The sequence below is a fragment of the Jatropha curcas genome, chromosome 7 (assembly GCF_041381405.1).
Source record: "Jatropha curcas cultivar XTBG-Jc1 chromosome 7, XTBG_Jcur_1.0, whole genome shotgun sequence".
Lineage (NCBI taxonomy): Eukaryota > Viridiplantae > Streptophyta > Magnoliopsida > Malpighiales > Euphorbiaceae > Jatropha > Jatropha curcas.
Window position 1 is genome coordinate 11391985 of NC_143157.1, and position 72089 is coordinate 11464073.

Sequence of the window (72089 nt, forward strand, 5' to 3'; positions counted from 1 at the left end):
AAGGGAGTTCACAGATCTGGGTAGGCCTTTAAGTACGGTTATGAGGTCCTGCATCAAGAACGGTGTGTTGTCGAAGTTGCCAGTTAATCCATCTAAGCCTGTCAGGGGTAGGTTTCTCGATCAAGATTGCGAGTATCACCAATGCAAGGGTCACTCTACTGATAATTACTTCCAGCTCAGGCATGCAATATAAGATTTGATAGACAGTGGGAAGATCACCAAACCTTCTGAGCGCAATAAGCCAAGCACAAGGAATAACCCTTTGTCACAATACCAATATAACTATCCACCCCACAAGTCTCAAACGGGCAGATCAGTTAATGCTATTGGGAGTGGGCTGCCTGAAGAGCTGGTGTTAGCAGAGGCAGAGCGGGAAGAGGAGATGTGTGCCATGTTAAACATCTGGGATGATTCCAGTAGCGAGGAGGAAGCAGAACAAAAACCAGTGAAGTTCGAAATAGAAAGAAGCATCACAGTTAAGGTGGGTGAAGTACTAGAAAGCGAAGATGAGCAGGTTCAGCTTACAATCCAAAATAGTCTGGTTGATCAAGCAGACTAATGGTATTATAGCAACGATGAAGATGTGAATGAAGTGGGCATTCAGAGTTTAACCCGCAGCGGTCGAGTGTACAACCAGGACAACAATTCCCAGGCCAAGGGAAAAGGAGTTGTCATCGAGGGGGCAGAAAAGAAAACAGCAGATAAGGGTGAAGTACAGCCCAAGGAGAAGAAAAAGGAAGATGAAACGGGTAAAGCACAGAAGAAGGCTACTGAAGTGGAGGAAAGTAGTCAAAACAGAGTACCAAGCGGCGTAACAGCAAGTTCAGTACTGAGTCAGCTACAGAGGACCAAGGCTGACATGGGATTTGTTGATAGCCTCAAAGGAGCACGGAGTATCTTTGCTAGAGGCTATGACGTTTGTTAGGGTTCCTGCCAGAATCCAGAGCGTGGATATGATCAATGTGCTACAGCGCAGGATAGGTGAGATCACCTTTTTTTATTCAGATCTTCCCCCCGAAGGTAGGAATCACTTCAAACCTCTATACATCAAGGTTACTGTTAATGGGCGAGAAACCCGCAATGTGATGGTGGATAATGGATCAGCGTTGTGTGTACGCCGGTTGAAGATGTTGCCCAAATTTAAGATTGAAGAGTCGAAACTCGAGCCATCTAACATGGTTGTTAAAGCCTATGATAACACCATGCGTAGCGCTAGGGGAACCTTCAAGGCAAAGATTTTGACAGGAATGATAGAGAGTTGGGTGGACATAGTAGTCTTGGACATCTTGGCCAATTATGCTCTGCTGTTGGGAAGGCCATGGCTTCATCCATTGGGTGCAATTCCTTCCACATTGCACAGAAAAGTCAAGGTACCTTGGGGCACTGAGGTGGTAACTATTAATGCCCAAGAAGATTTGAATGTGGCTACAGTGGAAGGTTTAGAGGCGGCTGTGCCTTTATCTGGTTTTCAGGTGGCTGTGATTGATGATGCTGCAATCACGAAAGACAAAAGTGCAGTCAACAGGATGAGCCCTTTCTCTCGTAAAATGATGAAGAAGATGCAATGGAAGTACGGTAAGGGGCTAGGCCGAGATTTACAAGGAAGATTTGAACCTGTGTCATCGTCATATGGTCAGCAAGATCAACGCAGATTGGAGTACTCAGAGTGTCGAAAGAAAGAGAAGTATGAAGTCCAGTCTCCGATAAAAGAACCGAGACTGAACAGGATCTTCTTTACCCTGGAGGCTTCCGGAAAATTTCAGAGCAGAGAGAAGACATATCCAGGCTTGGAGATCTTCATGACAGATTTTGAGGAGCAGCTCATAAAGTCTCCAGAGCCTTCCTTTGAGCGATTGGTAAACGGAACATAATTTATGATTGGCATGGTCCAAGCAGGCAGTGGCACAGACTGGTCATAAAAGATGCCTGAATTTGAAGATTTTCTCGGGATTGGGGATGAAGCTTCAAAGTTGATCCAAGAGCAGAAGTCTAAGGCAAGGATCCTCCAGTCATTGCTAGCAGCAGAAGACGCGAAAGAAGCGGAGAGGAAGATGCTGAAGATGAAAGAGAAAGCTGCCCCGGAAACCGAGGACACTCCTGATGCTGATGAGGTGGTTCAAGCCATCAAGGATAGTTGTGATGAATGTATTGGACAAGTTACAAATCCTGGTTTTTGTTTTTCTGATTATTGTTTTGAGAACGATTTGGATGGTTTCCCTTTATTATTTCAATCAATGGAAGTGAATTTTGATTACTTGTTTTCTTGTTTTCCTAATTGTCACGTTTATAGCATTGATTACACCACGCGCATATTTGACATAAATGCATTGCATCATTTTGCATTTAACCTAAACACCGCCGAAGATCCCAAAATAATCGAAATCGGATCAGACTTTAAGCTTGAGCTTAGACAGGATCTCCAAGAATGTCTCAAGAGAAATTCAGAAGTCTTTGCTTGGAGTTATGCTGACATGCCAAGGATCGACAGGTCAATTACAGAACATTTCATCCCTACTGATCCGAATATTAAGCCAGTAAAGCAGAAGAGAAGACGGGTCAGACCAGAATGACAAGACAAGATCAAAGCTGAGGTTCAGAAGCAGTTAGATTTATTTCTTGGAGGTAATAAATCTTTATGGCCAGAGCTTCTGGAACCGTTAATCCTCATTCCTTAAGACGTTTAAATCGTTTACAGTTCTCAGTCTGAGGGTTAGGTAACTCTTTCAAACCTTTCTTTGTCTTTTTATTTAGTGTTGCTTATTTTACTATTATTTAGTAGTTTAATCTTAGTTAAACGGTGGTCTGTTCACTCTGGATTGTTTTTAGATCCTACTAAAATATGTTTAGATAAAAGAATGATTTAAAAAGTTGTTCGAAAAGTAAGCACGAACCAGAGCAGTTGCGTCACGCAGCCAGTAGTTCCGTAACGGACCTGGCAGTTGCATGACGGAGGTGTTCATGTCCAAAATTACCCATATTAGTTGCGTCAAGCAGCTATCAGATCCATAACGGATCTAGAGGTTGCGTGACGGAACTGTTCACGTTTACGATTTAATTCTATTCTTAATATTCTATTTTTTTAATAGTGGATTTAAAATAAGTAATTAATGGATCTGGAGCTTTAAGAACAGCCGTGCACGCGACTATTAGATCCGTCATGTAACTGTTCTTCCAAAGAACAGCTGCGTGACGCGACTGTTCTAGGTCTCCAGAGAACAATTTTTGCTCTTTTAAAAATTAACAAATTTGGTACAAAATAAAATTTAATTTTTCCAATAAACCCAAAAACAACCAATTGTGAGCAGATGACAATTTAATTAAGTTTAGAACATCAAAATGTAATTACATATGATTTTGGATTTTTGGTTTTTGGGTTTGAATTTTTAATCGGGTAGAATGTATTTTTAGGTTTGGTTTGTGGCCCGCATTTAACCATAAGGCAAGAGCGGTTCTTTTATTTACTTGTTTTAACTGCTTTGGTTTGAATGGTTTGGATGATTATGGATGTGATAATTGAATGTGATTAAACTTGTTTGGGACAATTAATTAGTTTTTCGCATAAGAACTTGGTTCGATTCATTCGGGTTGGGTTTAAGTAGATAAATAATTTGGCTTTTCTAACTAAAATGAATTAGAAATCGTAGGTTAAAAGAGACCAGTTTATCCGGGCGTCGGCTTCCTGTGAACCCCTCCCCAAAATATCATGCATACGAATGCATGTGACTAAGGGCAGAAATGCACGTGAATGTGAGTCGCCACCTTGTTTAGTTATTTTAGGGTAAACTAGGAAAAAACCCTAAGTGACTCCAATTTTAATTAACCTAAATACTAGATTAATTAACCCAATGTTTAAGGCATGGTCTTCGAACCCGAGGTGGATCCCGAGACTATGTCATGTTGATGAACTAACCAAAAAAATGAATGCTTTGCAAGGTAATTGGACCAATGAAATGTTTAAGTGATCTCGACTTGCCGCCCGGGGTTAAATCTCGAACGTGCCTACGTACTTCCGTTTGAATGGAAGATCAAAGTCAACGTAGTTCGATAGGCCCTTTTTTTAAAGGGCTTTGAATGGGTATGCTTTATACATGGGTGTGTGCATGCTTCGTGCATTTTGTTTAGGCTTTATACATGGGTGTGTGCATGCTTCGTGCATTTTGTTTAGGCATTTTGCCAAAGAATTGATTGATTTGTTGAGGCGTTTGTTGCCAAAAGGAAGTGTTTGATTGGGCTTATTGTTGCCAAAAAGAAGTGTTTGATTGGGCTTATTGTTGCCAAAATTGATTATTTTAAGGCTTTAAAGCCAAAATATTGACTTAGGCAATTTCTTGCCAAAAAAAATGTTGATTGGGCGATTGTTGCCAAAAGTTGATTGATTTGAGGCAATTTATTTTCCAAAAGTGATTATTTGAAGGCTTTTAGCCAAAACTTTGATTTAAGCGATTTGTCGCTAAAAAATGGTTAATCTCACTTATAGGCAATTTCTTTACCAAAAGTGATTGATTGATTTGTAATGTAGGCAATTTATTGCCAAGAAAACGTGTTTAATTAAGGCTAGTTAGCCACAATTATTGACTAATTGGACTTAAGCCGGACTTGTACGAAATAAAGGCGATTTTACCATAGTTATTAATTAACTAGGCACTTTAGCCAATATTGTCGGATTTAGACTTTAATACCACGATTATTGATTAACCGGGCATTTAGCCTAAATTTATTTATTTGAGGTAATTTGTTTGCCTAATGATGACGTGAATGCGTTTATGCAGTTGCAGAATTAGGAGGAGTAGAAGAGAAACATGCATGAAGTGCTAAAATTAAATTGGCAGAGTTTAGTTTATGTACCTGATTTAATCGACGGTCACTTCTTAACTCCAGGTTAAGCTCCTCGTTAAGGGAATATTAATTAATTCAATTTTAGTGACCAAATAACAAAGCAAGAAAGCAATAAAGCTAAACTAAAATGCAGAAAAGCAGTAAAGAATCGCAAGGAGCGTAGGGGAGAAGGAGCGTCCGTCAACACAGACTGAGTCAGTAAAACTGAGGGCTTCGGAGCCAATTTATAGGCAAAAACCGGACTATTTCGGCGGCTAGGCCGGCGGGGGCTGGCGAGTTTGCTAATTTTTTCGTTCCAGAGGCTTTTCCGGGAGTTTCGGACCTCCAAAAAGTATTTCGGGACCAGTTCTGCGATCCTCGCGACGTCCTGGACGTTTTAAGTACCATATTGGCATACTTCCGGTAAATTTCCAAAATTGTCTTCGGTCCGGCCGGACTGTTTGCAGTTAGGAAAACTAGTTTTTTGAGCCTCAAAATTTGAGTATTCACACTTCCAACTGGCCGACGTACCCAATTTCCTTACCTAGAACCGCATTGGTTCGCCGGACCAGTCTGTCAAAGATTTTTGGCATAAAGTAAAATTGGGTTTAAAATGGAGTCATTTTATTGGAAACGGTCCCATTGTCGAAAAAATGGGTGACGACTCAAAAATATTTTATAAGACCGATTCATCGGCGTCGTATCCAAAGTGTTTTATCACCATTGTTCAAAAAAACAACTTTTTCCACCAAAATAATAAAATGGAACATTTCGCTTGGGGGCAGTCAGCAAAAATAGGGGCAAAAATCATCAAATTGCCCAATTACCCTCAGGTAAGTTTTCTTTCAAACACCGCATCAGGAAGGGTATACCTGAAAATTTAGGACAAGGAAAACTTAACAAAATTTTTGCTTAAATTTTTGCTAAAATTTCAAACAAATTTTGCAATAAAAAATAATAACAAAGTTTTCAAGGTTTGCCTAAAAGATAATATTTTTGGTCCCGAGTCTGAATTCCAAAACTGGGGGCAAAAGTAAAATCTTTTGCCCTGATGCAAAATTTCAAAGTTTATGATTATTAATGCATGGGGGCATGTGACGCCCCAACATTTAACAAAAGCGAGATTTGTTTGTACACAGAAATAACAAAGCAAGAAAGCAATAAAGCTAAACTAAAATGCAGAAAAGCAGTAAAGAATCGCAAGGAGCGTCCGTCAACACAGACTGAGTCAGTAAAACTGAGGGCTTCGGGGCCAATTTATAGGCAAAAATCGGACTGTTTTGGCAACCAGGGCCGGCGGGGGCCGGCGGGTTTGCTAATTTTTTCGTTCTGGAGGCTTTTTCGGGAGTTTCGGACCTCCAAAAAATATTTTGGGACCAGTTCTGCAATCCTCATGACGTCCTGGACGTTTTAAGTACCATATTGGCATACTTCCGGTAAATTTCCAAAATGGTCTCCGGTCCGGTCGGACTGTTTGCAGTCTGGGAAAACTGGCTTTTTGAGCCTCAAAATTTGAGTATTCACAGTTGCCCCCTACTGGCTATCATAAAAATGATTTATGAGAGCCAGTGGCTGTCTGAAGGAGCAAATTTTGAGGATGGGCAGAGGAGGAAACCCCGCCATTGGTTTTTTTCTTCTTTGAAATGAAATGATCTAATGCATGGACTTGTGTTTGCAACCTAAAGATTTTTTTGCCTCTTTGAGGACTTCAAAAGAAAATTTTGCCTCTTAGAGGACTTGAAAAAAGAGGTTTTCCCCTTAATGAGGGCTTGAAAAGAGATTTTGCCTCTTAGAGGACTTGGAAAGATGTTTTGCCTCTTAATGAGGGTTTGACAAGAGATTTTGCCTCTTAGAGGACTTGAAAAGATATTTTGCCTCTTAATGAGGGCTTTGAAAAGAGATTTTGCCTCTTAGAGGACTTGGAAAGATGTTTTGCCTCTTAATGAGGCTTTGAAAAGAGATTTTGCCTCTTAGAGGACTTGAAAAGATGTTTTGGCTCTTAATGAGGGCTTTGAAAAGAGATTTTGCCTCTTAGAGGACTTGGAAAGATCTTTTGCCTCTTAATGAGGGCTTTAAAAAGAGATTTGTTTTATTTTTGTTTTTTTCTTTGAGAACCAAGGGTCCACCTAAAGTCGAAATGATCAAATGGCTTGGTTTTGGATGAAAAATGGTTGGTTATTGGTCAGGGTTTCACCCTAGGTTTTATGTAAAAAAAAAGGTTAACCATTAACAAGGTTCTACCCTGGGTTTGTGTAAAAGAGATTGACGATGGTTGGGTTTCACCCTGGGTTGTGTATGTTTTTTTTTTATAACACTTGCCCCTGAATCCGACTTGGAGGATTTTGTCCCCTGCTTGAGAGAATTGATGCCCTTATTAGTTGAAATAGAATTTCTTCTTAATGAAAGACTAAAAATTCCGTGATTACTTCTGTGATGGGAGAATGGTGAAGGTTCTTATCACTTCTTGCCCCCAGAATGGTGCTGACCGTGGAATACTTCAAAACATTGGTGTTGTACTTGTCCAATCGGTTGAGGAATCAAAGAGAACAAAGCCACTTATATGACTCGAGGAAACAGACAATATGGATGATATCGCTCGTCTGAAAGAATCGAAGAAATGATGGTCCGAGTGGAGACGAGGTATTAAAGAATTACCTCTCAACGATTATGTTTGACATTTTTTAGGGTTGTTTTGGAAACCCCGGGATTGAATTGACATTTTCCTCTCTCTCTTTTTTTCGAGGAATGACTCAAAGAGTGACACTTTCAAAATGAACTTTTGAGAATGACTCGATTTTTGTGACTCGTTGTGGAATGACCACTGGTGATGGAGACTTGATTTTAGAGACTCATTGGAGACTCGATTTAGAGACTCAAATTTTTCTTGTAGTGAATTTTGACTCGAAGGAACTCAGTGATTCTTGGAAAAAATGATTTATATACTCCTAAGGAGACCTTTGAAAGGGATTTTTTTTTCTTTGTTTTTTTTTTTTTTTTTTGCCTTAACTTTTGCCTAGTAGCCGCCCTTTCGGGTTTTCGACTCTAGCAGGCTCTTTGCCCTAACTTTTGCCTAGACCGCCCTTTTGGGTTTTCAGCCTAGCGGGCTCAATTCTTGTTTGAAGCCGTCCTTTTGGGTTTTCAGCTCCAGCTTTTATTTTTCTTTTCTTTTCTTTTTTTTTATATTTTTTTTACTTTATATTGGCAAAGAGAAAATGCTATTTATGATGCAAACTTATGTTTGTGACCGTGCCTTTGCGGCTGCCTACGTATCTCTAAGAACTCTTCGGGGGATGGGGGGAATCAGGTCTTTCGTAGTTCCTTCCGGGATGCGAACTTCGTGCTCGGCAGGTGCGGAATTCATCTCTGTCTTGATGTTAGTGCGGAATTCCTTTCCGTCTTGGTGCGAAATTTATTTCCGACTTGCTGTTGGGGCAAAATTCAATTCCGACTTAATGCTGATTGTGGAATTCATTTCCGATTTGATTTCTTCGGGATTCCTTCCCGACTTGATATTAATACAGAATTCATTTCTGACTTGATTTCTTAGCGGGATTTCTTCCCGGCTTGATGTCTTTGCGGGATTCCTTCCCGACTGGATGTCTTTGCGGGATTCCTTCCCAACTTGATGTTGATGCAGAATTCATTTCTGACTTGATTTCTTCGCGGGATTTCTTCCCGGCTTGATGTCTTTGCAGGATTCCTTCCCGACTGGATGTCTTTGCGGGATTCCTTCCCGACTTGATGTTGATGCAGAGTTCATTTCTGACTTGATTTCTTCGCGGGATTCCTTCCCAGCTTGATGTCTTTGCGGGATTCCTTCCCGACTTGATGTCTTTACGGGATTCCTTCCCGACTGGATGTCTTTGCGGGATTCCTTCCTGACTTTGATGATGTTGAATCAACTTATTGACTCGAGCTCGTATGATAGTGATGACCCTAGGCGAATCTGACTTTGTTGTTGTTGTGGTTTTACCACTGGTTGACTCAAATATGACTTGTATTCATCACAAAGAGTTTTGAATACCCACATTGTGGTGGTAACTTGAGTGGCTTGAGTGTTTAAGAAGCTTTTATGCTTTGAGTTTGTGGCTTCGCCATGTTTGAATTCTTGAGGTTAATTTGATTCCTTTTCTTGAACTTTATCTTCCTCTGAATTTGAAACTTATTTCCTCAATGGTTCTCCTCTCCATAAGGAATTTTGAGGAGACTCTTCCTTTTCCTTGTTTTGAGAAATGATCCTTGTTTATAAGGACACTTGTACTTATGCCATGCCTGGCGCTTGATTTTCAAGGTGTTTGTTGACATCCAATTTGTGGAAATGACTACTTCTCTTAACTTGCTTTTTCAAAATGTGAGCAGCCGCTTGGTCTTTGTCCTTATGGCTGAAATGATTTGTCATCTACCCTTGATGGGCTTGAATTTAACGGAGAGCTTGCAGTTGACCCGTTTTTGACAACTTGATTTCCTGTAGCTTTGTCCTTGATTTCTTTCTTTTGTGCAGAAGTTCCTTTTGACCCCTTTTTTTTTTTTGCTTGTTTCCTTCCTTTTGACCAGGGGTTCCTTTTGTCCCGTTTTTCCTTTTGCTTGCTTAGAAGCAGCCTCTCCATAAAGAATTTCAAGGCAACTTGATTCTGAGATGACTTGAGTAGTGTATGGATAGCATTGCGACTTCATGCAGACCCAACCCAATTCCAAACATAACTTCTTTATTCTGTCGCTTTTAAGCCCAAAATTCAGACACCTCTCTGTTGGAGCACCTTCCATTCCTGGGTTTTCGGAGAAACCATTCTGGCCCTAACCCCTTCAATCGGCTTTACCTCGGTACTGTTTGAAGTCTTGCGAACCCTTTGCTGGATCCTTTCCATGATTACCCTTCAAAACTTCCCCTTTGATGGTGCTTCTTAGGATGCCCCCAACTTTGATTGATGCAGAGCAAATGAATGCATTTTTCTTTGCCAATTTTTATTATCTTTTTTTTTATCATCATTTTTTTTAATTTATTACTATTATTTTTTTTTTGCTTTCACAAGAAAGGGTAGGGAAAGAGTATAAACATGATTGGAACGTAAACTGATCCCTTTTTATTGATAAGACAAAATTTGTGTACAAACGACACTTGTGAACCCCTCCCCAAAACATCAAAATGCATATGACGCATGTGAATAAGGAAGAAATGCACGTGATGTGTGAGTCGCCACCTTGTTTAATTATTTTAGGGTAAACTAGGAAAAAACCCTAAGTGACTCCAATTTTTAATTAACCTAAATGCTAGATTAATTAACCCAAAGTTTAAGGCATAGCCTACGAACCCGAGGTGGATCCCGAGACCATGTCATGTTGATAAACTAACCAATGAAATGGATGCTTTGCAAGGTGAATGATGTAATTGGACCAATTGAAAGTGATTTCGACTTGCCGCTCGGGGTAAAATCCCAAACGTGCCTACATACTTCCGTTTGAATGGAAGATCAAAGTCAACGTAGTTCGATAGGCCTCTTTTAGAGGGCTTTGAATGGGGATGCTCTATGCATGAGTGTGTGTATGCTTTGTGCATTTTGTTTAGGCATTTTGCCAAAGAATTGATTGATTTGATTTTAGGCATTTGATGCCAAAAATGTTGATTTTAATGGCTTTTAGCCAAAAGGATTGATTTAGGCAAATTTTGCCAAAAATTGATGTGATTTAGGCAATTTATTGCCAAAAATTGGTTAGGCGATTTGTCGCCAAAGTGATTAAGGCATTTGTGCCAAAAGTTGGTATTGGAAGGCGTTTAGCCAAAAGATTTAGGCAATTGGTTTGCCAAAAGTGATTATTCGGGCGTTTGTCGCCAAAATGACTGATTTAAGGCTTTTAGCCGACATGAATTGATTTAGGCAATTTTTGCCAAAAGTTGATGTGATTTAGGCGATTGTCGCCACAATGATTGTTTTGAAGGCTTTTAGCCAAAAAAATTGATTAGTTCTAAGGCATTTTGCCAAAGCTTTTGATTTTAAGCGATTTGTCGCTAAAAAGTGGTTAATCTAATTTATAGGCAATTTGTTTGCCAAAAATTGATTGAACCGTGGGCAATTTGTTGCCAAAATGTGATTGATTTAATTGTAGGTAATTTGTTGCCGAAACGTGATTGATTAAGGCTTTTTAGCCACAATTATTGATTAATTGGACATGAGCCGGACTGTTCGAAATAAAGGCAATTTCACCATAGTTATTGATTAACTAGGCTTTTTTAGCCAATATTGTCGGATTTAAGCTTAACACCACGATTATTGATTAACCGGGCGTTTAACTTAAATTTATTTAATTGAGGCAATTTATTTGCCTAATGATTGATGTGAATGCATCTATGCAGTTGTAGAATTATTAAGAGTAGAAGAGAAGCATGCATGAAGTGCTAAAATTAAATAGGCAGAGTTTAGTTCATGTACCTGATTTAATCGTCGACCGCTTCTTAATTCCAGATTAAGCTCCTCATTAAGGGAATATTAATTTAGAATTAATTTAATTTAAGTGGCCAAATATTAAAGCAAGAAAACAATAAAAGCTAAATTAAAAATGCAGAAAAGCAGTAAAAGAAAACGCAAGGAGCATAGGGGAGAAGGAGCGTCCTTCAACACAGACTGAGTGAGTCAAAACAGAGGTCCCGGGGCCAATTTTATAGGAAAAAAAGGAGACCCGAGGGCGGTCCTGCCCGCCCTCGAGGGCGGGCGTGCCTACCCCTTGGTGGCGGGCATGCCCACCCCAGAGGGGGCGGGCGTGCTGCCCCTTGAGGGCGGGCTGGACCGCCCTGGGGGGGCTGGCATGCCTGCCCCATGGGGGCGGGCGTGCCCACCCCTGAGGGTGGGCACATCGACCCGTGAGCTTTTTTTTTCGTTCCGGAGGCTATTTTGGGAGTTCCGGACCTCCAAAAAATATTCCGGGACCAGTTCCGCGATCCTCGCGACGTCCCGGACGTTTTAGGTACCATATTGGCATAGCTCCGGTAAATTTCCAAAATGGACTCTGGTCCGGCCGAACTGTTTGTAGTCTGGGAAAACTGGCTCTTTGAGCCTCAAAATTTGAGTATTCACAGTTGCCCCCCACTGGCTATCATAAAAATGATTTATGAGAGCCAGTGGCTGTCTGAAGGAGCAAATTTTGAGGATGGGCAGAGGAGGAAACCCCGCCGTTGGTTTTTTCTTTGAAATGAAATGATCAAATGCATGGATTTATGTTTGCAACTTAAAGATGTTTTTGCCTCTTAATGAGGGCTTGAAAAGAGATTTTGCCTTTTAATGAGGGCTTGAAAAGAGATTTTGCCTCTTAGAGGATTTGAAAAGAGATTTTGCCTCTTAGAGGACTTGAAAAGATGTTTTGCCTCTTAATGAGGGCTTGAAAAGATGTTTTGCCTCATAGAGGGCTTGAAAAGATGTTTCGCCTCTTAATGAGGGCTTGAAAAGAGATTTTGCCTCTTAAAGGATTTGAAAAGATATTTTGCCTCTTAATGAGGGCTTGAAAAGATGTTTTGCCTCTTAGAGGACTTGAAAAGATGTTTTGCCTCTTAATGAGGGCTTGAAAAGATGTTTTGCCTCTTAATGAGGGCTTGAAAAGAGATTTTGCCTCTTAGAGGATTTGAAAAGATATTTTGCCTCTTAATGAGGGCTTGAAAAGATGTTTTGCCTCTTAGAGGACTTGAAAAGATGTTTTGCCTCTTAACGAGGGCTTGAAAAGAGATTTGTTTTATTTTTGTTTTTTTTCTTTGAGAACCAAGGGTCCATCTAAAGTCGAAATGATCAAATGGCTTGGTTTTGGATGAAAAAAAGATTGGCTATTGGTTAGGGTTTCACCCTAGGTTTTATGTAAAAAAAAAGGTTAACCATTAACCGGACTCTACCCTGGGTTTGTGTAAAAGAGATTGACGATGGTTGGGTTTCACCCTGGGTTGTGTATGTTTTTTTTTTATAACATTTGCCCCTGAATCCGACTTGGAGGATTTTGCCCCTGCTTGAGAGAATTGATGCCCTTATGAGCTGAAATAGAATTTCTTCTTAATGAAAGACTAAAAATTCCGTGATTACTTCTGTGATGGGAGAATGGTGAAGGTTCTTATCACTTCTTGCCCCCAGAAAGGTGCTGACCATGGAATACTTCAAAACATTGGTGCTGCACTTGTCCAATCGATTGAGGAATCAAAGAGAACAAAGCCACTTATATGACTCGAGGAAACGGACAATGTGGATGACATCGCGCGTCTGAAAGGATCGAAGAAACGATGGTCCGAGTGGAGACGAGGTATTAAAGAATTACCTCTCAATGATTATGCTTGACATTTTTTTAGGGTTGTTTTGGAAATCCCGGGGATTGAATTGACATTTTCCTCCTTCTCTTTTTTTTCGAGGAATGACTCAAAGAGTGGCGCTTTCAAAACGAACTTTTGAGGATGACTCGATTTTTGTGACTCGTTGTGGAATGACCACTGGTGATGGAGGCTTGATTTTAGAGACTCATTGGAGACTCGAATTACAGACTAAAATTTTTCTTGTAGCGAATTTTGACTCGAAGGAACTCGGTGATTCCTGGAAAAAATGATTTACATACTCCCAAGGAGACCTTTGAAAGGGATTTTTTTTTTAAGGACATACTTTGCTGTTTGTCCTACGAAAAATGGACTCTCTAAAAGAATTCATGAAAGCACTTTTTTTTTTTTTGCCTTAACTTTTGCCTAGTAGCCGCCCTTTCGGGTTTTCGACTCTAGCAGGCTCTTTGCCCGACTTTTGCCTAGACCGCCCTTTCGGGTTTTCAGCCTAGCGGGCTCAATTCTTGCCTGAAGCCGTCCTTTCGAATTTTCAACTCCAGCTTTTATTTTTCTTTTCTTCTCTTTTTTTTATTTTTTTTTATATTGGCAAAGAGAAAATGCTATTTATGATGCAAACTTATGTTTGTGACCGCGCCTTTATGGCTGCCTACGTATCTCCAAGAGCTCTTCGGGGGATGGGGAGAATCAGGTCTTTCGTAGTTCCTCCCGGGATGCGAACTTCGAGCTCGGCTGGTGCGGAATTCATCTCCATCTTGATGTTAGTGCGGAATTCCTTTCCGTCTTGGTGCAGAATTTATTTCCGATTCGCTGTTGGGGCAGAATTCAATTCCAACTTAATGCTGATTGTGGAATTCATTTCCGATTTGATTTCTTCGGGATTCCTTCCCGACTTGATATTAATATAGAATTCATTTCTGACTTGATTTCTTCGCGGGATTCCTTCCCGACTGGATGTCTTTGCGGGATTCCTTCCTGACTGGATGTCTTTGCGGGATTCCTTCCCGACTTGATGTTGATGCAGAATTCATTTTTGGCTTGATTTCTTCGCGGGATTCCTTCCCGGCTTGATGTCTTTGCGGGATTCATTCCTGACTGGATGTCTTTGCGGGATTCCTTCCCGACTTGATGTTGATGCAGAATTCGTTTTTGGCTTGATTTCTTCGCGGGATTCCTTCCCGGCTTGATGTCTTTGCGGGATTCCTTCCCGACTGGATGTCTTTACGGGATTCTTTCCTGGCTTGATGTCTTTGCGGGATTCCTTCCCGGCTTGATGTCTTTGCGGGATTCCTTCCCGGCTTGATGTCTTTGCGGGATTCATTTCGGGCTTGATTTCTTCGCGGGATTCCTTCCCGGCTTGATGTCTTTGCGGGATTCCTTCCCGACTGGATGTCTTTACGAGATTCTTTCCCGGCTTGATGTCTTTGTGGGATTCCTTCCCGGCTTGATGTCTTTGCGGGATTCCTTCCCGGCTTGATGTTGATGCGGGATTCGTTTCTGGCTTGATTTCTTCGCGGGATTCCTTCCCGGCTTTGATGATATTGAATCAACTTACTGACTCGAGCTCGTATGATAGTGATGACCCTAGGCGAATCTGACTTTGTTGTTGTTGTGGTTTTACCACTGGTTGACTGAAATATGACTTGTATTCATCACAAAGAGTTTTGAATACCCACATGGTGGTGGTAACTTGAGTGGCTTGAGTGTTGAAGAAGCTTTTATGCTTTGAGTTTGTGGCTTCGCCATGTTTGACTTCTTGAGGTCAATTTGATTCCTTTTCTTGAACTTTATCTTCCTCTGAATTTGAAACTTATTTCCTCAATGGTTCTCCTCAAATCTCCATAAGGAATTTTGAGGAGACTCTTCCTTTTCCTTGTTTTGAGAAATGGTCCTTGTTTATAAGGACACTTGTACTTGTGCCATGCTTGGCGCTTGATTTTCAAGGTGTTTGTTGTCATCCAATTTGTGGAAAATGATTGCTTCTTTTAACTCGCTTTTTCAAAATGTGAGCAGTCGCTTGGTCTTTGTCCTTATGGCTGAAATGATTTGTCATCTACCCTTGATGGGCTTGAATTTAACGGAGAGCTTGCAGTTGACCCGTTTTTGACAACTTGATTTCCTGTAGCTTTGTCCTTGATTTCTTTCTTTTGTGCAGAAGTTCCTTTTGACCCGTTTTTTTCTTTTGCTTGTTTGCTTCCTTTTGACCAGGGGTTCCTTTTGTCCCGTTTTTCCTTTTGCTTGCTTAGAAGCAGCCTCTCCATAAAGAATTTCGAGGCAACTTGATTCTGAGATGACTTGAGTAGTGTATGGATAGCATTGCGACTTCGTGCAAACCCAACCCAATTCCAAACATAACTTCTTTATTCTGTCGCTTTTAAGCTCAAAATTCAGACACCTCTCTGTCGGAGCATCTTCCATTCCTGGGTTTTCGGAGAAACCATTCTGGCGTTAACCCCTTCAATCGGCTTTGCCTCGGTACTGTTTGAAGTCCTGCGCACCCTTTGCTGGATCCTTTCCATGATTACCCTTCAAAACTTCCCCTTTGATGGTGCTTCTTAGGATGCCCCCAGCTTTGATTGATGCAGAGCAAAATGAAAGGATGAATGTATTTTTCTTTGCCAATTTTTATTATCTTTTTTATCATCATTTTTTTTATTTTTTTTTTATTTTTTTTTCGATTTTTTTTTGTGCTTTCACAGGAAAGGATAAGGCAAGAGTATAAACACGATTGGAACGTAAACTGATCCCTTTTTATTGATAAGACAAAATTTGTGTACAAAAGACACTTAGATTTACAAATTTGACTTGAATGAAGACTTGAAAAGAAACTAGACCCTAAAAGATAGACTCTAGGTGGACTGTGATGGACTAGGATTGGATTGACTGTAGTGACTTTGTTCTTCTCGATGCTTCAATCGATCAGACATGTTGTTGTTGGTCTTGAACAATTCCTTTGTTCTTTTGGAGGCTTGATCTCAACCTTCTCAGACACAAACTTCATTCATTTCTAAGAAAAGTTCGAAAGGATCAAGCGATTCTTGTTAAGCAATTTTTTTTTTTTTTTGCATTAATCCCATGGTTAGGCAAGGGATTGGTTGATGTTCAGCTTGCTCTTGGGGATGATGGACCCATTGTCAACCAGGTCTTGAAGACGGTTTTTCAAAGTCCAGCATGATTTTGTTTCTTGTATGAGTCTTCTTTGAGTTGACCCAACTGGATTAAGTCTTCCACCTTAGTTGCAACCACAATGAGCGATTGGAACGTAGGCAAGTACTGTGTTTGAAGCTGTGACTGGTAGACAGGCAGTAAATTCTTGATTATTATGTCAACTTATTCCCGTTCAGAGGGTCGGTTGATCATTTGAGCAGCTTTGGCTCTCCACCTCGAAAGGAACGAGGAGAAAGACTCATTGTTCTTTTGTTTAGTGGTTTCCAGCTCCCTCCGGGTAACATCCACTTCGATATTATAATGGTACTGTGTGTTGAAAGCATTGCATATGTCCTCCCAATTCTTCATTTTGGAACGATCCAAGCTTACAAACCATCTTAATGCAGCACCAGTCAAAGATTACTGAAACAACTGAGCAAGGAGCTTGCTGTTCAGGCCAAACGGGTTGAGGGCACCCACATACATTTTCAGGTGCGTTTTGGGACAAGTGGTTCTGTCAAACTTATCCATGTTGGGCATTTTGAATTTTGTTGGCAGTCTCGCTTCGGGGAACAAGGACAAGGAGTCCATGTCCACCACTTCCTTGTGTGTTTTAAGGGCAGTGATTGACCTTTCCAAGAGTTCCGATTTTTCTCTCATTTTCTGAGCTTCCAGCTCAGAAGCAGTTCTGGAGGGCATGTCATCCAGGTTAAGGGTAGGGTTTGTCGGTTCAGCACCAGGTCCTTGATTGGAGGTAGCAGGTCCTCTTCCCCCAGCGGAAGCCCCATTTCCATTACCACCACCTAGTTTAGCTATTAGGGCAGTCCTATGGGCAGCCAACGCCTCATTCATTCTAGCCTCCATTTTGGCTTCCAGTTGTTTAATGAGGTTTTGGATGTCAGAGAGTGATGCCATTGGTGCAGTCGAGGTTGTTGGACCTGTGGGTGAAAGCTCAGTTGGTGTTTCGGGTACAGGTGGTCTTTGGAGGGGTACCTGTGAAAGGACATAGTCAAAACGATTAGACTATCCTATATAAGGTGTTTCCATATGGTATGTGAGATAGTGTGAGGTAGGGTAGTGTATGGGTAAGGTATTTGGACTTGACCCTTGTGATGTAGGGTGGTATGACCAAACAATGTAGGGTAGTGTTGGTATGCTAGGATACCTAGGATAGGACCCTAATGAGAGGTGATATGTAAGGTAGAGTGCTTAGGGCTGGACACCTCGACTTTTCGAAAGGCCCTAAGTTCTCAAAGAAATTTTTTTTTTTAGGCCTTAGGGGCCAAAATGTGAATTTTTGGGCCTTAGGGGCCAAAATGGGAATTTTAGGGCCTTAGGGGCCAAAATGTAATTTTTCAGGTCTTAGGGACCAAAATGTAATTTTTCAGCTTTGAAAAGGAATGTTTTTTTTTTCAAGATTCTCTTTTTTATCATTTTCCAGACCTCCCTTTTTTTTTGTGAAGTATGGGATGAATGCGTGAATGCGCATAACATCACGTCATAATCTGTTCATGATATGCTTCATATCATTGGGTGCATACAGTCCTAAGGGATAGGTTCTATAGGCTGTGACGCAAATAGAGAATAGGCTTATAAAGGGACCCTTGAACCTTGAGCATGGATATACCTAACCACATGTGAAACAAAGAGTTTCGCGTGGGTCCAACGATACGCATGCCCATGGGCCATCCCCAAAAGGATTAGGGATGGTTTGCGGTAATAGGGAGGACGCTTTAGCTGTTCGTCGACATAATCAAAGAGACCTGCCGATCAGCGCTACTTGCTATCCAGACTCAGAAGTTTGAAAAGAGAGAGAAAAAATTCGTTTGAAATTCATTTTTTATGCAATGGAGAAAAGGATTCTCAATCGTGTAAATAAATCAACAATTTAAAATGATTTAATTAAATTGTACAATTAAATTCAAATTCTCCTTATCCGTATTCTTAAAGAAAGAATACTTGATTCAATGTTAAGGTACCCTGCAAAACAACGCATAGTAAAATAAAACCCTAAAGAAAGGCTGGTTAGTTTACACAGCAATTGTAGTCCACTTTTATGCAAAAAGATTACATAAGTAATATCTGCCGTCCCCAGCGGAGTCGCCAAACTGTGAACCCCTCTCCAAAACATCAAAATGCATATGACGCATGTGACTAAGGAAGAAATGCACGTGATGTGTGAGTCGCTACCTTGTTTAATTATTTTAGGGTAAACTAGGAAAAAACCCTAAGTGACTCCAATTTTTAATTAACCTAAATGCTAGATTAATTAACCCAAAGTTTAAGGCATAGCCTGCGAACCCGAGGTGGATCCCGAGACCATGTCATGTTGATAAACTAACCAATGAAATGGATGTTTTGCAAGGTGAATGATGTAATTGGACCAATTGAAAGTGATTTCGACTTGCCGCTCGGGGTTAAATCCCAAACGTGCCTACGTACTTCCGTTTGAATGGAAGATCAAAGTCAACGTAGTTCGATAGGCCTCTTTTAGAGGGCTTTGAATGGGGATGCTCTATGCATGAGTGTGTGTATGCTTTGTGCATTTTGTTTAGGCATTTTGCCAAAGAATTGATTGATTTGATTTTAGGCATTTGATGCCAAAAATGTTGATTTTAATGGCTTTTAGCCAAAAGGATTGATTTAGGCAAATTTTGCCAAAAATTGATGTGATTTAGGCAATTTATTGCCAAAAATTGGTTAGGCGATTTGTCGCCAAAGTGATTAAGGCATTTGTGCCAAAAATTGGTATTGGAAGGCGTTTAGCCAAAAGATTTAGGCAATTGGTTTGCCAAAAGTGATTATTCGGGCGTTTGTCGCCAAAATGACTGATTTAAGGCTTTTAGCCGAAATGAATTGATTTAGGCAATTTTTGCCAAAAGTTGATGTGATTTAGGCGATTGTCGCCACAATGATTGTTTTGAAGGCTTTTAGCCAAAAAAATTGATTAGTTCTAAGGCATTTTGCCAAAGCTTTTGATTTTAAGCGATTTGTCGCTAAAAAGTGGTTAATCTAATTTATAGGCAATTTGTTTGCCAAAAATTGATTGAACCATGGGCAATTTGTTGCCAAAATGTGATTGATTTAATTATAGGCAATTTGTTGCCAAAACGTGATTGATTAAGGCTTTTTAGCCACAATTATTGATTAATTGGACATAAGCCGGACTGTTCGAAATAAAGGCAATTTCACCATAGTTATTGATTAACTAGGCTTTTTTAGCCAATATTGTCGGATTTAAGCTTAACACCACGATTATTGATTAACCGGGCGTTTAACTTAAATTTATTTAATTGAGGCAATTTATTTGCCTAATGATTGATGTGAATGCATCTATGCAGTTGTAGAATTATTAGGAGTAGAAGAGAAGCATGCATGAAGTGCTAAAATTAAATAGGCAGAGTTTAGTTCATGTACCTGATTTAATCGTCGACCGCTTCTTAACTCCAGGTTAAGCTCCTCGTTAAGGGAATATTAATTTAGAATTAATTTAATTTAAGTGGCCAAATATTAAAGCAAGAAAGCAATAAAAGCTAAATTAAAAATGCAGAAAAGCAGTAAAAGAAAATGCAAGGAGCATAGGGGAGAAGGAGCGTCCATCAACACAGACTGAATGAGTCAAAACGGAGGCCCCGGGGCCAATTTTATAGGAAAAAAAGGAGACCCGAGGGCGGTCCTGCCCGCCCTCGAGGGCGGGCATGCCCGCCTCAGGGAGGCGGGCGTGCCTACCCCTTGGTGGCGGGCATGCTCGTCCTTGAGGGCGGGCGTGCTGCCCCTTGAGGGCGGGCATGCCTGCCCCATGGGGGCGGGCACATCGACCCGTGAGTTTTTTTTTCGTTCCGGAGGCTTTTTCGGGAGTTCCGGACCTCCAAAAAATATTTCGGGACCAGTTCTGCGATCCTCGCGACGTCCCGGACGTTTTAGGTACCATATTGGCATAGCTTCGGTAAATTTCCAAAATGGCCTCTGGTCCGGCCGAACTGTTTGCAGTCAGGGAAAATTGGCTCTTTGAGCCTCAAAATTTGAGTATTCACAACACTTAGATTTACAAATTTGAATTGAATGAAAACTTGAATGGGAATGAAATGAAAAGAAAAAAACTAGACCCTAAAAGATAGACTCTAGGTGGACTGTGATGGACTAGGATTGGATTGACTGTAGTGACTTTGTTCTTCTCGATGCTTAAATCGATCAGACAGGTTGTTGTTGGTCTTGAACAATTCCTTTGTTCTTTTGGAGGTTTGATCTCAACCTTCTCAGACACAAACTTCATTCATTTCTAAGAAAAGTTCGAAAGGATCGAACAATTCTTGTTCAGCAATTTTTTTTTGCATTAATCCCATGGTTAGGCAAGGGATTGGTTGATGTTCAGCGTGCTCTTGGGGATGACGGACCCATTGTCAACCAGGTCTTGTAGACGATTTTTCAATGTCCAACATGATTCGGTCTTATGCCCATGTCCTTGATGGTACTCACAGTATTCATTGGCTTTGAAATTCCGGGGCAGGGGGTTTTGTAATGACCTTGCTTCTAAGGGCTTCAGTAAATTCGCTTTCACTGCTTCTCGGAAAACCAAAAGGATTGGCATGCCGAGACCAGTATATTGCCTCCTTGGCTGATTGTTTCCCAAATTCCCAACACGTAAAGGATTCGTGGGGATTATACTGGCTATTTCATTTGTCTCACTGGACCCAGCATGATTCTGCTTCTTGTATGAGTCTTCTTTGAGAGAGAAACTGGATTAAGTCTTCCACCTTAGTTGCAGTTGCAATGAGCGATTGGAATGTAGGCAAGTACTGTGTTTGAAGCTGTGACTGGTAGACAGGCAGTAAATTCTTGATTATTATGTCAACTTGTTCCTGTTCAGAAGGTTGGTTGATCATTTGAGCAGCTTTGGCTCTCCACCTCGAAAGGAACGAGGAGAAGGGCTCATTGTTCTTTTGTTTAGTGGTTTCCAGCTCCCTCCGGGTAACATCCACTTCGATATTATAATGGTACTGCGTGTTGAAAGCATTGCATATGTCCTCCCAATTCTTCATTTTGGAACGATCCAAGCTTACAAACCATCTTAATGCAGCACCAGTCAAAGATTGCTGAAACAACAGAGCAAGGAGCTCGCTGTTCAGGCCAAATAGGTTGAGGGCACCCACTGTAACGCCCCATTTTTCCTGTGTTTCAATAGTAGTTTACCGGTCTGTGAATAGTACCACCGGTCCGGAAGTTGGTATTATTTTTTGTCCGGAAAAATTACTATTTATGTTTTATATTTTATTTAACATTTTTGGAGCATGTATGCATGGTTTTTATGGGTAGAAAGTAATTAAGGAATATTTTTGGAGAATTTAGATAATTAGTGAATAGTGAATTATGGTGCTATATTAAGTAAAGAAATTTGAGCAAATTATTTTTATGGAGGAAATTTGGGGAATTATTTTTATGGAATAAATTAGAGAGTTTTGTGGAGATAAATAATATTTTGAAGGAATTTAATTGGAGAATATTTGGAGAAAAGACCAAAACACCCTCCAATTTGGAGAAAAGACCAAAATACCCCTAGTTGCTTTATTAAAGGCAACCATCAATTATTGAGCACCAAATTTGTTCCTTCTTCTTATGCCATACACGTTTCCTCCCCTCCTCCTCCTTCTTCTTCTTCTTCTTCTTCTTCTTCTTCATTTTCTTCAATTCCTACTTAGTAAACACCCATCCAACTTGATTTAAGTCATAAATCTTAGAGAGTGAAGCTAGAGAAGTAATCTTTGGTGACTAATTTCAAGGAATTTGGTGATTTTCCTACTTGGGTCAAGTAAGTGATTTTATGATAAGTGAATTATTTTTGGATTTAGAGTTGGCTTTTAGCATCTACATGCTTAATCATGCTCCAATTACTTTTTTTATTTGTTTTCTTTGTTTGATTTTGAGTTTCTTCCATGTAGAGGGTGGAGAGCCTTCTAATAAGGATAAAGGCAAGAACAAAGCTTGAGAAGCTTTGATTAAAGCTTGTTAAAGCTTGTTTTGAAGGTTAGTGTTCATAAACACACTTACCTTTTTCAAATTTTGATTTTGTGCCTTTATGCTATTATGTGTATATTTTGAGATTTTGTATGAAATGATTGATTTGTTGAATTTTGGTTGCCATTACATGCTCTTGGATGATGTTTGATGAGTATTTATGTTGTGGTAGACATTTCTACCTTGTATCTTTGTGGTTCATGTTTCTTTCATGGCTAAAGTAAACTGAATTTGGGAAAAACGTGATTTTGAGTGAGATTTAGGACCATTTTTCGGTCCTTTATAATTTCCATTTGTGTCTGAGTCCTTCATAAAAGTTGTAGGTCTATCTCTTAGCGTTCCAACCCATCCTCTTGTGTCCAATTTGGAGATATATAACTCAATTTATGGCTGAAACACCCAAACTGACTCTGTTTGTGTCGGGCCACTTGCATCACTGAATTGAGTGCCCATTTTGACCACTATAATGACAAGATTAGGTTCTGAGTTCTTCATAAAAGTTGTTGCCATGTGTCTTGAGAATTCTCTCGTTCTAGATTGGCTTAATTTGAGTGTGGGGTTTAGTAGGAATTCAATAAACAATGGACTTGGTTCTGCTGAATTAGGTCTGGTCTGTTAGTCTCTGTTCCTAGCTTTGTTTTGTTATCTTCCATATTGATCTGGGCTGTGATCCCTTCATAACATTTGTAGGTTTTTGTCTTAGCTTTCTAATGACTCTGATTTCATTTAATTTGGAGACCCATAACTCAAGTTATGTTTTAAAAACACAGCAAGGGTCAATGTTACTGTTATGCTGGAAATTTTCTATGTTAAGTCATTTTGTTTAAGTATGAGAATTTTTATGAATTACTTAGGTTTAAATTAAGTTTTTATTATGAGAAGACTAAAGAAAATGAATTTTATGAGAAATGTTTTTGGGCTCTAATATACTTGGTGTGGATTTGATGCATGATTTGATTTTATTATGTATGATGAGCATGCTCGGCATTTGATGCCATTATGATAAGAAGCTATGATCATATGCTAGGCACGTGGGTGTCTTATGTTAGGGCGGACGCGCTCTATATGTTATGATAAGGTTGGCGACCTAAGGCCATTATGAATAAGCTATGAAAACTTATCTGCTTCTTTTTCTCCTAAGTGTATGTGAGCCCTTGTAAAATATTTTTAAGGAAGTGAAATAAATGAGATCACATTATGTTAATAACTCTTAGTTTACCACAACGTATTTATGATAGCAAATGAATTTTTTTAAAGCATGATGTGTTGGTGTACATATGTAATACATGTTCAAATTTAATGATTTTATGTATCTAAATGATTTTTAAGTATGTTGTCATCACAACATTGGTTTGTTGTGTTTTATGAGCACCACTGAGTTTTATACTCAGCGCGTTGATTTTATCACGCGCAGGTTGGAGATTGTGCTTGCTGCTTAAAGACCTGAAGAGTAGCATCAGAGCTGAAGAGATATTTTGGTAGTTACTTAGCATTTTTTGTAACTACGAATTATGGCATGTATAAGTATTACATTTTTGGAGACTGTATTATTTAATTTATCACTTAAGCATATTGTTGTAAATTAGTTTGGTGTATATATATTGGGAGATAAACTTGGACTTATTTAATGGTTAGAACATTAGAAGTTGATATGTTTAAATTAATGTATTGAATTGATGAATATTATAATGTTATTGAAGAACTATGGAGTTATGAAATTATAGAAGTGCTATTGTGTTGTTATTGGAGTTTGATGGGGTTTGGAGTTTGAATTTGGGAGTGCTTTGTATTCATATGTTTGGCAACTTCTATTTTTAGGGGAAACTCTTGCAGTTTTTCTGTAGGATTCTCCCAAATCATTTTCAAAACAAAATATTATTACTTGCTAAACTTATGAATACTAAGTCACTTCTAATTCATAATATGATTGTATGGTTTATATGTAGGTTAGGACGGTGCCTCCGGCACCGAATGTGGCATCCACCGTCAGGTCTTTCGGGATCGAGCGGCGGGTGTTACATTTAGTGGTATCAGAGCATAGGTTTAGGCGGTTCTAGGACTATATGCATATATAGGAATTTATCTATTTTGAAGTGAGAGTATGAATAATTTAAGTTAAATACATGCCATATTGATTTGGTTTGGAACTTCTCTCTGATGCGAACCTTTTTGGTCTTTGTAGGAGTTGAGTGATGTCTCAACATCCGTCTGATGAGGAGGTGGATAGTTATGTCCCTCCTAGTGGTGGTATTCCTGTTGGAGATGCCGCTAGTGGTGCTGTGGGTTCTGATGCGGAGCACGCCTCGAGGGTGGGGCAGGCTGCTGCAGGTCCTGCTGGGCCTAACCAGGATACATTTGTTCAGCAGTTAGTTGCTGCTTTGAGGCAGGCAGCAGGAGCTGTTCCCCAGGCTCCAGTTGCTCCAGCCCCTGTTCCAGTTCGTCCCCCTATTGAGAAACTGAGGAAATATGGAGCTGTTGAGTTTATGGGTAGAAAGGATGATGTGGCTTCTGCAGCAGAGTATTGGCTCCAGTCTGTGGAGAGGATATTAGAGCAGATGCAGTGCTCACCTGTAGATAGTTTGATTTGTGCCACTTCCTTATTGAGAGAGGAAGCTTACCAATGGTGGGATACTGTATCACGGACAGTTAATGCTGAGCAGAGGACTTGGGACTTCTTTCTTTCTGAGTTCAGACAGAAATATATTGGGGAGCTTTACATTGACCAACGTAAAGCAGAGTTTTTAGCATTAAAACAGGGCAGAATGTCTGTGGCTGAATATGAGAGAGAGTTCATCCGGTTGAGCAGGTATGCTACTGAGATGATTCCTACTGAGTCTGATAGATGCAAGCGCTTCAGGAAAGGCTTGCATGATGAATATCGCATGCATCTAGTTGCTCATCCTCATACATCATTGTCTTCCCTAGTGAAGGCAGCTTTAGAGCTTGAGGAAGTGAGGAATGAGCAGCAAGCTAGGAGGCAATGGAGTCAGCAGGGTCAACAAAAGAGGTTTCAGGGTACGGTATCAGGACAGACTTCTAGGGCTCAGTCTAGTAAGAGGCATAGAGGTTCACCACAGACCTGGTCTAGACCTATTCAGAGACATGGCCAGGGTACTTATGGCAGAGCAGCTCCACAGACCACATCTGTTGCTAGTGGTGGAGGTGCTACGTGGATTGATATTCCGCCATGTCCTCAGTGTGGAAAGAAGCATCCCGGGGTTTGTAGGAGATTTTCTGGGGCATGCTTTCGATGTGGGTCTACAGAGCATTTGCTTCGAGACTGCCCTATGACTTTGGCTAGTGCAGCTCCTCAGGTAGGGAGGTCGGCTCCTTATGTTTCGAGAGGCAGAGGCAGAGGCCGTGGTGATACAGGAGGTACTGGGAGTCAGAGGCCAGTTTCAGAGACAGTGGAAAAACTTGAGTCTAGAGCACCTGCCAGAGCGTATGCTATCCGGACTAGGGAGGAGCAGGATGCCCCAGACGTTATCATTGGTACATTCTCTCTCTTTGATATTTCTGTATATGCTTTGATTGATCCTGGCTCTACTCATTCCTATTTATGCATACATGTGGGTAGATTGGGTAATATGCATGCTGATATGTTAGAGCATAGTATTGAGGTTACTAATCCCTTGGGTCATAGTGTCGTAGTTAATCGGGTGTATAGAGATTGTCCATTGGTAATCTATGGCCATGTGTTTCTGGGAGATCTAATAGAGTTGCCTTTCCGGGAGTTTGATGTGATCTTGGGTATGGATTGGTTATCTAGACATGGAGTTATGATTGATTGTAGACTTAAGAGGATTACACTCCAGACTTCATCTGGTGAGGAGATTGTAGTTGTGGGTGAGAGGTCGGATTACCTCTCTAATGTTATTTCTGCTTCTACTGCTAGAAGACTGATCCAGCATGGTTGTGAGGCCTACTTAGCCTGTGTACTTGCTCCAGAGTCAGAATCTCCTAGTGTCCATGATATACCCACAGTATGTGATTTTCCGGATGTGTTTCCAGAGGAGTTGCCTGGTTTACCTCCTGAGAGAGAGGTTGAGTTTGGTATTGAGGTTATGCCTGGTACTGCACCGATATCCATTGCTCCGTATCAGATGGCGCCTGCTGAGTTGAAAGAGTTAAAGATACAGATTCAAGAGTTGCTTGATAAGGGGTTTATTCGTCCTAGTGTATCTCCGTGGGGTGCTCCAGTATTGTTCGTAAAGAAGAAGGATGGATCACTTAGATTGTGTATTGATTACAGACAACTTAACAAAGTTACTGTGAAGAATCGGTATCCATTGCCTCGGATAGATGATTTGTTTGATCAGTTGAGAGGAGCTAGTGTATTCTCGAAGATAGATCTGAGATCAGGTTATCATCAGCTAAGGGTGAAGGCATCAGATGTACTTAAGACTGCTTTCAGGACACGCTACGGTCACTATGAGTTCTTGGTAATGCCGTTTGGTTTGACTAATGCTCCTGCAGTGTTCATGGATTTGATGAACCGGATCTTTCATCCTTACTTAGACCAGTTTGTGGTTGTGTTCATTGATGACATCTTGGTATATTCTCAGACTAGAGAGGATCATGATCACCATTTGAGAATTGTACTTCAGATATTGAGAGAGAGACAGTTGTATGCTAAGCTGAGTAAGTGTGACTTCTGGTTGTCTGAGATTGCTTTCTTGGGTCACATTATTTCTGTTGAGGGTATTAGAGTTGATCCGAAGAAGATAGAGGCAGTGCTTGAATGGAAGCCACCTAAGAATGTGACAGAGATTCGGAGTTTCTTAGGATTGGCTGGTTATTATAGAAGATTTGTTAAAGGATTTTCTCTCATTGCGGCTCCTTTGACTAGACTTCTTCAAAAAGATGTCAGATTCGAATGGAATGATAAATGTCAGAATAGTTTTGAGAAGCTAAAGACGATGCTTACTGAGGCTCCAGTGTTGACACAGCCAGTTTCGGGTAGACCGTATGATGTGTATAGTGATGCTTCACATAATGGATTGGGTTGTGTGCTTATGCAGGAGGGTAAGGTAGTTGCTTATACTTCTAGACAGCTTAAACCACACGAGAAGAACTACCCTACTCATGATTTGGAGTTAGCAGCTATAGTCTTCGCTTTGAAGATTTGGAGGCATTACTTGTATGGTGAGAAATGTCATCTGTATACGGATCATAAGAGTCTCAAGTATCTGCTTACTCAAAAGGAGCTTAATCTGAGACAGCGCAGATGGTTAGAGCTATTGAAGGACTATGACTTCACCATTGATTACCATCCGGGTAAAGCTAATGTGGTAGCAGATGCACTTAGTAGGAAGTCCTTGGTTGCTTTACGTGCTATGAATACTCGATTATCTGTAGCTAGTAATGGTGCACTCATGGCAGAGCTTCTGATTAGACCTAGTCTACTTCAGCAGATTCGAGATGCACAGAGGGATGATGAGACAATTGCCTTGTGAAAAGACCTAGTCAGAGATGGAAGGAAAAAGAGATTTATGATTAAAGATGACGACTGCTTGTACTTTGGGGATCGGATTTGTGTGCCTAAAATTTCAGAGCTGAGGAAGAGTATCTTAAAGGAAGCTCATAGTAGTCCTTATGCTATGCATCCTGGCAGTAATAAGATGTATCAAGATTTGAAATCACAGTATTGGTGGCCGGCGATGAAGAGGGATATCACAGATTATGTGTCGAGGTGTTTGACGTGCCAGCAAGTGAAAGCAGAGCATCAGTTTCCTTCTGGTTTGTTACACCCTACTTCTATTCCAGAGTGGAAATGGGATAAGGTTACTATGGATTTTGTGACTGGATTGCCTTTAACTCCTAAAAAGAAAGATGCTGTATGGGTAATAGTTGACAGATTAACTAAGTCAGCACACTTTCTTCCTGTTAGGACCGACTTCACCATGGAGCAATATGCAGAGCTGTATATAGATAAGATAGTGAGATTACATGGGGTTCCTTCTTCCATCATTTCAGATAGAGATCCGAGATTTACTTCTAGATTTTGGAAGAAGCTACATGAGGCCCTAGGTACGAAGCTGAATTTCAGCACAGCTTTTCATCCTCAGACAGATGGTCAGTCAGAGCGGGTTATTCAGATTTTGGAGGATATGTTAAGAGCTTGTGCTATTGAGTTTGAAGGTAGTTGGGAGAAGTACATTCGACTTGTAGAATTTGCCTATAATAACAGTTATCAGTCGAGTATTCAGATGGCCCCTTTTGAAGCACTATATGGTAGGAGATGTAGGACTCCACTGTGTTGGTCAGAATTGAGTGAGGGCAAGATGGTAGGTCCGGATTTGATTCGAGATACAGAGGAAAAGGTTAGAATTATCAGAGATAGATTGAAAGCAGCTTCAGATCGTCAAAAATCTTATGCGGATTTGAAGAGGAAAGATATAGAGTATGCAGTGGGAGATAAGGTTTTCCTTAAGGTATCTCCGTGGAAAAAGATATTGAGATTTGGAAGAAAGGGTAAGCTTAGTCCTAGGTTCATTGGTCCATATGAGATCATTGAGCGTGTGGGTCCATTAGCCTATAGACTAGCTTTACCACCAGACCTGGATAGGATACATAATGTTTTCCATGTATCTATGTTGAGGAGGTATCGATCCGACCCATCACATGTAATATCAGTGGAATCTGTGACTATAGAGCCAGATTTAACTTATGAGGAAGAACCAGTGAGGATACTTGCTAGGGAAATCAAGGAACTAAGGAATAAGAGAATTCCGTTGGTAAAGGTTCTTTGGAGAAACCATAAGACCGAGTAAGCCACATGGGAAAGTGAAGATATTATGAGACAACAGCATCCTCAGTTGTTTAATTCAGGTGAATTTCGAGGACGAAATTCTTTAAGCGGGGGGAGAACTGTAACGCCCCATTTTCCTGTGTTTCAATAGTAGTTTACTGGTCTGTGAATAATACCACCGGTCCGGAAGTTGGTATTATTTTTTGTCCGGAAAAATTACTATTTATGTTTTATATTTTATTTAACATTTTTGGAGCATGTATGCATGGTTTTTATGGGTAGAAAGTAATTAAGGAATATTTTTGGAGAATTTAGATAATTAGTGAATAGTGAATTATGATGCTATATTAAGTAAAGAAATTTGAGCAAATTATTTTTATGGAGGAAATTTGAGGAATTATTTTTATGGAATAAATTAGAGAGTTTTGTGGAGATAAATAATATTTTGAAGGAATTTAATTGGAGAATATTTGGAGAAAAGACCAAAACACCCTCCAATTTGGAGAAAAGACCAAAATACCCCTAGTTGCTTTATTAAAGGCAACCATCAATTATTGAGCACCAAATTTGTTCCTTCTTCTTATTCCATACACGTTTCCTCCCCTCCTCCTTCTTCTTCTTCTTCTTCTTCTTCTTCTTCTTCTTCATTTTCTTCAATTCCTACTTAGTAAACACCCATCCAACTTGATTTAAGTCATAAATCTTAGAGAGTGAAGCTAGAGAAGTAATCTTTGGTGACTAATTTCAAGGAATTTGGTGATTTTCCTACTTGGGTCAAGTAAGTGATTTTATGATAAGTGAATTATTTTTGGATTTAGAGTTGGCTTTTAGCATCTACATGCTTAATCATGCTCCAATTACTTTTTTTATTTGTTTTCTTTGTTTGATTTTGAGTTTCTTCCATGTAGAGGGTGGAGAGCCTTCTAATAAGGATAAAGGCAAGAACAAAGCTTGAGAAGCTTTGATTAAAGCTTGTTAAAGCTTGTTTTGAAGGTTAGTGTTCATAAACACACTTACCTTTTTCAAATTTTGATTTTGTGCCTTTATGCTATTATGTGTATATTTTGAGATTTTGTATGAAATGATTGATTTGTTGAATTTTGGTTGCCATTACATGCTCTTGGATGATGTTTGATGAGTATTTATGTTGTGGTAGACATTTCTACCTTGTATCTTTGTGGTTCATGTTTCTTTCATGGCTAAAGTAAACTGAATTTGGGAAAAACGTGATTTTGAGTGAGATTTAGGACCGTTTTTCGGTCCTTTATAATTTCCATTTGTGTCTGAGTCCTTCATAAAAGTTGTAGGTCTATCTCTTAGCGTTCCAACCCATCCTCTTGTGTCCAATTTGGAGATATATAACTCAATTTATGGCTGAAACACCCAAACTGACTCTGTTTGTGTCGGGCCACTTGCATCACTGAATTGAGTGCCCATTTTGACCACTATAATGACAAGATTAGGTTCTGAGTGCTTCATAAACGTTGTTTCCATGTGTCTTGAGAATTCTCTCGTTCTGGATTGGCTTAATTTGAGTGTGGGGTTTAGTAGGAATTCAATAAACAATGGACTTGGTTCTGCTGAATCAGGTCTAGTCTGTTAGTCTCTGTTCCTAGCTTTGTTTTGTTATCTTCCATATTGATCTGGGCTGTGATCCCTTCATAACATTTGTAGGCTTTTGTCTTAGCTTTCTAATGACTCTGATTTCATTTAATTTGGAGACCCATAACTCAAGTTATGTTTTAAAAACACAGCAAGGGTCAATGTTACTGTTATGCTGGAAATTTTCTATGTTAAGTCATTTTGTTTAAGTATGAGAATTTTTATGAATTACTTAAGTTTAAATTAAGTTTTTATTATGAGAAGACTAAAGAAAATGAATTTTATGAGAAATTTTTTTGGGCTCTAATATACTTGGTGTGGATTTGATGCATGATTTGATTTTATTATGTATGATGAGCATGCTCGGCATTTGATGCCATTATGATAAGAAGCTATGATCATATGCTAGGCACGTGGGTGTCTTATGTTAGGGCGGACGCGCTCTATATGTTATGATAAGGTTGGCGACCTAAGGCCATTATGAATAAGCTATGAAAACTTATCTGCTTCTTTTTCTCCTAAGTGTATGTGAGCCCTTGTAAAATATTTTTAAGGAAGTGAAATAAATGAGATCACATTATGTTAATAACTCTTAGTTTACCACAACGTATTTATGATAGCAAATGAATTTTTTTAAAGCATGATGTGTTGGTGTACATATGTAATACATGTTCAAATTTAATGATTTTATGTATCTAAATGATTTTTAAGTATGTTGTCATCACAACATTGGTTTGTTGTGTTTTATGAGCACCACTGAGTTTTATACTCAGCGCGTTGATTTTATCACGCGCAGGTTGGAGATTGTGCTTGCTGCTTAAAGACCTGAAGAGTAGCATCAGAGCTGAAGAGATATTTTGGTAGTTACTTAGCATTTTTTGTAACTACGAATTATGGCATGTATAAGTATTACATTTTTGGAGACTGTATTATTTAATTTATCACTTAAGCATATTGTTGTAAATTAGTTTGGTGTATATATATTGGGAGATAAACTTGGACTTATTTAATGGTTAGAACATTAGAAGTTGATATGTTTAAATTAATGTATTGAATTGATGAATATTATAATGTTATTGAGGAACTATGGAGTTATGAAATTATAGAAGTGCTATTGTGTTGTTATTGGAGTTTGATGGGGTTTGGAGTTTGAATTTGGGAGTGCTTTGTATTCATATGTTTGGCAACTTCTATTTTTAGGGGAAACTCTTGCAGTTTTTCTGTAGGATTCTCCCAAATCATTTTCAAAACAAAATATTATTACTTGCTAAACTTATGAATACTAAGTCACTTCTAATTCATAATATGATTGTATGGTTTATATGTAGGTTAGGACGGTGCCTCCGGCACCGAATGTGGCATCCACCGTCAGGTCTTTCGGGATCGGGCGGCGGGTGTTACACCCACATACATTTTCAGGTGCGTTTTGGGACAAGTGGTTCCGTCAAACTTGTCCATGTTAGGTATCTTGAATTTTGTAGGTAATCTTGCTTCGGGGAACAAGGACAAGGAGTCCATGTCCACCACTTCCTTGTGTGTCTTGAGGGCAGTAATAGACCTTTCCAACAATTCCAGCTTCTCTCTCATTTTTTGAGCTTCCAGCTCAGAAGCAGTTCCAGAGGGCATGTCATCCAGGGCAGGGTTTGAGGACGTCGGTGCAGCACCGGGTCCCTGATTGGAGGCAGCAGGATCATTTCCCCCAGCTGAAGCCCCATTTCCATTACCACTACCTAGTTCAGCTATTAGAGCAGTTCTTTGGGCAGCTAATGCCTCATTCGTTCTAGCCTCCATCCTGGCTTCGAGTTGTTCCATGAGATTTTGGATGTCATACAGTGATGCCATTGGTGCAGTCGGGGTTGTTGGACTTGTGGGTGAGAGCTCAGTTGGTGTTTCGGGTACAGGTGGTCTTTGGAGGGGTACCTGTGAAAGAACATAGTCAAAACGATTAGACTATCCTATATAAGGTGTTTTCATAGGGTATGTGAGATAATGTGAGGTAGGGTAGTGTATGGGTAAAGTATTTGGACTTGACCCTTGTGATGTGGGGTGGTATGACCAAACAATGTAGGGTAGTGTTGGTATAGGGAAGAATGACTTGACCCTGTGAGATGGGACGGTTTGACCCTGTGTGGTAGGGTAATGTTGGTATGCTAGGGCACCTAGGATAGGACCCAATGGGATGTGATATGTAAGGTAGAGTGCTTAGGGCTGGACACCTCGACTTTTCGAAAGGCCCTAAGTTCTCAAAGAAATTTTTTTTTTGGGCCTTAGGGGCCAAAATGTGAATTTTTGGGCCTATGGACCAAAATGTAATTTTCCAGGTCTTAGGGACCAAAAATGTAATTTTCAAGTCTCAGGGACCAAAATGTGATTTTCCAGCTTTGAAATGGAATGTTTTTTTTTTCAAAGATTCTCTATTTTATCATTCTCTAGATCCCCTTTTTTTTTTGTGAAGTATGGGATGAATGCGTGAATGCGCACAACATCACAACATAATTCGTTTTAATGGAATGATTCAGCATCATTGGGTGCATACAGCCCTAAAGGATAGGTTCTATCGGCTATGACACAAATAGAGAATAGGCTTATAAAGGGACCCTTGAACCTTGAGCATGGATATACCTAACCACATGTGAAACAAAGAGTTTCGCGTGGGTCCAACAGTACGCATGCTCATGGGTCATCCCCAAAAGGATTAGGGATGGTTTGTGGTAACAGGGAGGACGCTTTGGCTGTTCGTCGACATAATCAAAGAGACCTGCTGATCAGCGCTACTTACTATCCAGACTCAGAAGTTTGAACAGAGAGAGAAGAAATTCATTTGAAATTCATTTTTTATGCAATGGAGAAAAAGATTCTCAATTCGTGCAAATAAATAATCAAATTTAAATGATTTAGAGTAAAATTCAATTAGGTCCAAATTCTCCTTATTAAGCATTCTTAAAGAAAGAATACTTAATTTTTGTTGGGGTACCCTGCAAAACAAAACATAGTAAAATAATACCCTAAAGAAGGGTAGGTTAGTTTACACAACGATCGTAGTCCGCTTTATGCAAAAAGATTGCATAAACTTCCCCAGCAGAGTCGCCAAACTGTGAACCCCTCCCCAAAATATCATGCATACGAATGCATGTGACTAAGGGCAGAAATGCACGTGAATGTATATGAGTCGCCACCTTGTTTAGTTATTTTAGGGTAAACTAGGAAAAAACCCTAAGTGACTCCAATTTTAATTAACCTAAATACTAGATTAATTAACCCAATGTTTAAGGCATGGTCTTCGAACCCGAGGTGGATCCCGAGACTATGTCATGTTGATGAACTAACCAAAAAAATGAATGCTTTGCAAGGTAATTGGACCAATGGAATGTTTAAGTGATCTCGACTTGCCCCCCGGGGTTAAATCCCGAACGTGCCTACGTACTTCCGTTTGAATGGAAGATCAAAGTCAATGTAGTTCGATAGGCCCTTTTTTTAAAAGGCTTTGAATGGGTATGCTTTATTCATGGGTGTGTGCATGCTTCGTGCATTTTGTTTAGGCATTTTGCCAAAGAATTGATTGATTTGTTGAGGCGTTTGTTGCCAAAAGGAAGTGTTTGATTGGGCTTATTGTTGCCAAAAAGAAGTGTTTGATTGGGCTTATTGTTGCCAAAAGGAAGTGTTTGATTGGGCTTATTGTTGCCAAAATTGATTATTTTAAGGCTTTAAAGCCAAAATATTGACTTAGGCAATTTCTTGCCAAAAAAAATGTTGATTGGGCGATTGTCGCCAAAAGTTGATTGATTTGAGGCAATTTATTTGCCAAAAGTGATTATTTGAAGGCTTTTAGCCAAAACTTTGATTTAAGCGATTTGTCGCTAAAAAATGGTTAATCTCACTTATAGGCAATTTCTTTACCAAAAGTGATTGATTGATTTGCAATGTAGGCAATTTATTGCCAAGAAAACGTGTTTAATTAAGGCTATTTAGCCACAATTATTGACTAATTGGACTTAAGCCGGACTTGTACGAAATAATGGCGATTATACCGTAGTTATTAATTAACTAGGCACTTTAGCCAATATTGTCGGATTTAGGCTTTAATACCACGATTATTGATTAACCGGGCATTTAGCCTAAATTTATTTATTTGAGGCAATTTGTTTGCCTAATGATGACGTGAATGCGTTTATGCAGTTGCAGAATTAGGAGTAGAAGAGAAACATGCATGAAGTGCTAAAATTAAATAGGCAGAGTTTAGTTTATGTACCTGATTTAATCGACGGCCACTTTTTAACTCCAGGTTAAGCTCCTCGTTAAGGGAATATTAATTAATTCAATTTTAGTGACCAAATAACAAAGCAAGAAAGCAATAAAGCTAAACTAAAATGCAGAAAAGCAGTAAAGAATCACAAGCAGCGTAGGGGAGAAGGAGCGTCCGTCAACACAGACTGAGTCAGTAAAACTGAGGGCTTCGGGGCCAATTTATAGGCAAAAATCGGACTGTTTCGGCGGCTGGGCCGCCGGGGCCGGCGGGTTTGCTAATTTTTTCATTCTGGAGGCTTTTTCGGGAGTTTCGGACCTCCAAAAAATATTCCGGGACCAGTTCTGCGATCCTCGCAACGTCCCGGACGTTTTAAGTACCATATTGGCATACTTCCAGTAAATTTCCAAAATTGTCTCCGGTCCGGCCGGACTGTTTGCAGTTCAGAAAAACTGGCTTTTTGAGCCTCAAAATTTGAGTATTCACACTTCCAGCTGGCCGGCGTACCCAATTCCCTTACCCAGAACCGCATTGGTTTCCCGGACCAATCTGTCAAAGATTTTTGGCATTAAGTAAAATTGGGTTTAAAATGGAGTCATTTTATTGGAAACGGTCCCATTGCCGAAAAAATGGGTGGCGACTCAAAAATATTTTGTAAGACCGATTCATCGATGTCGTATCCAAAGTGTTTTATCACCATTGTTCAAAAAAACCACTTTTTCCACCAAAATAATAAAATGGAACGTTTTTCGTGTCGCTTGGGGGCGGTCGGCGAAAACAGGGGCAAAAATCATCAAATTGCCCAATTACCCTCAGATAAGTTTTCTTTCAAACACCGCATCAGGAAGGGTATACCTGAAAATTTAGGACAAGGAAAATTTAACAAAATTTTTGCTTAAATTTTTGCTAAAATTTCAAACAAATTTTGCAATAAAAAATAATAAAAAAGTTTTCAAGGTTTGTCTAAAAGATAATATTTTTGGTCCCGAGTCTGAATTCCAAAACTGGGGGCAAAAGTAAAATCTTTTGCCCTGATGCAAAATTTCAAAGTTTATGATTATTAATGCATGGGGGCATGTGACGCCCCAACATTTAACAAAGGCGAGATCTGTTTGTACACAGAAATTGCTCTTTCCCTTTGAAAATATTTTCAGGTCAACCGGCATTGATTTCACGAAGCCATTTAGGCCCACCGAGCAGTGATGATGTATTGCGAAGCTGTTTGGATCATTTTCTCAATTAGTGTTAGTGTATTGCGAAGCTGATCAAGGCAATCTCAATAACTAAGTGGTGATGGTTTCTCGAAGCCGTTTGGTCCCACCGAGCAGTGACGATGTATTACGAAGCTGTTTGGATCCTTTTCCTGGTTAATGATAGTGGATTACGAAGTTGATCAGGGCAATCAAATCAAAATCCTTTGAGCCAATCAGACCGAGCTTCGAAGGTATCTTCAAAACCAATGAGACCGAGTTTTGGAAATCGTTACCGATTCGACTGGAGCCAACAAAGCCGATCAGACAGAGCTTTGGACGTGACCAGATGATCAGGACAACCATTTCATTCAATCCAAGGTTGAAGGCGCATCAATGGGCCACTTTAACATTAATCGTCTATACAATTAATGATAAAGTGGGGGGGGGGGCAAACTATTGACGCGTGTCTTTATGCCCCCACCTAACTCAATGAGGATACGAGGACGCAGAATGAAGGGTCATGGCTATCTAGAAGTCTTTTTAATCCAAGGATTTAAATTAGAAGTGTCTGGAGTGCATAAGAACTGCGTCACGCAGCTATCAGGTGCGTGACGGCACTCTTGTTGTGTCATGCAGCTCCAATCTAGATGACGTCATTGTGAATGCCGACATAACAGTTTTTCATTCTATTTGAGTACGTGGCAACGGTCCAGAAAGTGAGCTGCGTCACACAGTTATTGGGTCCATCACGCAGCCGTCAACTGCGTGACGCAGCTATCCTCTGTTGCCCTACCTCTATAAATACATCGTTTTATCTCTTATTCGGGACAGGATTTTGAGGGCGTAAAAACACACACTTGTGGCTAGGTTTTTCTCCAGAAACTCTTCTGAGTTCCCTTGAAGAAAAACAGCCATTAGGCATCAATTAGGTTAAAACGAAAATCAAAAAAAAAAAAAAGAAGAAAAAGAAAGAGAAAAAAGAGTGAGTGTTAAAGCCTTGTGGAAAAAGCTTCTGGAGCCCCTTAACCTTCATTCTTTAATGCGTTCAAGTTGTTTACAATCCTCAGCCTGAGGGTTAGGTAATCCCCTAAAACTTTCCTTTGTATTTTTATTTACTTATTCATTGTTATTTATTTTATTGTTGCTTTAGTAGTTTAATCTTGGTTAGACGGCATTCTGCTCATTCTTGGTTGTTTTTAGATTTTATTTAAACATGTTTGAATAAAAGAAAGACGTAAAAAAGGTTGTTTAAAAAGTAAGCACGGACCAGAGCAATTGCGTCACGCAGCTAGTAGATCCGTCACGGACCTGGCAGTTGCGTGACGGAACTGTTCATGTCCAAAATATCGCTTTTTTACCCAGATTAGTTGCGTCACGCAGCTGCTAGATCCGTAACGGATCTGGAGGTTGCGTGACGGAACTGTTCATGTGCACAATTTCACTTTATTTCTAATATATTATTTTAATTATAGATCTAAAATATGCAACTGGCAGATCTGGAAATTTTAAGAACAGTTAGGTCACGCGACTATTAGATCCGTCATGCAACTGTTCTTCCAAGAACAGCTGCGTGACGCAACTGTTCTAGGATTCCAGAAACGATTTCTGTCCTTTTTAAAAATAATAATTTTTTGTACAAAAAAAATTTTAATTCTTTTAATAAATCCGAAGACAACCAATTGTGGACAGATTGCAATTTAATTAAGTTTTAAATATTAAAATGTAATTATGCATGATTTCAGGTTTTAGGGTTTTCGGGCTTGATTTCGAATTGGGTAGAATGTATTTTTAGGTTTGGTTTGTGGCCCGCCTTTAACCTTAAAGCAAGAGTGGGTCTTTTATTTATTTGTTTTAATTACTTTTGTGTGGATGATTTAAATGATTATGGATGCGATTATGGGTGCGATGATTGAATTTAATTGAACTTGAATGAGACGATTAATTAATTTTCCACATAGGAACTCGGTTCGATTCATTCGGGTTGGGTTTAAGTAAATAAATAATTTGGCTTTTCTAACTAAAATAAATTAGAAATTGTAGGTTAAAAGAGGCCGGTTTTTCCCGGCGTCGATTTCCAATGGGCCGACGTACCCAATTCCCTTACCTAGAATCGCCTTGGTGCGCCTGACCAGTTTTCTAAATAGTTTTGCCTTTAAATAAAATTGGGTTTAAATGGAGTCACTTTTTTTAAAATAAAATTGGAAACGGTCCCATTGCCGAAAAAATGGGTGGCGACTCAAATGTTTTAAGACCGATTTATCGGCATCGTACCCAAAAGGTTTTGTCACCACCTGCTCAGAATAAAAATCACTCTTTCCAACCAAAAAAACAAAATTTGAACGTTCTTCGGATCGCTCGGGGGGGGGGGGGGGGTACAAAAACAGCAGGTGCCATCCTATAAGGTGGCATAGATATAGGCTCCGTGATGGAAACTAGATCACTGTAGAATTCAATTTCTCGATCAGGAGGAAGACCGGGCAATTCCTCTAGAAGCACATCCAAGAACTCATTCACAATTGGCACCTCTTCAATTTTGCGGGTTTCTATGGTAGTGTCTTTTACTAGTGCTAAATACCCTTGATAGCCTCTTTCCAGCATTTTCCCAGTGCTTATTGCAGATATTAAATTGTAAGGAGCTATGCCTTTCCACTCTGTAAATAAGCTTCTCACCATCTGGTAGGTTAACAAAGATTTCTTTCGTTTTACAGTGAACATCTGCATCATACCTCGACAACCAATCCATACCTAGAATAACATCAAAGTCAATCATATCCAAAATAATTAAATTCGCAGGTAAGTCTATGCCTTCAAGAATAATAAGACAGTCTAAAATGACAGCATTAGTGTAAACGGGTTCATTTAAAGGCGTGGATATCAGCAAAGAAAGTCTAACTGATCGGGCGCTCTCTCTACCTTAGTGACCTAGGAAATATAAATGAATAGGTGGCACCAGGATCAAACAAAACTCACGCCTCAAATGAACAAATAGTAAGAATACCTACCACCACGGCATTGGATGCTTGAGCATCCCCCTGGGTCAAATGGAAAAGTCGAGGTTGTCCTCCTACAAATTGTGAAGCTTGTACGGAACTCTGACCTCTACCTCAACCAAAAGAACTAAGGCCCTACTGGCCTACAAATCTAGAACCTGATGTAGAAGGTGTGGCAGAAGGGGGTCCAGACACACTACCCATTGAAGATTGGGATGGCATATGTCATGGCTGAAGAAGTGGGCAATCTCTAGCATAATGCCCGGTCTGGTAACATCTGAAGTAGGTATTAGCATCAAAATTACATCCTCCCTTATGAACCTTACCACATCTGTGACATACTGTCCCACTAGATCTGCCACTGCCAAAACCAAAACTGTATCCACTATTAAAACTACTAGTAAGAATATCCCTTCTTGGCCTAAATCTCTTCTTATCTTTCTTCCTATCGATAATTCCTCTTCCTTGGAACTCAGAACCTGGAGACTACGTATCCATAGCAAAGGATCTACTCATCCCTGATACACTAAGATTTCCAAATGAAGCTGTAGTCCTACTACCTCTTCTGCCTGAAATCACCCCGTCAGAAATGTACTTGGTCTCTATCTGCCTAGCTGAATCGATCACGGCACTAATTCTTGCTCCCTCTACTGAAATAAGGTAGCATATATTGCATTCAGCCCACTAGTGAACCTATATATCTTAGTGCCTTCATCTGGTATAGATCCCAGAGCATATCTGCTTGATTCTATAAATCTAGTGGCATACTCATCAACAGACATGTCTCCCTAAATCAGGGACTCAAATTCTCTCATTTTGGCTCTCCTAGTCCCTTCTGGTACAAAATAATTCATGAAAAGAGTAGAAAACTGCTGCCAAGACATCCCGGTAATAGAAGGTTGAACGTAGCCTCTAAACCATATCTTCGTTATACCCTCCATCCTACAGCCTGCAAATATAATGGACCTCTCATCATCACAGTCTAACTCAATATAAAACTCTATGATTCTGGCTAAAAACAAGTGAGCATCCTCAGTTTCTTGTGAACTTTGGTGGCTTATACTGGACAAACCTGTCATAAAAAGTATAATTAGCAGCCCTCAGGAAAATGGGAGGCAGAGCCTACTGAAATGGTTGTGCTATCGGATCGGGTATGGGAGGAGGCATTTGCTGTTGCTACTGCTAAGCTTGAAAGAATTGTTGTTGCTGCATCAACATGTTATTCATAGCAGCTATGGCCTGTTGAAGTCCAATCATCAATGTGTTTACTTCCCGGGGGGGGGGGGTTTCTAGCTATATTTTCCTCATTCCGATTTTCCTGAACTCCTTCCTCTTGATTAATTACATTTCTAACAGGCCTACCCCTTCGTCGTCTAGCAGGAGCTGGATGCCCGGAAGAGGCCTCATCTGAGCCTCTTGCTCCGCATTATCGGATGCTCTTCTTCTGGTATTCACCATACTAAAATTCAAAGCATAAAAAAATTTATCAAAAACATAACAAATCCTATCCTACTAGCATAAATTATATCCCTTAGTATAATTCTAATAACTCTTAAGACGATCACACTAGAATTTAAGAGGCAAGGTAAAACTACATCAAGACATGACAAAAATAATTCCGCATTTACATTTAGAATTATAAAACTGGGTTCTGATACCAACTTTGTCACGAACCAAAATTATAGGCCGGACCGACATTAGGGCCTAAGTAAGCGTAAGGCCCCCGGGCCCATACTAAGCCTAAACTACCAATCTCATACACGCCACGCAAAAATCCTAGGAACAATAAGCCCATATTAATTCACATATATATATATATAGTAATCACATTATCCTGGCCAACCTCAAATATCTCAAATAAAACATAGTTCGGGCCTATAGTAAAGCATATCATTCATATTATGGGCTACTAATTCATATATATATAAATAAATGATAAAGACATTTATAGGTTAGCACACCTATTTAAATACAAGATTAGAGGTATATAGATCCTACAACTGTGGAATTCAACAACAGTTAGAAGTAGTGAAGTTTTTACATATAACAATACATAAATTAGTTAATTATAGAAATTAGAAATTCGCTTTTACAACCCTGCGGAGAAGATTGCGGAGCTTTAGTCAAATCGATGGGCTTCTACTTCCTGACAAATTAAATAAAAGAACAATGAGTTTTGCTAGTCAGTGAATGATAATAAATAATGCATAACACAAGCATCCACGTGAAATGCATCCTAAGATACTAAAGTGAGCACACAACCAGTTAAGCATACGTCACAGCATCAGCACTCACAAGTAATTTCACTTTCAATTAATCAAACAAGCGGAAATTAGTCAGTGGCGTCACCAAAACCCCCGACGAGCCGTCCTCCCACATGGCCCACCCTCTCAAACATGTGCACCAGGGAGCTGATCCCCTATACATAGCTGATCGGTCAAATCCTCACTTGACTAGCCCTCTCCTTTTTTCTATACTCTCTTTTCTTTTCCATACCAACAGGCGGCCACCTTGTGGTTTTCCACATCATGTATCATCAGATGCACACAGGGGTGTCGATCTCCTATACATGGCCGATGATATCGAAGATCGCCCGTACAAACCCATGGTGACCCACTTCATCCCAATTCCACACAAACAAGGCACAACAATTTCACAGCACAAGTAATTAATTAATTCACCATGTGTAATGCACCAAATCAATAATTAATATGCAACATAAAAGAATATAATTAAGATGTAAGAAAATGTATATTAACATAATCATATATTAATAATAACATAGTAATATAATTGTGAATACTCAAATTTTGAGGCTCAAAAAAAGCCTGTTTTCCCAGACTGCAAACAGTCTGGCCGGACCGGAGGTCATTCAGAAAGTTCACCGAAAGTATGCCAATATGGTACTTGAAACGTCCGGAAAATTACGAGGATCGCAGAACTGGTCCCAGAATATTTTTTGGAAGTACGGAACTCCCGAAAAAGCCTTCGGAACGAAAAACTAGAAAGTGGACAAGCCACGGCGCCGCCGGCCGCCGGCCACGGCGGGGGCGCCCGCCCTTCACGGCGGCGGAGGCCACTGTGAATACCCAAATTTTGAGGCTCAAAGAGCCAGTTTTCTCGGACTGCAAACAGTCCGGCCGGACCGGAGGCCATTCGGAAAGTTCACCGAAAGTATGCCAATATGGTACTTGAAATGTCCGAAAAACTGCTCCCGGAATATTTTTTTGGAGGTCCGAAACTCCCAGACAAGCCTCCGGAACAAAAGACTCGCGGGCCCGCCGGCCACGTCGGCAGCAGCCGCCGGACACCGCGACGCCTGCCGCCCGCCTGCGGCAGTAGCCGCCGGACCGAGCAGCAGAGGCCGCCGATCCTGGCGGATCTAGCCGCTGGCCTCCGGCGGCAGCGGCCGCCGACTTGGCCTCGATGTCTTCATTTCAACTCACTCAGTCTGTGTTGACGGATGCTCCTTCTCCCTTACGCTCCTTGCGATTCTTTACTGCTTTTCTGCATTTAGCATAGGCTTTTATTATTTTATTGTTGTGATACTTGGTCACTTAAATTAAATTAAATTAATCAATATTCCCCAAACGAGGAGCTTAACTTGAAATTTTCAAGCTGAAGCTAAGAAGCGCCGTCGATTAAATCAGGTACATAAACGAAACTCTGCCTATTTAATTTTAGCACTTCATGCATGCTTCTCTTCTACTCCTAATTCTACAACTGCATAAATGCATTCACGTCATGATTAGGCAAATAAACTGCCTCAATTAAATAATTTTAGGCTAGATGCCCGATTAATTAATAATCGTGGTATTAAAGCCTAAATCCGACAATATTGGCTAAAGCCTAGTTAATCAATAGCTATGGTGATCGCCTTTATTTCGAACAAATTCGGCTTAAGTCCAATTAATCAATAATTGTGGCTAAAAGGCCTTAATTAAACACGTTTTTTTTTTGGCAATAAATTGCCTACACTGCAATTCAATTGATCTCTTTTGGCAAACAAATTGCCTATAAGTAGATTAATCTTTTTTTTAGCGACAAATCGCTTAAATCGAAATTTTGGCTAAAAGCCTTCAAATAATTACTTTTGGCAAATAAAAAGCCTTAAAACCAACCAATTTTGGCGACAATCGCCCAATCAAACACTTTTGGCAAACTAATTGTCTAAATTAACTCATTTTGGCTAAAAGCCTTCAAATAATCAAATTTTGGCGATAATCGCCTAAATCACATCAACTTTTGGCAACAATTGCCTAAATCAATCTTTTTTGGCTAAAAGCCTTAAATCAACATTTTTGGCAACAAATGCCTAAATCAAATCAATCAATTCTTTGGCAAAATGCCTAAACAAAATGCACGAAGCATACACACACTCATGCATTAAGCATACCCATTCAAAGCCCTTTAAAAAAGGCCTATAGAACTACGTTGACTTTGATCTTCCATTCAAACGGAAGTACATAGGCACGTTTAGGGATTTAACCCCGAGCAGCAAGTCGAAATCGTCGAAATCACTTAAACATTTTCATTGGTCCAATTACATCATCTTCCTTGCAAAGCATTCATTCATAGGTTAGTTCATCAGCATGACATAGTCTCGGGATCCACCTCGGGTTTGTAGACCATGCCTTAAACATTGGGATAATTAATCTAGTAAGTGGTTAATTAAAATTGGAGTCACTTAGGGTTTTTTCCTAGTTTACCCTAAATAATTAAACAAGGTGGCGACTCATACATTCACGTGCATTTCTGCCCTTAGTCATATGCATTTATATGCCTGTGTTTTCGGGGGAGGGGTTCACAGCCGCCGGCCAGGGCGGCTGAGGCAGCCGTCCATGGTGGCAGCTGCCGCCCTAAGTGGCGGCAACGGCCGCCCTCCACGGCGGCAGCAGCCGCCGACCAGGGTGGCTGCGGCCGCCGGCACCGGTGGCAGCGGTCGCCCTCCAACCCGGATTTTTCCTATAATACAGCCCCGGGCACTCAGTTTTACACACTCAGTTTGTATTGACGGACGCTCTCTTCTCCCCTACGCTCCTTGCGATTCTTTTACTGCTTTTCTGCATTTAGTCTAGGCTTTTATTACTCTGCTGTTGTGATATTTGGCCACTTAAATTAAATTAATTCTAATCAATATTCCCGAAACGAGGAGCTTAATCTGGAGTTTTCAAGCTGAAGCCAAGAAGCGGCCGCCGATTAACTCAGGTAATAACGAAACTCTGCCTATTTAATTTCAGCATTTCATGCATATTCTTCTTCTACTCCAATTCTGAATTAAACTGTTGTATAAATGCATTCACGTCATCAATTAGGCAAATAAACTGCCTTAATTAAATATGATTAAACTTAAATGCCCGGTTAACTAATAATCATGGTGTTAAAGCTTAAATCCGACAATATTGGCTAAAGTATCTAGTCAATTAATGACTATGGTATAACCGCCTTTATTTCGAATAGTCCGACTTAAGTCCAATTAATCAATAATTGTGGCTAAATGGCCTTAATTAAACACGTTTTTTTTTTTGCAATAAATTGCCTATATTGCAATTCAATTGATCACTTTTGGCAAACAAATTGCCAATAAGTAGATTAATCATTTTTAGCGACAAATCGCTTAAATCGAAGCTTTGGCAAAATGCCTTGAATTAATCAATCTTTTGGCTAAAAGCCTTAAATCAATCAATTTTGGCGACAATCGCCCAATCAACACTTTTTGGCAAACAAATTGCTTAAATCAACTCATTTTGGCTAAAAGCCTTCAAATAATAAATTTTGGCGACAATTGCCTAAATCACATTAACTTTTGGCAACAATTGCCTAAATCAATCTTTTTGGCTAAAAGCCTTAAATCAACACTTTTGGCAACAAACGCCTAATCAAATCAATTAATTCTTTGGCAAAATGCCTAAACAAAAATGCACAAAGCATACACACACTCATGCATTAAGCATACCCATTCAAAGCCCTTTTAAAAAGGCCTATCGAACTACGTCGACTTTGATCTTCCATTCAAACGGAAGTACGTAGGCACGTTCGGGATTTAATCCCGAGCAGCAAGTCGAAATCACTTAAACATTTCATTGGTCCAATTACATCATTTACCCTGCAAAGCATTCACTCAGGTTAGTTAATCAGCATGACATAGTCTCGGGATCCACCTCGGGTTCGTAGATTGTGCCTTAAACATTGGGATAATTAATCTAGTAATTAGGTTAATTAAAATTGGAGTCAACTTAGGGTTTTTTCCTAGTTTACCCTAAAATAATTAAACAAGGTGGCGACTCATACATTCACATGCATTTCTGCCCTTAGTCATATGCATTTATATGGCTATATTTCCGAGGGAGGGGTTCACAGTTTGGCGACTCCGCTGGGGACTATGTAATCATTTTGCATAAACTGGACTACGATTGTTGTGTAAACTAACCTGCCCTTCTCAGGGTATTATTTTACTATGCTTTGTTTTGCAGGGTACCCTAGCAAAGATTAAGTGTTCTTTCTTTAAGAATGCTTAATAAGCAGAATTTGGAACTAATTGAATTTTACTTTAAATCACTTAAATCTGCTTATTTATTTGCACGAATTGAGAATCTTTTTCTCCATTGCATAAAAAATGAATTTCAAATGAATTTCTTCTCTCTCTGTTCAAACTTCTGAGTCTGGATAGCAAGTAGCGCTGATCGGCAAGTCTCCTTGATTATGTCGATGGACAGCCAAAGCGTCCTCCCTGTTACCGCAAACCATCCGTAATCCTTTTGGGGGTGGCCCATGAGTATGTGTACTGTTGGACCCACGCGAAACTCTTTGTTTCACATATGGTTAGGTATATCCATGCTCAAGGTTCAAGGGTCCCTTTATAAGCCTATTCTCTATTTGTGTCATAGCCTATAGAACCTATCCTTTAGGGCTGTATGCACCCAATGATGTGAATCATATCATTGAAACGAATTATGACGTGATGTTGTGCGCATTCATGACATATCACCTCATAAAAACATTAAAAAGAACACAAAATATTCTTTTTAGTTGTGCACAGTTGGACAAAGAGTCGATCTACCTCACATCAGCTACCCTGATACACGAACCACTATACCCTAATCCAGCTACCCTTATACTTACAGGTACCCACTGTTCGAGTGCCTATCCAAGTTCCAGTCACACCTACAGTGCTATCACCAACCTCACCAGCTTCACCAACCTCACCAGCTTCACCAACTTCACCTGCAATCCAAATGGCATCACTAGCTGACATCCAAAATCTCATAGAGCAACTGGAAGCCAGAATGGAGGCTAGAATGAATGAGGCATTAGCTACCCAGAGAACTACCCTAATAGCTGAACTAGGTAGTGGTAATGGAAATGGGGCTTCCGCTGGGGGAAGTGGACCTGCTACCTCCAATCAGGGACCTGCGGCTGAACCGACAAATCCTGCCCTTAACCTGGATGACATGCCCTCCAGAACTGCTTCTGAGCTGGAAGCTCAGAAAATGAGAGAAAAACTGGAACTCCTGGAAAGGTTGATCACTGCCCTTAAGACACATAAGGAAGTGGTGGACATGGACTCCTTGTCCTTGTTCCCCGAAGCAAGACTGCCAACAAAGTTCAAAATGCCCAACATGGATAAGTTTGACGGAACCACTTGTCCCAAAACGCACCTGAAAATGTATGTGGGTGCCCTAAACCCGTTCGGACTGAACAGTGAGCTCCTTGCTCAGTTGTTTCAACAATCACTCACCGGTGCTGCTTTGAGGTGGTTTGCCAGCCTGGACCGGTCTAAAATGAAGACTGGGAAGACATCTGCAATGCGTTTAATACGCAATACCACTATAATATGGAGGTTGATGTTTCTCGGAGAGAAATGGAGACCACCAAATAGAAAAACAATGAACCCTTTTCCTCGTTCCTTACGAGGTGGAGGGCCTTCTGAGCAAGAACAGGTGGACATAATTATAAAGAACCTGCAGCTTGTCTACCAACAACAACTACAAACTCAGTACCTACCAATGTTTTAGTCGCTCATTGTCACTGCTATGAAGGTAGAGGATTTAATTCAAATGGGGCAACTGAAAGAAGACTCGAGAACCTCAAAATACAAGAAACCTAGCCAAGCTAGCAAAGTCCACGAAGTGGCAAGCATCACCCCCACGAATCCTTTACATGTGGGAAATATGAAAAATGGCAGTCAATCGAGAAGGACATATACTGATCTCGGGATGCCAATCCTTTTGGTATTCCGAGAGGCTGTCAAGGCAAACTACATCAAGCCTTTGGAAGCAAGGCCGCCACCCAACCCATTACCAAGGAACTACAGAGCTGACGAATACTGTGAGTACCATCAGGGTAACGGGCACAAGACTGAAGCGTGCTGGACACTTAAGAACCGCATCCAAGACCTGGTGGACAACGGTTCAATTATTCCAAGGAGTAAGCCAAACATTAGCACTAATCCCTTACCAAATCACGGGGTAAATGCTATTGTTTCCGACCAGGAATTGATCGATCCTTTCGAACTATTCCTAGAAATGAATGACATCTGTGTCCTTGACCTGAATGACCTAACTGAAGAGGTCGATGCAATAACCAGGAGCGGGAGACAGTATGAACCATTAGTCCTGGACAAAGTCCAAAATAAGCCCTACCAGAGGGCAGAGGAGCCGAAGGAAGACCCGGTACTCTGGCAGCTAAAAAAGACACAAGCTAGGGTGTCAATCTGGGAACTTTTGGCATCATCCTTTCCTCATCGCCAAGCTCTTTGCAAGGCTTTGAGCCAACTTCAAACATCGGTGGAGGTTAGCCCTGAAGTGCTGGTATCCACCCTCACCCAATCATCAAAGATGCAAAGAATCGGGTTTTCTGATGATGACTTGCCCAAGGAGGGAGGCAGTCACAACGATGCCCTTTACGTCACTGTTCAGACCAGAGATAAAACTATGCCCATGGTTCTCATTGATAATGGGTCAGCACTGAACGTCTGCCCACTAAGGGTAGCCAGCTGTCTGGGGTTAGAAGAAACAGATTTCATTCCATCGGACCAGATAGTGAAAGCATATGACAGCACCCGGAGGGAAGTATTGGGGGTTGCTACACTAAAATTGGCAATTGGGCCAGCCATAATGGAGGTACCGTTCCAAGTAATCGACGTGCCCACCAGCTTCAACCTGCTTCTGGGACGGCCATGGATACACCATACCAAGGTAGTACCTTCCTCTTTGCACCAAAAGGTCAAATTCCCCTACGAGGGTAAAATTATAACGGTTCAAGGGGATGATTACAGCCAGCTCAAGAAGCCAAAGGGCCAGCCTCTCTTTGAGGTCAACCCTGAAAATGCCAATTTGCCCCTCTCGGGATTTCAATATGACACCGTGCAGTTCATAGAAGGAAAAACTACAAACTCTCGAGTTCTCTTTGATTTCGGGACGGTGCAAATAAATTGCATAATGCCTTTGATGCTGAAAATGTCCTACCTGACGGGAATGGTTATGGCAAGGTCCGGAAAGACATTACCCTGCACTGCAAGCTTGGGAATGTCCAGTGAACCAAGGGACCTTTGGGTTAGGTTATGAGCCCACTGATGAAGACCTTGCTGAAAGGACCAGGAGAAGAAAGAAGGAGAGTATACAGATGCGGCCTTACCTTTTGACTTTGAATGGTTATTTCTGCAAACCGGGAGAAACAATTCCTTATTGTGGCTTCCGAGAACCATTCTACTTCTCGACAGCTAAGAAAATGCTGCTCGGGCTGGAAATATTTGCTGATACCTGGGACAACAAGCCAGAAGTAATAACTGAACTAGAAGTGGAAGACTTCATGCAGCCCAGTCTCTTTGACGAGGTTGTGGTCATTACGGGAATGATGAGAACCAAGACCTGCTGAGCCTGATCAAGCCGCACAAAGGGCCTCTCACCAATTAGTATGCCGAGGAGGAGCGCGCTGCTGATAAACCCCCTCCCGAGTCAAACCTAGAGTCAAAGTCTGTAATCAAGTCCTGTACTGAGTCTGAGTCTGACCCCGAGTCTGAAACCGAGTCAGAGTCCAGTTCCAGTTCTGAGTCGTCTGTGTTGGATTTAGAAAATCCAGACTTCAAATTTAATGTAATTTTTGAGGACGATTCCGTCCTAATCAATAAGAGCTTGCAAATTATTGGCTACCCCGGGTGTCTATCTTTCCAAGAATTTCCAAGCAAAAATAATGAAAATCAAATAAATGAAATAAAAAATGAAAAAGAAAAAATAATAATTGGCGAAGAAGAAAATGAACATACATACATTGCATCTGACTGTGTAAACAGGGAACAGGTCAGTGAATGCTTGAAGAAGTTTGCCGATTGCTTCATATGGAAGGCAAGTGACATCACGGGAATTGACCCAGCAATAGCGGTGCACAAGATTCCAGTATACCCTGAGGCTAAGCCGATAAAACAGAAGCTAAGAAGGCTGAAAACAGAATGGTCCTTGAAAATCAAGGAGGAAGTAGCCAAGCAACTGGAGAATAAGTTCATAGAACCCATTGCCTACCCGACGTGGTTGGCAAATATTGTGCCGGTGCCGAAGAAAGATGGCAAAGTCAGAATGTGTGTGGATTACCGGGATTTGAATAAAGCATGTTCGAAGGACGACTTCCCCCTGCCGCATATTGACTTGTTGGTGGACCGAATGGCTGGACACGAGATGGTCTCCTTGACCGATCTTGCTGTCGGATATAATCAAATAATGATGCATTTGCCAGACAAAGAGAAAACGGCATTCATCACGGAGTGGGAAACCTACTGCTACAGGGTTATGCCTTTTGGGCTCAAAAATGCCGGGGCAACCTATCAAAGGATGGCAACGACCATTTTCCATAACATGATTCACAAAGAAGTAGAAGTGTATGTGGACGATATGGTTGTTAAATCTAAAACAGCTGAAGAACATACAACAGCACTTGAGAAGTTCTTCCTTAGACTTCAAAAGTACAATTTAAAGCTCAACCCGGCAAAATGTCTGTTTGGAGCTACATCAGGAGTATTTCTGGGGCATATGGTCAGTCGGAAGGGCATAGAGATTGATCCTTCAAAAGCCAAAGCCATTCTGGAAATGCCAGCACCGAAGACAGAAAAGGAAGTTCGGGGTTTCCTGGGAAGGCTACAGTACATCAGCCGGTTCATCAATCAATTGGCCGATACTTGTGGTCCGATCTTCAAATTACTCAGGAAAGGAGTAGCCATCAAATGGAATGAGGATTGTCAGAAATCTTTCAACCAAGTCAAGCAATATCTGTTATCCCCGCCAGTTTTACAGCCACCAAGGCTAGGAAAGCCTTTGCTATTGTACCTATCAGTGACAGAAGAAGCGATGGGTGCAATGCTAGCTCAACAAGCAAAAGATACAAGGGTAGAAAATGCCGTGTATTACCTCAGCAAAAGGATGCTAGACTACGAGCTAAAATACAATAAGATAGAGAAGTTGTGTCTGGCTCTAGTTTGGGCTTGTACAAAGCTGCAGCACTACCTCTCGTCCTACACCACATACGTTATTTCTGAATCGAACCCCTTGAAATTCCTTAAGGAGAGGCCGGTTCTTGACAGTAAGATGGCTAAGTGGGTGTCGGTGCTCACAGCCTATGATTTAAAATTTGTACAATGGAAGGCAGTGAAAGGCGGAGCCTTGGCTGATCAATTAGCAGAATTACCGGTCGAAGACCAAATGCCAGAGGTAGAATTTCCTGATGAAGACTTGTTGAGCTTGGAAAGTGAAGTCTGGGAAATGTACTTCGATGGAGCTTCAAACTACCATGGAAATGGGGTTGGAGTCATATTCAAAACTCCTTGTGGAGAATACGTCCCAATCGCAGTCAAATTAGATTTCGACTGTACCAACAATGAAGCCGAGTATGAAGCTTGCATAAAGGGGTTAGAAGCAGCCCTGGAAAAGGAAATAAAGGTCCTCAAGGTTTTCGGGGATTCCAATTTAATAGTCTCCCAAACTTTGAGAAAATGGAAAATTAAGGAAGAGCGTTTGGTTCCTTACCTACAACGCTTGGACGAATTGGCTCAGCAATTTGAGGATTTATCCTTCCACTACTTGCCGTGAGCCAAAAATCAGTTTGCTAATGCTCTAGCTACCTTGGCCTTCATGGTTAATGTAGGGGGAGACCAAGTCATTCGACCTCTGACAGTTCGGCTACAGAAACAGCCAGCACATATCATGAATTTGGTGGATGACAAGCCCTGGTATTGGGATATACAGAATTATCTTCAGAATGAAGCCTACTCGGAGGGATCCACTAAGACTGATCAACAGACATTGAGACAGTTAGCATCCAGATATTTCCTTACTGAGGGAGTTCTGTATAAAAGAAGTTGGAATGGCCTGCACTTAAGGTGCATTGATGAGGGAGAAGCTCAAACCATCATGGATTCCTTACATAATGGGGAGTCTGGTCCACACATGCACGGGATAGCCTTGGCTCGGAAAATCGTGAACCTGGGTTATTACTGGTCAACCATGAATGCGGATTGCGTGAGGCACGCGCAGAAGTGCCATGAGTGTCAAATTTTTGCTAAGCTGCAAAGACAGCCTCCGGTCAATTTGAATCCTATTGCTTCACCATGGCCTTTCGCAACTTGGGGCATAGACGTGATCGAAAAAATCCACCCAAAGGCTTCCAATGGTCACCAATTTATCCTGGTCGCTGTTGATTATTTCACTAAGTGGATTGAGGCAGCCTCCTATTCGGTCTTGAATGCCAAGAAGGCAGCACAGTTCGTTCGTACTAACATCCTTTGTCGGTATAGAATGCCATTCGAGATCATTACTGATAACGGGTCCCACTTTCAAAGTGAATTTTCTGACCTGCTGAAGCAAAAGAAGATTCAGCATCACAAGTCTTCACCCTATCGGCCACAAACAAATGGGGCTGTGGAGGCTGCAAATAAGGCTATAAAGGTCATTCTACAAAAGACAGTTCAAAAGCATAAAGCTTGGCATGAACAGTTACCGAATGCCCTATGGGGATATAGGACTTCAATCAGAACGCCCACTGGAGCAACTCCGTATTCCTTAGTGTATGGTATGGAAGCAGTGTTGCCTATTGAGCTGGAAGTTCAGTCGGCGAGGATTATCCGGGAAAGCCAGATCAGCGAAGCAGATTGGGCTAAGAATTATCATTTGCAACTCTTGGGTATGGACGAAAAACGATTGCAAGCGATCCACCAAACTCAAGTTTACTAGAGAAGAATGGCACGACATTTTAATAAGAAGGTCAAAGACCGAAAACTAGAAGAAGGTTGTTTGGTCCTGAAGGAAATTAGACAGCCAATCGTAGACCCGCGTGGGAAGTTTCATTCTCATTGGGCTGGACCCTATGTGTTGAAGAAAATATTGTCTGGCGGAGCCATCATTTTGACTGATTTGGATGGTTTGGAATTCACAAATCCATGTAATTTAGATCAGTTAAAAAGATATTTTGTATAATAAGCATTGCATACTGTAAAAAGAGCTACATTAGACCTGATTCTCCTCGGAAAAAACAAATTGTGTATCGGAGATATGTAGGCAGCCCTCTTTGGGCGCGGTCTAAACATTAACGAAAAAATCATTTCATCATTCATTCTTCTTTGCCAAAAAAAAAAAAAGAAAAAGAGGAAAAAGAAAAAAAGTGAAAAAAAAGAAAAAAACCCGCTAAGTCGAAAACCCGAAAGGGCGGCTTAGGCAGAAGTCGGGGCCTGCTAAGTTGAAAACCCGAAAAGGGCGGCTTAGGCAAAAATGGGTAGCTCGCTAAGTTGAAAACCCGAAAGGGCGGCTTAGGAAAAAATTAGAGCTTGAATAAATAAAGTTGGAAAATGCTTGGAAAGCTTAAAAGTCAAATGACATCCCCAATTAAAGCAATAAAGTTAAGCAGTCCGAAGTCAAACAGAAAGCAAAAGAGTCCAAAGAGCATACATCCAAAATCCAAAGTCAAAGTCCCGAATTAAAAGTCAAAATAAGGGAAAAACAACAAAAGTCCAAAAGCCTATAAGAGTCTAGGCGTCCCGTCGCCTCCGTGGGGCAACATCCTCCGAGTCATCCCTAGCTGCTAAACTCTCTCCAACCTCGCCTGTCCGAGGAGCCAACACAATCTCCTCATCAGTCCCAACCTCATTATCAGCGTCAACCTGAGCCCAACCCTCAAGTGCACTCAACAGTGCGGTCCTCCTTGGCCTCTCAATCGGCCAAACAACGGCAATGAACCAAGTCCGATACTCAGGAGAAGTCTAAACATCGGCAGGATTAGGTGAAGGCCTAACCATGTGATGGTCTCTAACCCAAGCCCTAAGGACGGCTCGGGTAACATCCGGAGTGATGACTGAATCAGCTGAAGTGCCATCTACAATTGGGACAGTCTGGTCTATCCCCATCTGCCTCAAAACGCGTGAAGCGCAGTACCAAGTACAGTGTGTAAGGCCTAAAAGGTAAACCCGAGTATGGCGAGAGCTAACCTAGATAAAACGGTGATGTCATACCAGGAAATGTACCATAGTACCTCATTTGGACCCAGCTCAATCAGCCATGAGGTCCATGCATCAGTAGACGGATGAGTGATCAGGATCCTCCGCATACGATATTGAGAGGGGTTGTAAGGCAAGAGAGTAGGAGCAGCAACCACTTGGAGGTGGTCCTTTAACCAAACCTGAGTAATGGATCCTTTCTATTACAAAGGAATGAACCAAAAGAAAGAAGAAAAAAATAAGAAAAAGGAAAAGGGGAAATACCTGGAGAATAGTCGGAGAGACCGTCCAGTCATCGAAGCCTAAAGCAGCTTTGTCAAGGCTCCTGATAGTCGCTGCCAGCACAATGCCGCCGATGCAACCCATATCCTCCATCTGCCGAATCATGGGGCAGAGTCGCAAATCCCCAAAGCTTGGATCCTTGTTGAATAAGAAACCAGCTAATAAGCAGAAAACCGAGGCCCGCATTCTCAGCCTCATCCGGTCTGGGTCGTCTGAGTGAACCTCTGAAAATTCGTCAATCAGGGGCAACAGAATTGCTTTCTGGTCGCCAACAATCATGGCCCTAGCTTGTGGCCAGCTGAACTGAAACAAGCTTTCAAACGACCGAACATACCTAATTTTTACCTCATGCTTGACTAAGGGGGCATTGGGATCACACCCTATAATAGCACAGAAATCCTCAAAAAGGGGGCACATCTCCCCCATCATGGTCCCGAACCGGAAAACGTGGGCCTCCGGGTCCCAAAGTCTGATGCAGGCCCGTAGAAAATCCCAGTCAATTACCACTCCCCTAAGGGTAACGATAGGAGAAAGACCGTACCTCCCTAAGTTGATCTTTTCGACTTTGGAGAGACTCTTAGTCCAGCTGTGCATGCTAATAAAACAGTAAGTGCAGAAACAAAAGAAAAAAAAAATTTTCACATTTTGGCCCCTAAGGCCCAAAAATTCCCAATTTGGCCCCAAAGGCCCAAAAGTTCACAATTCGGCCACAAAGGCCCAAAAGTTCACATTTTGGACCCTAAGGCCCAAAAATTCCCAATTTGGCCCCAAAGGCCCAAAAAAAGTTCACAATTTAGCCACAAAGGCCCAAAAGTTCACATTTTTTTCCCCTAAGGCCCAAAAATTTCCAATTTGGCCCCAAAGGCCCAAAGGTTCACATTTTTGGCCCCTAAGGCCCAAAAATTCCCAATTTGGCGCCAAAGGCCCAGAAATGCCCAATTTGGCCACAAAGGCCCAGAAGTTAACATTTTGGCCTTAGGCCACAAAGGCCCAGAAGTTCACATTTTGGCCCCTAAGGCCCAAAAGTTCACATTTTGGCCCCTAAAGCCCAAAAATGCCCAATTTGGCCACAAAGGCTCAAAAGTTCACATTTTAGCCCCTAAGGCCCAAAAAAAAAAAGAAGAAAATGAAAAATCAAGGAAATAGCCAAAAGGCGGGTCTTCTGGACGCGTCCGATTTTCGCCTCCAAAATTTGTTTTTCAGACAACCACCGACGCCCATAAATCACTTTTATGGTTGCCGGTGAGGGGCAACTGTGAATACTCAAATTTTGAGGCTCAAAAAAAGCCTATTTTCCCGGACTACAAACAGTCCGGCCGGACCAGAGGCCATTCGGAAAGTTCACCGAAAGTATGCCAATATGGTACTTGAAACGTCCGAAAAATTACGAGGATCGCAGAACTAGTCCCGGAATATTTTTTGGAGGTACGAAACTCCCGAAAAATCCTTCGGAACGAAAAACTAGAAAGTGGACAAGCCACGGTAGCGGCGTCCGCCGGCGACGGCTGCGGCGACCGCCGGCCACGGCGGGGGCGCCCGCCCTTCAAAGCGACGGAGGCCGCCGGCAAGGGCGGCCGCCGCCGCCGCCAGGGCGGCTGAGGCTGCCGTCCATGGCGGCAGCTGCCGCCCTGTTTTTGCCGAATTATTTGAAAGAAAACTGGTCAGGCGTACCAAGTACGATTCTAGGTAAGGGAGTTAGGTACGTCGGCCCGTTGGAAGCCGACGCCCGAAAAATCGGCCTCTTTTAACCTACGATTTCTAATTGATTTTATTTTCAGAAAAGCCGATTATTTAAACCCAACCCGAACAAATCGAACCGAGTTCCTATGTGGAAAATTAATTAACCGTCCCAAGTAAATACATTCATTGCATTCATTCATAAATTACACATCACATCTATCATTCATCCACAATATATATAACAAAAATAACTAAAAGACCCGCTCTTGCCTTATGGTTAAAGGCGGGCCACAAACCGAGTTTAATAATATAATTAAAAGGAAATAACAAATATTGAATCTCAAAATACCATAATCACAATAGATTAATTGACTTAATTTGATTAAAATTCGATTTACCCATTGTTGATTATTTCCTGGATTAAGCTTAGAAATTTATTTAATAAAGTGAAATTAAGGCAAAACAATAAAAAAAGCCTGGAGCTGGAAGACAGTTGCGTCACGCGGGTGTTTTATGGAAGAACAGTCGCGTGGCGCAACTCTTATCTTTTATTCTAGGATTTGCAATAGTTGCGTCATGCAGCTGTTCTATGAGGAACAGTCGCGTGATGGAACTCTGGTTATGCTCCTGTAGACTAGAACAGTTGCGTCATGCAGCTGTTCTATGAAGAACAGTCGCGTGACGGAACTCCTAGCTACGTGACGGAGCTGTTCATGGTTCATTCAAGATATTCAGACATATTGATTATTTATTTACAGTGAAACGTTAAATACAAATATAAAACAAAATATAACTGAGCACATGAACAGCTGCGTCACGCAGGTGGTCCAATCCGGGCTAAGGGCTTTTGGACGTGAACAGTCGCGTCACGCAGCTACTACCTGCTGCGTGACGCGGCTGCTCTGGTCCGCAACTACCCTTCAAACTACTCTTTTCTACGTGGTCTTTTTATTAAAAGCGATTAAAACCAACACAGGAATGTTCAACAATGGGCAAACATACGTTTTATCAATAATAGGTCAACTAAACACTATGAAAATGAGATTTTTAAGAGATAGAATACTAGAAATGAAAAAGGAAAGTTAGAATCGTTACCTAGCCCTCAGATTTGAGGATTGCATGCACTGGTATAATTTTTCACGATCCCAAAAGCGTGATCACCCAACTTTTTCACAAAAATAAATCGTTTTTCTTTTTCTTTCTTTCTTTTCTCTCTTTTCCTCTTTTTGTCCTTTTTGTATTTTTTGATCTTAAACCTAGAATATCTATGACCTGATCTTCCTCAAGTTTACTCAGTTGAGTTCTTGAGGAAAAGCTCTGGTCGTTGATCCAAAACTTAATCTCAGAAGGTTATCTTTTCAGAGGAAATGAGAGCAAAAAAAATGTTCCAAAAAAAGAGTCCCGTTTTCGCTGTAAAATGAAGTATTTATATGGCTAGGGCAACAGAGCAGTCGCGTCACGCGGGTAGAAGCTGCGTGACGCACCCGTAAGCTTGCGTGACGCGACTTACTTTTCATACAGTTGCCACATATCCATACAAACAGTGCAGGCCGTTGCACGGGCGTGCGCCAGAGGTGTCAGCCCTGTTAGAGCTGCGTGACGCAGCTAAGAGTGCCGTCACACAGGTACTAGCTGCATGACGCAACCTAACGCGGGTCAGGCTCCTTTGGTCGGTTTGATTCAATTTTTGGTTCAAACACTTCTGGTTTATCGTGATACCTTATCCCTTGTCCTCATATCATCATCGGGTCAGGTGGAGGCATAAAATTACGCATCAACAGTTTGCCCCCCCCACTTTATCATTAATTGTATAATCGATTAATGTTAAAATGGTCTATTGACGCGCCTTCTATCAGGTAATCATCTCCGAAGCTCGGTTTGATCGGCTTGGAAAGATGCTGAATCAATCATCTGGTCACCTCCTAAGCTCGGTTTGATCGGCCTCGTCGGTTTCCATCCAACATGTGAATGACTTCAAAGCTCGGTTTGATCGGCTTGGAAGACACCTTCGGGGCTCGGTTTGATCGGCCTGAAGGACTTTGAATGTTTGGTCACCTTCTCAGCCCGGTTTGATCGGCTTCGTCGGTTTCCATGGAATCTGAAGAGGCATCCTCGAAGCTCGGTTTGATCGGCTCGAAAGATGTTGATTTGATAACAAAGTCTTCGAAGCTCGGTTTGATCGGCTTGAAGAGCTTTGATTTGGCCACCTTCTCAGCTCGGTTTGGTCGGCTTTGTCGGCTCCAGTCGGTTTAGAAAAGGCATCCTCGAGGCTCGGTTTGATTGGCATGAAAGATGTCGGTTTTACCCTGGTCAACTTCGCAATTCATCATCATCGACCGGGGGGAAAATTTCAAACAGCTTCGCAATGCACCATCACTAATCAGAAGGACCTATCGGCTTCGAAAAACCATCACCGGTTGGCCTGAAAAATTGTTCATAAAAAGAAAAGCAATATCCGTGTGCAAACGAACCTTGCCTTTTGTTAGAAAAATATTGGAACGTCATACGTTCCCCTGCAAAGATTCACATTAAGGCAAAAGGTTATATTTTTGCCCCCAGTCCGGAATTTCGGCCTAGGACCAAAAATATCCACTTCTACAGGCAAAAATTTCGGTATAAAAGCTTTAACAAAAATTTGTTATCTGCATTCCCAAGTATAATTTTTATGATATATTGGTTGAAAGAAAACTTACCTGAGGGTAATTTGGCAATTTGATGCTCTTGCCTCCTATGCGGTGAGTAGACAAAAATTGCTGAAGTGTACGGGCCGCACATCGACGTCAAATTGCCGAAGTGGACCATTATGGGCTTTAAAATAAACCGCATGGGCCTGTTGGTCTCGGAAAGAAGTAACGAGCCCAATGCTCTTCTTGGGCTTGGAAGAATGGGCCTGGGCCCAACTTGTTCACTATAAGTAACGTTTATTCTTAATCGATTCAATTTCACTTATCACAAACCCTAAGCAATTGAGAACTCTCTGAACTTTCAACCAAGAAAGATGTCTCAGATTTCAGAAATCCCTGCTTCTGCTTACACTCCTGAGATGGAGATTCTCGGGGCCCTACCCGATATTCCGATGTTCGATGGCGAACCGGTGCCGGTGAGCCGGAATCCATTGACCCCAGGGACACGACCGCTGCAGCTTCTGCCGTTGCCGGGTACGGAGTTTCCGGTCAGATATGAGACGAGCCGGATGCGCGGCTTTTAGTCTGAGGTAAGTAAAAAAAATTCCTTTCTCTTTTTTTTGTTTTTTACTGCTTTTGATTCGTAACTATAGCAAATAAGACTATAGTTTTATGTTTAGGCCTGCGTCAATAGTCGCGTCAAGCAAGTAGGAGTTGCGTGGCGCGGCTGTTCTTCCATGAACAGTTGCGTGACGCAACTGTTCGAGGCGCCAGAAACCCTAGCTTGCCTTGAACCTTAGAATCGACCCTCTTTTATTGCATTAAGACTTGAGTTGTTGACACTTGATTGTTGGTAGTTCTAGGCGACTTGATTTTGCTCTGAAAATTGTATGAAAACAGCACAAACATAGTGAAATTAGGTTGAAATTGAATCACTGCATACCTTCGACAGTTGCGTCATGCAGCTGTTCTTTGGAAGAACAGTTGCATGACGCGACTGTTCGTCAACGAGTAGGAGTCTTGAACAGTTGCGTGACGCAGCTAGCGAGATGCGTGGCGCAACTTCGTGGTTGCGTGGCGCATCTGTTCTTAGGGCAGCGTATTTCAAACAGTTGCGTGGCGCAGCTGTGGAGTGGCATGGCGCGAGTGCTTAGATGTGCTACGCATCCGTGCTTCTAGGTGCGCAACTTGGGCGAAGTTGCATGACGCGGCCGTGTGGTCGCATGACGCGGCTTCGTAGTTGCATGACGCAGCTACGGTTCAAACCGTTTTTGGCCTTTGTCTCATTTTTCCTACCATATAAGAATAAACAATTGTTAATATGTATTTATTGAAATTGAAAAATTTTTCTTACAGGTTAATCTGGGCAAGGCCCGTTCGGGTGGATCGGCCACTGATGCTTCTGCTTTCTGGGATTTACTGGACCCTCCTATGCGAGCCCGGGTCGTTGCTGCTGGGTTCGGGGATTACGCCGCAGGATTGCATCGCACCCAGCCTCTTTTCCCGCCCGCTATGCGATATGCATTGATGGAGCGGTGGAACGACTGCACACACACTTTTGTGTTCGGGTTCGGTGAGATGACCCTCACACCTGTGGATTATGCTGTGATCACTGGTCTATGTTTCACTAGCCCGGCTCCCCCACTGGATGCTCGGTATCACACGGCCACTCTCAGGGCCCAGCTGGTTCGTTCCTTGCTCGGTGTCACCTCATAAACTCGGTACACCATGCAGGGATGTATGTCCTACGAGATGGTCTTTCGGTTCTGGGCCGAGAGGATCAGGACCCGTTTGGAGGCTTGGAGGGAGTTGCCGGAGGAGGCCCGACCTGCAGCTGCTGCGTATACCCGGGAGGAGAGGGACCAGGCTGCTCGGTCCTTCTTGTTCTACATTATTTCGTCCCAGCTGCTGTGCACCTCCCAGAATAAGGGAGATCCGACGGTGTTGGCATGTCTGCGGGACCTGAGCCAGGTCAGGTCCTTCGACTGGGCCACACTCGGTTTGGCTCATCTATATCACGGTCTGGATGTCTGGACCCGTGGTAGCGGTGAGTCGAACTGGCTGTTCATCCGGCCTCTGGAGGTAACATTCTTTCACTCTTCACCTTTTTTATTCGTCATTCTCAACTGTTCAACTAACTGATGTCATTTCTTTCTCTGTTGCAGGTATGGTCCTATGAGTACTGTATCTATCCGGGTGGTCCGAGTGGCGACTCTCCGGTCGAGTCCAGGAGGATTCCTTGCTATCTGTCCCACTGCCATCACACTTATGCCAGTGGCGAGGATCCCGAGTACTGGCGGAGCTTCCTTAACAATCGGGAGCTGTCTGATATGAGTACACAGATATTCTGAACATTTAGCTTATCTTCTTTTTCCATTTCTTATTTCAATGCACAACAAATACTGATTTCTTATTTTGTCGCTGTCCTTGACTCCATGGGACTGCGAGGCCTGGAGGACCTACCCGGGCCGGGAGGTGGCTGAGTTGCACACGCGGTTGAAGCTGTTGATGCGAGGATACTGGGCTGACCGGCACTTTCTCGGAGAGAGAGTCTTTGACACTCCGATAGCTCCATCACAGCGGAGGGTACCTCATGCCCCTCCTCGGCATATGTGTCTACTGGAGGGCTTGACCCGGGAGGACTTGGAGGTAGAGTACAGAGGCTTCTCGGCGAACGATTTCCTGTCCGTCGGTGACTTCCCTTCTTACTTTGCTTCTCGGATGCAAGCGCGGCTTCCCGAGGTCCTCAAGTACACCCAGGTAACTCATCTGATCTTCAGTCTTATTTACTGTTATTACTATTTTCACTGTTTTAAATTACTGATGCCATTATTTTCCCTGTAACTTAATGCAGGAGCGAAAGACGCACAAGACTGCGGCTCACTACCGAGCTGAGGCAGCGGTTGAGGCGGGTGGTGCGGCTGCTCCGGCTGGACCGGCAGGTGTAGTGTTGGGTGACGTGCCGTTCCCACCGGACATGGAGGTGGTGCTGGACCCTGGTCTAGGCCTGGGATCGGGCATCGTCATTCCCGCTGATCTTCGGCAGGCTCCTCCTCCAGTGCAGCTAGACCCTGAGCACACTACACATGTAAGTTATAAACGGAATTTACAAAGTTAGAAGTACTTTACCTGAATAGCTTTTTACTGGATGTTTCTTGTTTGCAGGTGCCGGCCCAGAGGTATCAGGAGATCTGCCAGCGGTTCGGGTTTGCCCGATCCTACATCGGTCGGCTCTACTCTGATGTACATGAGCGGGTGAGTACAGTCTTCCTGTGTCTCATTCCTCTTCCTTATTATTTGTTTACCTTTCCTTACACATTTTGGTTGTTTTACAGGACCTGGAGATCGGTAGGCTGCGGAGGCATCAGTCTCGCCAGTCTGGCGCTGTGAGCCGGCTACAGGCGGAGGTAGAGCGGCTTCGGACAAAGCTGGAGGTTGAGGGCATCCCGCTTGATTCTTCCGAGGAGGATGAGGACAGCTCTTCTTCTGATGACGCACCGCTGTCTCCGCTCTCTTAGGCTGCTGCTGGTCCGAGCCGTAGGCGGCGGTAGTCCTGCTCCGCGTCTCAGCCATTTTTGAGATTTTTGAACACTTAGAAATGTTATATTATTTTTGGATGGTTGTACAGTTTTATTATTATTTTCTTTTCATGGTATTATTTACACACACATTTTTTTATACTGTTGTATGTGTTTATATTTTATAACTGCGAAGTCTTGTTCCTACAAAAATAAAACACAAATACAAAAATACGAAAAAGAGGACGGTGTTCCGTTTGTTTGCAAAAACGGTGCACCTTGTTAGTGGTCCATGGACCGATTTATTATAAATAAAATGAATGAAATAAATTGAAATAAAGAATAAAATAATGGACTTAAAATGAAATACTACAAAAATCAATCACCAAACAACAGTGGATCGCATCACTTACCTGACAGGGCGATTAACGCGGTCATAAAGATTCAACCTCCTCATTGTACAAATCGTCCTTCTTATTGATTAGTGCGGCTTTAAATGCTCACCAACCCAAGTAGTCCATACATGAATGTCTTTTCAACTACTCTTGACAGTGGGCATTAAGTCGAGTGATGACAATGCTTCACTTACCGGTCCTTTTACCCTACTATAAATGGGCGTTTCATTTCACTTTTCCTTCGCATCCAATCATTCAAAGCAGATCAATTTCTTAGATAATCCCTTTTCATGGCTTTCAGAAACCAAGTCTCATCCTTCGTCCAATCCATCTCTGATGACTTGTGGCAGATTCCCCCTACGGATCAACTTGCCTGGTTAAGGTATTTCAAAGATCTAAAACCTAATCATGGCTTCTTGTCTTGGTTCGTTACTCATTTTAATCCGAATACCATGGTTTTCCGGTTTGAAGACTCTGAAGTGACTCCGACCTACGAAGAAATGTGTGCCGTGATGGATCATCATCCTGATCAAGACGAAACTCCGACTTTACTCCCAGGTCCTAGGTATAATATAGCTGAGATTATGGCCTTATGACCGGTTTATTTCCCTGATGGCATAGACACGGACCAGGGTCTACCTTTAGAGCCCTTTCTCAACAAGGTTCTGTCCATGAATGTGGATCCTTCTTGGATTCGAGCTTGTTGCTTCTTGTTGCTGAATGTATATGCCCTGAAGAACCGTCAACCCGGAATTGGAGATTTCCAACTTTTGACAGTTGTTCGTGACATGCAACTGTACCGTCGTACTGTCTTCATGATGATCATGGGAGAAACAATGTGCTGGGTGAGGGATATTGCGCTTCATATCACCAATTTCAATATTCATCATCGCGGTTGTCCAATATTGTTGCAGGCCTGGGCTTTAGACAAGTTAAGTCTGCTTCTTTCGATCCCTGCTCGTTTGATTCCAATCTATGGTCCTGCCAACTTTCGGTCTCGGACTCGAGGACACTTCGACTTTGGGGATAACCCAATAATTCGGTGGATTTGTCCCTGGTGGAGGATCAGGTTGGTTACTACTGGAAGCGTGAGCCTTAATTATGTGCTGTATGCTAGTCTAGATCGTTCCATGGCCTATTTCCCAGACAGGATCAGCCGTCAATATGGTATGATACAGCGCGTTCCCAGAGTTAATAACTTCAAAAGCGGTCTAATAACATCACATCTGTTGACCAGTTTGGCTGATCGTTGGCGAAATCGAAACAATGTGTATTTAGATGAAGGAACGATGCAGGATGCCGTGACACCCGCATATGTCAACTGGTTCTTTACCCCACAATGATGTCGTGCCCTGTGAGGGCTGGCCCTTGCTGATAGACCCTACTAGAAAAGGTCGTTATCTTTTCTTTTCCTTTTGTACCCGGGTCATGAGCTTTTATTTAAATGTATCTGCTTTTCTTTCAATTAATGATCTCGATGGCTCTGTCTTTATTAATTTCTGCTTCCTGCACACATGAATCAGCAACATACAACAAACTTTTTCCTTCTGAATCATTTGTTGTGTTAGTTATTTGGGCCTCCTACCCTTGGATTAATAAATGAAAACTCATAAAGTAAAAGTTATTTTACAAAAACAAAAGCTTACGCTTGGAAACAACAAAGAATGGAGTGACTGTTTTATTACCTGCACAAATCAAACAAAAATAACAAATGTAACTCCTTTATGTATGCATGAACCTATGTAAGCGCTAAGGTTTATTCATGGTCTTATATTGATCTTTCCAGGGAAATCACTGAGAAAATGGTGCTCGTCCCTCTGATCAACGTCTTAAAAGAGTTCATGGTTTAGGCAGGGCCAACAGTCGGAACATTTTAGATCAAGTGAGTTGATCTTGGATCAGATAAGCGAAGAGGAGGGTTTTGCATCCTTCGACCATAACCCCGAAATAGGAAGAAAAGTTTTGAACTTCAAATCTTTTATTAATCTTTCTTCTTTTCAACATTATACAGAAGTAAAGAAAGTTTATTCTAATACAATGGTTATTTGCTCTAACTACTCGATTTCCTATTCTCCTTCAAGTCGGGTTGATGGCGTTGAGTAACCAATCACACATTTATCACAAACGCATGGCATGAATTCTGCATTTAAATTAAGCACCACGCCTTGATCCTGAAAATTTTATTTTATATATTTTATTTTCTATGCTCTAACTTTTGCTTAGGCCGCCCTTTTGGATTTTCAACCTAGCGAGCTTAATTTTTGCCTAAGCCGCCCTTTCGGGTTTTCAACTTAGCTAAAGATTTTTTTTTTTTTTCGAAATCATCATTTCAGACGTAGAATCTTTTCATTTGGTCTTGATTGACGATTCGATTAACAGGTTCTCCTTCCATAGTGACCAATTCAGCGGTGCCTTTTGCTAATAATTTGTGGACTCTGAACGGTCCATGCCAGTTGGGTTTAAATTTCCCACCAGGATGATTCTGGGCCTCGTGATCCAATAATCTGATCAAAACCAGATCTCCGTTCCTTACTGCCCTTGGATGTACTCGTTTATTGTAGAAACGAGCAATTCTTCTTTTTCTCATTTGATCCTGGAATTGAGCATTCAGTCTTTTCCCGTCTAAGAGGGCCAGATCTTCATATCTCTTCTTGACCCATTCCTCTTCGATCAGACCAACTTCTATCAAAACCCTGAGAGACTTCTTTTCGAGCTCTATCGGTAACACTGCCTCCATTCCGTATACAAGTTCGAAAGTAGAAGCTCCGTTTACTGATTTGAATGTAGTGCGATGCCCCCAGAGCGCGAAAGGAAGTTTCTCAGCCCAGCTTCTGTACCTTTCACACATCTTTGACAGGATTCTTTTGATCTCCTTATTCGCAGCTTCTACTGCACCATTAGCCTGAGGGCGATAAGGAGAAGAATGGTGATGCTCAACCTTGTATCTATAAAGCAATTGGCCAACATCTGCCTAAAAATGAGAGCCATTATCTGTAACTATGTGATGGGGAACACCATAGCGACAGAAAATGTTCTGTTCGACGAATCTAGCCACATGTTTGGCGGTTAAGGTTTAGTAAGATTGAGCCTCAATCCATCTAGAGAAGTAGTCAACTGCAACCAATATATACTGATGGCCGTTGGATGCTGTTGGTGAAATTTTGCCGATGATGTCTATACCCCATGCAGAAAAAGGCCAAGAAGGAGTTGTCAGATGGAGTTCAACAGCAGGTAAGTGGCTTTTATTGTCATGATATTGACAAGCTTTGCAATGACGCACATACTGAACACAGTCACCTTCCATCTGCACCCAGAAATAACCCTGCCTCATGATTTTTCTTGCTAGGCTTATGCCGCTTAGGTGAGTGTGAATACTCAAATTTTGAGGCTCAGAAAGCCTGTTTTCCCGGACTGCAAACAGTCCGGCCTGACCGGAGGCTATTTCGGAAGTTCACGGAAAATATGTCAATATGGTACTTAAAACGTCCGGAATGTCGCGAGGATCGCGGAACAGGTCCCAGAATATTTTTCGAAGGTCCGGAACTCCCAAAAAGGCTCCCGGAGTGAGGCACGGTGTCCGCACCGGCCACGGCGGCGCCGGCCGCCGGGCACAGCGGCGCCTGCCGCCGGTCACGGCGGAGCCTGCCGCCGGCCACGGCGGCAGCAGCCGCCCAGCCTGGGCGGCACCTGCCGCCCCACGCCTGGGCGGCAGCGGGGCCTGCCGCCCCACTTCCTGGGCGAGGCCTGCCGCCCAGCGCGGGCGAGGGCTGCCGCCCCGTGCGGGCGAGGCCTGCCACCCAGCACGCAGCGGGGCCTATCGCCCAGCGCGCGAGGGCCATGTCGCCCCGCGCGGGCGAGGCGTGCCGCCAGCGCACCGCGGGGCACTGTCGCCCCGCGCGGGCGGGGCCTGGCCCCCACCCCCCTGGGCGGCACCTGCCGCCCAGCTTGGGGCGACACCTGCCGCCCAGACCGGGCGGGGCCTGCCGCCCCACCGACTGGGCGGCAGCTGCCGCGCTCCCAGGCGGCACCCCCCGCCCACGCCCCACCGACAGGGCGGCAGCTGCCGCCCTCCCAGGCGTACCTGCCGCCGAGCCAGGCGGCACCTGCCGCCCCGGGACCCGAAAATGGCCTATAAATAGGCCATTTTCAGCCATTTTTTGGTACCCCGGTCTGTGTTGACGGACGATCGTTCTCCCTCTCACGCTCCTTGCGATTTCTTTACCGCTTTTTGCATTTAATTTAATTTTTATTGCATTTTTGTTGTGATATTTGAACACTAAAATTAAACAAATTAAAATTAATTAATTCCCAAGCAAGGAGCTTAATCTGGAGTTAAGAAGCGGTCGTCGATTAAATCAGGTATGTAAACAAAACTCTGCCTATTTAATTTTAGCACTTCATGCATATTTCTCTTCTACTCTTAATAATTCTACAATTGCATAAATGCATTCACGTCATCATTTAGACAAATAAACTGTCTTAATTAAACACGATTAAGCTTAAATGTCCGGTTAATTAATAACTGTGGTATTAAAGCCTTAAATCCGATAATATTGGTTAAAAGAGCCTAGTTAATTAATAACTACGGTTCAATTGCCTTATTTCGAACAAATCCGGCCTAAGTCCAATTAATCAATAACTGTGGCTAAAAGCCTTAATCAATCACGTCTCGACAATAAATTGTGATTAAGCTCGAACGCCCGATTAATTGATAATCGTGGCGTTAAAGCCTAAATCGCATATTTTGGCAAACTAATTGCCTAAAACAACACATTTTGGCCAACGGCCTTAAAATCAACCATTTTAGCGACAAATCGCTTAAATTAATCAATCTTTTGGCCAAAGGCCTTAAAATCAACCATTTTGGCGACAATCGCCTAAATCGCACATTTTGGCAACAATTGCCTAAATCAAATCATTTTGGCTAAAAGCCATTAAAATCAACATTTTTGGCAACATGCCTAAAAATCAATCAATCTTTGGCGAAATGCCTAAACAAAATGCACAAAGCATACACACACTCATGCACAAAGCATACACACAAAATGCACAAAGCATACACACACTGATGCACAAAGCATACACACAAAATGCACAAAGCATACATACACTCATGCACAAAGCATACACACTCATGCACAAAGCATATACACACTCATGCACAAAGCATACACACTCATGCATTAAGCATACACCTTCAAAGCCCTTTTAAAAAGGCCTATCGAACTACGTTGACTTTGATCTTCCGTTCAAACGGAAGTACGTAGGCACGTTCGGGATTTAACCCCGAGCGGCAAGTCGAAATCACTCAAACATTTCATTAATCCATCATTCACCTTGCAAAGCATTCATCCATCGGTTAGTTCGTCAGCATGACATAGTCTCGGGATCCACCTCGGGTTCGTAGATTGTGCCTTAATCATTGGGATAATTAATCTAGTAACTAGGTTAATTAAAAATGGAGTCACTTAGGGTTTTTTCCTAGTTTACCCTAAAATAATTAAACAAGGTGGCGACTCACACACATCACGTGTATTTCTTCTCATTCATCATATGCATTATATGCCTATGTGCTTTTGGGGAAGGGGTTCACAGTTTGGCGACTTCACCGGGGATTTATGTAATCATTTTGCATAAAGCGGACTACGATTGTTGTGTAAACTAACCCGCCCTTCTTTAGGGTATTATTTTACAATGCTTTGTTTTGCAGGGTATCCTAGCACGAATCAAGTGTTCTTTCTTTAAGAATACTTGATGAGGAAATTTGAACTTAATTGAAAATTTTAATTAAGACATTAAAACTTGTTGATTTATTTGCACGATTGAGAATCCTTTTCTCCATTGCATAAAAAATGAATTTCAAATGAATTTCTTCTCCCTCTGTTCAAACTTCTGAGTCTGGATAGCAAGTAGCGCTGATCGGCAGGTCTCTTTGATTATGCCGGCGGACAGCCAAAGCGTCCTCCCTGTTACCGCAAACCATCTCTAATCCTTTTGGAAGTGGCCCATGAGTATGCGTACCATTGGACCCACGCGAAACTCTTTGTTTCACATGTGGTTAGGTATATCCATGCTCAAGGTTCAAGGGTCCCTTAATAAGCCAATTCTCTATTTGTGTCATAGCCTATAGAACCTATCCTTTAGGACTGTATGCACCCGATGATGCTGAATTATTCCAGTAAAAATGAATTATGTTGTGATGTTGTGCGCATTCACGCATTCATCCCATACTTCACACAAAAAAAAAAATCTCCATTTCCAAGTTGGAAAATCACATTTTGGTCCCCAAGACATGGAAAATTACATTTTGGTCCTTAGACCTGGAAAATTCTCAATTTGGCCCCAAAGGCCCAAAATTTCCAATTTGGCCACAAAGGCCCAAAAATCCCCATTTTGGCCCCAAAGGCCCAAAAATTTCTAATTCGGCCCCAAAGGCCCAATTATGTCTAATTTGGCCACAGAGGCCCAAAAATCTCCGTTTTGGCCCCAAAGGCCTTAAAATTTCCAATTTGGCCCCAAAGGCCTTAAAATTTCCAATTCGGCCCCAAAGGCCTTAAAATTTTCAATTTGGCCCCAAAGGCCTAAAAAATTTCCAATTTGGCCCCAAAGGCCTTAAAATTTCCAATTTGGCCCCTAAGGCCTAAAAAAATTTTTCAATTTGGCCCCAAAGGCCTAAAAATTTCCAATTCGGCCCCAAAGGCCCAAAAATTCTGAAATTGGCCCCAAAGGCCCAAAAACTCCCGACTTGGCCACAGAGGCCCAAAAACTCCCGATTTGGCCACAGAGGCCCAAAAGTTCACATTTTAGCCACAGAGGCCCAAAAGTTCCCAATCTGGCCACCAAGGCCCAAACATTCCCCATTTGGCCAAGGCCCAAAAAAAAATTTCACATCTTGGCCCCTAAGGCCCCGAAAATTCCAATTTGGCCCCAAAGGCCCAAAAATTTCCAATTCGGCCACGAAGGCCTAAAAATTCCCAATTTGGCCCTTAAGGCCCAACAAAAAAAAAAAAAAAAATTTCTTGAGAACTTAGGGCCTTTCGAAAAGTCGAGGTATCCAGCCCTAAACATTCTACCTTACATATCATATCCCGTTGGGTCCTATCCTAGGTGTCCTAGCATACCAACATTACCCTACCTCACAGTATCTCACATACCCTATGCAAACACCTTATATAGGATAGTCTAATCATTTTGACTATGTCCTTTCACAGGTACCCCTCCAAGGACCACCCGTACCCAGCCACACCTACAGTGCTATCACCAACCCCACCAACTTCAACTGCACCAATGGCATCCCTTATTGACATCAAAAACCTCATGGAACAAATGGAAGCCAGAATGGAGGGTAGAATGAATAAAGCATTGGCTGCCCAGAGGACTGCACTAATAGCTGAACTAGGTATGGGTAATGGAAATGGGGCTTCCGCTGGGGGAAGTGGACCTGCTACCTCCAATCAGGGACCTGGTATTGAACCGACAAACCCTACCCTTAACCTGGATGACATACCCTCTGGAACTGCTTCTGAGCTGGAAGCTCAGAAAATGAGAGAGAAACTAGAACTCCTGGAAAGGTCTATTACTGCCCTTAAGACACACAAGGAAGTGGTGGACATGGACTCCTTGTCCTTGTTCCCGAAGCGAGACTACCAACAAAATTCAAAATGCCCAACATGGATAAGTTTGACGGAATCACTTGTCCCAAAACGCACCTGAGAATGTATGTGGGTGCCCTCAACCCGTTTGGCCTGAACAGCGAGCTCCTTGCTCAGTTGTTTCAGCAATCTTTGACTGGTGCTGCATTAAGATGGTTTGTAAGCTTGGATCATTCCAAAATGAAGAATTGGGAGGACATATGCAATGCTTTCAACATGCAATACCATTATAATATCGAAGTGGATGTTACCCGGAGGGAGCTAGAAACCACTAAACAAAAGAACAATGAGCCCTTCTCCTCATTCCTTTCGAGGTGGAGAGCCAAAGCTGCTCAAATGATCAACCGACCCTCTGAACAGGAACAAGTTGACATAATAATCAAGAATTTACTCCCTGTCTACCAGTCACAGCTTCAAACATAGTACTTGCCTACGTTCCAATCGCTCATTGCGACTGCAACTAAGGTGGAAGACTTAATCCAGTTGGGTCAGCTCAAAGAAGACTCATACAAGAAGCAGAATCATGCTGGGTTCAGTGAGACAAATGAAATAGCCAGTATAATCCCCACAAATCCTTTACGTGTTGGGAATTTGGGGAACAATCAGCCAAGGAGGCAATATACTGATCTCGGCATGCCAATCCTTTTGGTATTCCGAGAAGCAATGAAAGCAAATTTACTGAAGCCCTTAGAAGCAAGGCTATTACCAAACCCCCTGCCCCAGAATTTCAAAGCCAAAGAATACTGTGAGTACCATCAAGGACATGGGCATAAGACCGAATCATGCTGGACTTTGAAAAACCGTCTACAAGACCTGGTTGACAATGGGTCTATCATCCCCAAGAGCAAGCTGAATAACAACCAATCCCTTGCCTAACCATGGGATTAATGCAAAAAAAAGAAATTGCTAAACAAGAATCGTTCGATCCTTTCGAACTTTTCTTAGAAATGAATGAAATTTGTGTCTGAGAAGGTTGAGATCAAGCCTCCAAAAGAACAAAGGAATTGTTCAAGACCAACAACAACATGTCTGATCGATTGAAGCATCGAGAAGAACAAAGTCACTACAGTCAATCCAATCCTAGTCCATCACAATCCACCTAGAGTCTATCTTTTAAGGTCTAGTTTTCTCTTTTCATTTTCATTTCCATTCAAGTTTTCATTCAATTTAAATTTGTAAATCTAAGTGTCTTCTGTACGCAAAATTTTGTCTTATCAATAAAAAGGGATCAGTTTACGTTCCAATCATGTTTATACTCTTTCCATATCCTTTCCTGTGAAAGCAAAAAAAAAAATCAAAAAAAAATAATAATAAAAAATTGAAAAAAAAAATGATGACAAAAAAAAGATAATAAAAATTGGCAAAGAAAAATGCATTCATCCTTTCATTTGCTTTGCATCAATCAAAGCTGGGGGCATCTTAAGAAGCACCATCAAAAGGGAAGTTTTGAAGGGTAATCATGGAAAGGATCCAGCAAAGGGTACGCAAGACTTCAAACAGTACCGAGACAAAGCCGATTGAAGAGGTTAGGGCCATAATGGTTTCTCCGAAAACCCAAGAATGGAAGATGCTCCGATAGAGAGGTGTCTGAATTTTGAGCTTAAAAGCAACAGAATAAAGAAGTTATGCTTGGAATTGGGTTGGGTCTGCACGAAGTCGCAATGCTATCCATACACTACTCAAGTCATCTCAGAATCAAGTTGCCTCGAAATTCTTTATGGAGAGGCTGCTTCTAAGTAAAAAAAAAAAAAAAAAAAAAAAAAAAAAAAAAGGGTCAAAAGGAACCTCTGCACAAAAGAAAGAAATCAAGGATAAAGTTACAGGAAATCAAGTTGCCAAAAACGAGTCAACTGCAAGTTCTCCGTTAAATTCAAGCCCATCAAGGGTAGATGACAAATCATTTCAGCCATAAGGACAAAGACCAAGCGGCTGCTCACATTTTTGAAAAAGCAAGTTAAAAGAAGCAGTCATTTCCACAAATTGGATGACAACAAACGCCTTGACAATCAAGTGCCAAGCATGGCACAAGTACAAGTGTCCTTATAAACAAGGATCATTTCTCAAAACAAGGAAAAGGAAGAGTCTCCTCAAAATTCCTTATGGAGAGGAGAACCATTAAGGAAATAAGTTTCAAATTCAGAGGAAGATAAAGTTCAAATTAACCTCAAGAATTCAAACATGGCAAAGCCACAAACTCAAAGCATAAAAGCTTCTTCAACACTCAAGCCACTCAAGTTACCACCACAATGTGGGTATTCAAAACTCTTTGTGATGAATACAAGTTATATTTCAGTCAACCAGTGGTAAAACCGCTACAACAACAAAGCCAGATTCGCCTAGGGTCATCACTATCATGCGAGCTCGAGTCAATAAGTCGATTCAACATCATCAAAGTCAGGAATGAATCCCGTAAAGACATCAAGTC

General features: G+C 41.7%; 1 protein-coding gene across 1 annotated transcript; it reads left to right on the plus strand.

The window, feature by feature from the left end:
• The first annotated feature begins 1922 nt into the window (after positions 1–1922).
• On the plus strand, positions 1923–27720 carry LOC149494694 (uncharacterized). The gene is made up of 3 exons (XM_089724405.1): positions 1923–2156; positions 24484–26689; positions 27548–27720. The coding sequence occupies exons 1-3, from the start codon at positions 1923–1925 to the stop codon at positions 27718–27720; spliced, it is 2613 nt and encodes an 870-aa protein (XP_089580531.1).
• Positions 27721–72089: the final 44369 nt, after the last annotated feature.

Coding starts and splice junctions, on each gene's coding strand:
- LOC149494694 (XM_089724405.1), top strand. CDS start 1,923: ATGCCTGAATTTGAAGATTTTCTCGGGATTGGGGATGAAGCTTCAAAG. Junction 2,157..24,483: donor GTGATGAATGTATTGGACAA/GTTACAAATCCT, acceptor TCTGATGAGGAG/GTGGATAGTTATGTCCCTCC. Junction 26,690..27,547: donor TGCTTTCAGGACACGCTACG/GTCACTATGAGT, acceptor ATCCGGGTAAAG/CTAATGTGGTAGCAGATGCA.